General features: G+C 44.5%; 2 protein-coding genes across 2 annotated transcripts; both read left to right on the forward strand.

Moving 5' to 3' along the window:
* The first annotated feature begins 2,791 nt into the window (after positions 1-2,791).
* LOC130310953 (arf-GAP with Rho-GAP domain, ANK repeat and PH domain-containing protein 1-like) lies at positions 2,792-26,826 on the forward strand. The gene is made up of 6 exons (XM_056552436.1): positions 2,792-3,033; positions 22,235-22,304; positions 22,529-22,649; positions 22,735-22,922; positions 26,239-26,345; positions 26,601-26,826. The coding sequence occupies exons 1-6, from the start codon at positions 2,831-2,833 to the stop codon at positions 26,824-26,826; spliced, it is 915 nt and encodes a 304-aa protein (XP_056408411.1). The 5' UTR covers positions 2,792-2,830.
* Positions 26,827-36,480: 9,654 nt separating this feature from the next.
* LOC130310954 (arf-GAP with Rho-GAP domain, ANK repeat and PH domain-containing protein 1-like) lies at positions 36,481-60,217 on the forward strand. Its single transcript, XM_056552437.1, has 3 exons — positions 36,481-36,558; positions 41,064-41,246; positions 59,920-60,217. The coding sequence occupies exons 1-3, from the start codon at positions 36,523-36,525 to the stop codon at positions 60,118-60,120; spliced, it is 420 nt and encodes a 139-aa protein (XP_056408412.1). The 5' UTR covers positions 36,481-36,522; the 3' UTR covers positions 60,121-60,217.
* The last annotated feature ends 5,675 nt before the right edge of the window (positions 60,218-65,892 follow it).

Below are 65,892 nucleotides of genomic sequence, written 5' to 3' on the forward strand. Positions count from 1 at the left end.
TATGAGTGATGTCATACAGGGGGCGGGGCTGTGATCACATGTCATTACTATTATATCAGTGATGTCATACAGGGGGCGGGGCTGTGATCAGTGTAATTGTATTACTATTATATATATATCAGTGATATTATACAGGGGCGGGGCTGTGATCAGTGTAATTGTAATACTATTATATGAGTGATGTCATACAGGGGGCGGGGCTGTGAATACCACTTAGACATGAGATAGGGCTGGTTGCCAGCAGTAATGGTCGCTTGTTGTCCCTGGTTACTTATGACGGTATCTTCTCACAGTGTACAGGGTGATGGCGGTTTGAGTCATACAGGGGGCGGGGCTGTGATCAGTGTCATTATATTACTATTATATCAGTGATGTCATACAGGGGACGGGGCTGTGATCTGTGTAATTGCATTACTATTATATCAGTGATGTCATACAGGGGGCGGGGCTGTGATCAGTGTAATTGTATTACTATTATATCAGTGATGTCATACAGGGGGCGGGGCTGTGAATACCACTTAGACATGATATAGGGCTGGTTGCCAGCAGTAATGGTCGCTTGTTGTCCCCGGTTACTTATTACGGTATCTTCTCACAGTGTACAGGGTGATGGCGGTTTGAGTCATACAGGGGGCGGGGCTGTGATCAGTGTAATTGTATTACTATTATATCAGTGATGTCATACAGGGGGAGGAGCTGTGATCACATGTCATTATATTACTATTATATTTTAGCAGTGATGTCATACAGGGGGCGGAACTGTGATCACATGTCATTATATTACTATTATATTATATCAGTGATGTCATCCAGGGGGATTGGCTGTGATCACATGTCATTATATGATATCAGTGATGTCATACGGGGGGGGGGGGGGGGGGCTGTGATCAGTGTAATTACATTACTATTATATCAGTGATGTCATACAGGGGGAGGGGCTTTGATCAGTGTAATTACATTACTATTATATCAGTTATGTCATACAGGGGGCAGGGCTGTGATCAGTGTAATTGCATTACTATGATATCAGTGATGTTATACAGGGGGAGGGGCTGTGATCAGTGTAATTGTATTACTATTATATCAGTGATATCATACAGGGGGCAGGGCTGTGATCAGTGTAATTGTATTACTATTATATCAGTGATGTTGTACAGGGGGCGGGGCTGTAATCAGTGTAATTGTATTACTATTATATGAGTGATGTCATACAGGGGGCGGGGCTGTGATCACATGTCATTACTATTATATCAGTGATGTCATACAGGGGGCGGGGCTGTGATCAGTGTAATTGTATTACTATTATATAAGTGATATTATACAGGGGCGGGGCTGTTATCAGTGTAATTGTATTACTATTATATGAGTGATGTCATACAGGGGGCGGGGCTGTGAATACCACTTAGACATGATATAGGGCTGGTTGCCAGCAGTAATGGTCGCTTGTTGTCCCCGGTTACTTATGACGGTATCTTCTCACAGTGTACAGGGTGATGGCGGTTTGAGTCATACAGGGGGGCGGGGCTGTGATCAGTGTAACTGTATTACTATTATATCAGTGATGTCATACAGGGGGAGGAGCTGTGATCACATGTCATTATATTACTATTATATTTTAGCAGTGATGTCATACAGGGGGCGGTACTGTGATCACATGTCATTATATTACTATTATATTATATCAGTGATGTCATCCAGGGGGATTGGCTGTGATCACATGTCATTATATGATATCAGTGATGTCATACGGGGGGGGGGGCTGTGATCAGTGTAATTACATTACTATTATATCAGTGATGTCATACAGGGGGAGGGTCTGTGATCAGTGTAATTACATTACTATTATATCAGTTATGTCATACAGGGGGCGGACTGTGATCACATGTCATTATATTACTATTATATTATATCAGTGATGTCATACAGGGGGCGGGGCTGTGATCAGTGTAATTGCATTACTATTATATCAGTGATGTTATACAGGGGGAGGGGCTGTGATCAGTGTAATTGTATTACTATTATATCAGTGATGTCATACAGGGGGCAGGGGTGTGAACAGTGTAATTGTATTACTATTATATCAGTGATATCATACAGGGGGCAGGGCTGTGATCAGTGTAATTGTATTACTATTATATCAGTGATGTTATACAGGGGGCGGGGCTGTAATCAGTGTAATTGTATTACTATTATATGAGTGATGTCATACAGGGGGCGGGGCTGTGATCACATGTCATTACTATTATATCAGTGATGTCATACAGGGGGCGGGGCTGTGATCAGTGTAATTGTATTACTATTATATTAGTGATATTATACAGGGGCGGGGCTGTTATCAGTGTAATTGTATTACTATTATATGAGTGATGTCATACAGGGGGCAGGGCTGTGATCAGTGTAATTGTATTACTATTATATCAGTGATGTTATACAGGGGGCGGGGCTGTGATCAGTGTAATTGTATTACTATTAAATCAGTGATGTCATACAGGGGGCAGGGCTGTGATCAGTGTAATTGTATTACTATTATATCAGTGATGTTATACAGAGGGCGGGGCTGTAATTAGTGTAATTGTATTACTATTATATGAGTGATGTCATACAGGGGGCGGGGCTGTGATCACATGTCATTACTATTATATCAGTGATGTCATACAGGGGGCGGGGCTGTGATCAGTGTAATTGTATTACTATTATATATATCAGTGATATTATACAGGGGCGGGGCTGTGATCAGTGTAATTGTAATACTATTATATGAGTGATGTCATACAGGGGGCGGGGCTGTGAATACCACTTAGACATGAGATAGGGCTGGTTGCCAGCAGTAATGGTCGCTTGTTGTCCCTGGTTACTTATGACGGTATCTTCTCACAGTGTACAGGGTGATGGCGGTTTGAGCACGTGGAAGTCCAACAGTTCACTATCCCTGGGGACGTCCATCTCACACGGGAAAATGGATGATGGAGAATCGTCTACACAGCAGACCCCGGTCATCAAAGCGGGATGGCTGGACAAGAACCCACCACAGGGGTAAGTGAGCGCTCCGCTGAGTGTCTGCACACATGTCCTCATATAAATAAAGCTTTGTCATTGTATAATATGGAAGAACTTTGTAGTGGACTGTAAAAGAGAAACTGTCCCTGTTGCCCATAGCAACCAATCACAGCTCAGCCCATAGCAACCAATCACAGCTCAGCCCATAGCAACCAATCACAGTTCAGCTTTTGTTTTACCAATTGAAAGCAGACCGGGTATTGGTTGCTATGGGCTGAGATGTGATTGGTTGCTATGGGCTGAGTTGTGACTGGTTGCTATGGGTCGAATTGTGATTGGTTATATGGGCTGAACTGTGATTGGTTATATGGGCTGAGCTGTGATTGGCTGCTATGGGCTGAGATGTGATTGGTTGCTATGGGCTGAGCTGTGATTGGTTGCTATGGGCTGAGGTGTGATTGGTTGCTATGGGCTGAGGTGTGATTGGTTGCTATGGGCTGAGCTGTGAGTGGTTGCTATGGGCAATAAAGGCAGGTTTTTATCGCACTGTTTTGTAGTATCTTTTTGTTTCACATAGCAACCAATCACAGCTCAGCCCATAGCAACCAATCACAGCTCAGCCCATAGCAACCAATCACAGCTCAGCCCATAGCAACCAATCACAGCTCAGCCCATAGCAACCAATCACAGCTCAGCCCATAGCAACCAATCACAGCTCAGCCCATAGCAACCAATCACAGCTCAGCCCATAGTAACCAATCACAGCTCAGCCCATAGTAACCAATCACAGCTCAGACCATAGCAACCAATCACAGCTCAGCCCATAGTAACCAATCACAGCTCAGCCCATAGCAACCAATCACAGCTCAGCCCATAGCAACCAATCACAACTCAGCCCATAGTAACCAATCACAGCTTAGCTTTCATTTTTACCAGAGCATTTTAAGAATTGAACTCTGAGCTGAGGGTGGTTGCTATGGGCAACAAAGAGAATCTTACTATAAGAGGGCACAATAAATCACCTGAAGTGCTCTGCTTGCTGTCAGTGAATTACAATATTGGTCATTACGCCCAGAGGCTGACCTAGTAGTAGGCTGATTTTGCACAGCTGAGAATTTGCTACTGTGTGTCAGTGAACGAAAGGCTTTGTGAGGTAATAACATAAGCAGCAAATATATTAAAGGGGCACTCCACTGCCCCAGTGTCTGGAACATTTAGTTCCGAATGCTGGGTACGGGCTACGGGGGTCGTGACGTCACACCCCGCCCCCTCAATGCAAGTCTATGGGAGGGGGCGTGACGTCCGTCACGCCCCCTCCCATAGACTTGCATTGAGGGGGTGTGACGTCACGAGGGGCTTGGTCATGACATCACGACCCCCGCACGCAGCGTTCTGAACTAAACTTTCCCAGATGCTGGGGCAATGGAGTACCCCTTTAATACAATACAACGAACACATCAGCTTTGTGAGTGGGACTAAAATGAATCAGCAGTCGCTCCTGGGATTGGTGGGCGCCATCATTGGCCGCACATCTCCCTGTGTAAATGAAGGATGTGCGGCCAATAGTGATCGATCCGTACATCATCCGTGCGGTGCGGAGTAAGGCCCATCATGCCATGGGATCGGCGCTTGTATCGGCCGTGGTTCTGACCCTTAGTCAATACAGAACTGTTATTGGCCTCTATATGATCTTCTCCGCAGATGGCGCTATGACAACAATTGCGCGGTTCTGAACAGTCAGGGCTCTCACATCTGAGTCTCATTTATCATCTCCCGCCCGTCTGGTGTTTACGTTCCCGGATCTTGCAGATTGTGTCTGTATCTTCCCCCTCACACCTCCTTTCCTTGGTTTGGGTTTGGGATTCTTCTTCCCGCTGGGGATTTCGGTCTGACCACCACACCCATCATCCTCCACGAGATGCTGCAGCTGCGCTCCGAGGAGTCGGCCAATAATCAGCACATTCTTTCTTATGTGATGTGGTGGATGTGAGCTGGAGAAGGTCTCCTGTAATTCTGTATATATAAATATAAATATATATATATATATATATATATATATATATATATATGACTTCTGCACCTCTCCTATATGGGAAGATTCTATGGTGATAACTGATATCCTGTATATAGGGCTCCTGCTCATATCCTATATGGGAAGATTCTATGTTGATAACTGATATCCTGTATATAGGGCTCCGGCTCATATCCTATATGGGAAGATTCTATGGTGATAACTGATATCCTGTATATAGGGCTCCGGCTCATATCCTATATGGGAAGATTCTATGGTGATAACTGATATCCTGTATATAGGGCTCCTGCTCATATCCTATATGGGAAGATTCTATGTTGATAACTGATATCCTGTATATAGGGCTCCGGCTCATATCCTATATGGGAAGATTCTATGGTGATAACTGATATCCTGTATATAGGGCTCCGGCTCATATCCTATATGGGAAGATTCTATGGTGATAACTCTGATATCCTTTATATAGGGCTCCTGCTCATATCCTACATTGGAGGATTCTATGACGGGCTGAAACCTTCCATATTCTACAGTCAGATCCAGTTCTGTGGTGGGGGCCCCGTATATTTAGTGGCTCCAACCGGAGTATAAAAATAATTCATGGCTACTGCCAACATGTTAATATACTGCTGCCTGACCATATAGCCCAGTACTACGGCTATCTGACCATATAGCCCAGTATAACCCAGTACTACTGCTGCCTGACCATATAGCCCAGTATAGTCCAGTACGACTGCTGCCTGACCATATAGCCCAGTATAGCCCAGTACTACTGCTGCCTGACCATATAGCCCAGTATAGTCCAGTACGACTGCTGCCTGACCATATAGCCCAGTATAGCCCAGTACGACTGCTGCCTGACCATATAGCCCAGTATAGTCCAGTACGACTGCTGCCTGACCATATAGCCCAGTATAGCCCAGTACTACTGCTGCCTGACCGTATAGCCCAGTATAGCCCAGTACTACTGCTGCCTGACCTTATAGCCCAGTATAGCCCAGTACTACTGCTGCCTGACCATATAGCCCAGTATAGCCCAGTACTACTGCTGCCTGGCCATATAGCCCAGTATAGCCCAGTACTACTGCTGCCTGACCATATAGCCCAGTATAGCCCAGTACTACTGCTGCCTGACCATATAGCCCAGTATAGCCCAGTACTACTGCTGCCTGACCATATAGCCCAGTATAACCCAGTACTACTGCTGCCTGACCATATAGCCCAGTATAGCCCAGTACTACTGCTGCCTGACCATATAGCCCAGTATAGCCCAGTACTACTGCTGCCTTACCATATAGCCCAGTACTACTGCTGCCTGACCGTATAGCCCAGTACCACTGCTGCCTGACCGTATAGCCCAGTACTACTGCTGCCTTACCATATAGCCCAGTACTACTGCTGCCTTACCATATAGCCCAGTACTACTGCTGCCTGACCATATAGCCCAGTACTACTGCTGCCTGACCATATAGCCCAGTACTACTGCTGCCTGACCATATAACCATGTAGTGCTGCCCAGCCATATAACCTTGTAGTGCTGCCCATCCATATAACCATGTAGTGCTGCCCAGCCATATAACCATGTAATGCTGCCCAGCCATATAACCATGTAGTGCTGCCCAACCATATAACCATGTAGTGCTGCCCAACCATATAACCTTGTAGTGCTGCCCAGCCATATAACCATGTAGTGCTGCCCAGCCATATAACCGTGTAGTGCTGCCCAACCATATAACCTTGTAGTGCTGCCCAGCCATATAACCATGTAGTGCTGCCCAACCATATAACCATGTAGTGCTGCCCAACCATATAACCATGTAGTGCTGCCCAGCCATATAACCATGTAGTGCTGCCCAGCCATATAACCATGTAATGCTGCCCAGCCATATAACCATGTAGTGCTGCCCAACCATATAACCATGTAGTGCTGCCCAGCCATATAACCATGTAGTGCTGCCCAACCATATAACCATGTAGTGCTGCCCAGCCATATAACCATGTAGTGCTGCCCAGCCATATAACCATGTAGTGCTGCCCAGCCATATAACCATGTAATGCTGCCCAGCCATATAACCATGTAGTGCTGCCCAGCCATATAACCATGAAGTGCTGCCCAGCCATATAACCGTGTAGTGCTGCCCAGCCATATAACCGTGTAGTGCTGCCCAGCCATATAACCGTGTAGTGCTGCCCAACAATATAACCATGTAGTGCTGCCCAGCCATATAACCGTGTAGTGCTCCCCAGCCATATAACCATGTAGTGCTGCCCAACCATATAACCATGTAGTGCTGCCCAACCATATAACCTTGTAGTGCTGCCCAGCCACATAACCATGTAGTGCTGCCCAACCATATAACCATGTAGTGCTGCCCAACCATATAACCATGTAGTGCTGCCCAGCCACATAACCATGTAGTGCTGCCCAGCCATATAACCGTGTAGTGCTGCCCAGCCATATAACCATGTAGTGCTGCCCAACCATATAACCTTGTAGTGCTGCCCAACCATATAACCATGTAGTGCTGCCCAGCCATATAACCATGTAGTGCTGCCCAGCCATATAACCATGTAGTGCTGCCCAGCCATATAACCATGTAATGCTGCCCAGCCATATAACCATGTAGTGCTGCCCAACCATATAACCATGTAGTGCTGCCCAGCCATATAACCATGTAGTGCTGCCCAGCCATATAACCATGTAGTGCTGCCCAGCCATATAACCATGTAATGCTGCCCAGCCATATAACCATGTAGTGCTGCCCAGCCATATAACCATGAAGTGCTGCCCAGCCATATAACCGTGTAGTGCTGCCCAGCCATATAACCGTGTAGTGCTGCCCAGCCATATAACCGTGTAGTGCTGCCCAACAATATAACCATGTAGTGCTGCCCAGCCATATAACCGTGTAGTGCTCCCCAGCCATATAACCATGTAGTGCTGCCCAACCATATAACCATGTAGTGCTGCCCAACCATATAACCTTGTAGTGCTGCCCAACCATATAACCATGTAGTGCTGCCCAGCCACATAACCATGTAGTGCTGCCCAGCCATATAACCGTGTAGTGCTGCCCAGCCATATAACCATGTAGTGCTGCCCAGCCATATAACCATGTAGTGCTGCCCAACCATATAACAGTCTAGTGCTGCCCAGCCATATAACCATGTAGTGCTGCCCAACCGTATAACCATGTAGTGCTGCCCAGCCATATAACCATGTAGTGCTGCCCAACCATATAACAGTGTAGTGCTGCCCAGCCATAAAACCATGTAGTGCTGCCCAGCCATATAACCTTGTAGTGCTGCCCATCCATATAACCGTGTAGTGCTGCCCAGCCATATAACCATGTAGTGCTGCCCAACCATATAACAGTGTAGTGCTGCCCAACCATATAACAGTGTAGTGCTGCCCAGCCATATAACCGTGTAGTGCTGCCCAGCCATATAACCGTGTAGTGCTGCCCAACCATATAACCGTGTAGTGCTGCCCAGCCATATAACCATGTAGTGCTGCCCAGCCATATAACCATGTAGTGCTGCCCAGCCATATAACCATGTAGTGCTGCCCAGCCATATAACCATGTAGTGCTGCCCAACCATATAACCATGTAGTGCTGCCCAGCCATATAACCGTGTAGTGCTGCCCAACCATATAACCGTGTAGTGCTGGCCAACCATATAAACGTGTAGTGCTGCCCAGCCATATAACCGTGTAGTGCTGCCCAGCCATATAACCGTGTAGTGCTGCCCAACCATATAACCATGTAGTGCTGCCCAACCATATAACCATGTAGTGCTGCCCAGCCATATAACCATGTAGTGCTGCCCAGCCATATAACCATGTAGTGCTGCCCAACCATATAACCATGTAGTGCTGCCCAGCCATATAACCATGTAGTGCTGCCCAGCCATATAACCATGTAGTGCTGCCCAGCCATATAACCATGTAGTGCTGCCCAGCCATATAACCGTGTAGTGCTGCCCAGCCATATAACCGTGTAGTGCTGCCCAGCCATAGAACCTTGTAGTGCTGCCCAACCATTTAACCTTGTAGTGCTGCCCAGCCATATAACCATGTAGTGCTGCCCAACCATATAACCATGTAGTGCTGCCCAACCATATAACCATGTAGTGCTGCCCAGCCATATAACCATGTAGTGCTGCCCAGCCATATAACCATGTAATGCTGCCCAGCCATATAACCATGTAGTGCTGCCCAACCATATAACCATGTAGTGCTGCCCAGCCATATAACCATGTAGTGCTGCCCAACCATATAACCATGTAGTGCTGCCCAGCCATATAACCATGTAGTGCTGCCCAGCCATATAACCATGTAGTGCTGCCCAGCCATATAACCATGTAATGCTGCCCAGCCATATAACCATGTAGTGCTGCCCAGCCATATAACCATGAAGTGCTGCCCAGCCATATAACCGTGTAGTGCTGCCCAGCCATATAACCGTGTAGTGCTGCCCAGCCATATAACCGTGTAGTGCTGCCCAACAATATAACCATGTAGTGCTGCCCAGCCATATAACCGTGTAGTGCTCCCCAGCCATATAACCATGTAGTGCTGCCCAACCATATAACCATGTAGTGCTGCCCAACCATATAACCTTGTAGTGCTGCCCAGCCACATAACCATGTAGTGCTGCCCAACCATATAACCATGTAGTGCTGCCCAACCATATAACCATGTAGTGCTGCCCAGCCACATAACCATGTAGTGCTGCCCAGCCATATAACCGTGTAGTGCTGCCCAGCCATATAACCATGTAGTGCTGCCCAACCATATAACCTTGTAGTGCTGCCCAACCATATAACCATGTAGTGCTGCCCAGCCATATAACCATGTAGTGCTGCCCAGCCATATAACCATGTAGTGCTGCCCAGCCATATAACCATGTAATGCTGCCCAGCCATATAACCATGTAGTGCTGCCCAACCATATAACCATGTAGTGCTGCCCAGCCATATAACCATGTAGTGCTGCCCAGCCATATAACCATGTAGTGCTGCCCAGCCATATAACCATGTAATGCTGCCCAGCCATATAACCATGTAGTGCTGCCCAGCCATATAACCATGAAGTGCTGCCCAGCCATATAACCGTGTAGTGCTGCCCAGCCATATAACCGTGTAGTGCTGCCCAGCCATATAACCGTGTAGTGCTGCCCAACAATATAACCATGTAGTGCTGCCCAGCCATATAACCGTGTAGTGCTCCCCAGCCATATAACCATGTAGTGCTGCCCAACCATATAACCATGTAGTGCTGCCCAACCATATAACCTTGTAGTGCTGCCCAACCATATAACCATGTAGTGCTGCCCAGCCACATAACCATGTAGTGCTGCCCAGCCATATAACCGTGTAGTGCTGCCCAGCCATATAACCATGTAGTGCTGCCCAGCCATATAACCATGTAGTGCTGCCCAACCATATAACAGTCTAGTGCTGCCCAGCCATATAACCATGTAGTGCTGCCCAACCGTATAACCATGTAGTGCTGCCCAGCCATATAACCATGTAGTGCTGCCCAACCATATAACAGTGTAGTGCTGCCCAGCCATAAAACCATGTAGTGCTGCCCAGCCATATAACCTTGTAGTGCTGCCCATCCATATAACCGTGTAGTGCTGCCCAGCCATATAACCATGTAGTGCTGCCCAACCATATAACAGTGTAGTGCTGCCCAACCATATAACAGTGTAGTGCTGCCCAGCCATATAACCGTGTAGTGCTGCCCAGCCATATAACCGTGTAGTGCTGCCCAACCATATAACCGTGTAGTGCTGCCCAGCCATATAACCATGTAGTGCTGCCCAGCCATATAACCATGTAGTGCTGCCCAGCCATATAACCATGTAGTGCTGCCCAGCCATATAACCATGTAGTGCTGCCCAACCATATAACCATGTAGTGCTGCCCAGCCATATAACCGTGTAGTGCTGCCCAACCATATAACCGTGTAGTGCTGGCCAACCATATAAACGTGTAGTGCTGCCCAGCCATATAACCGTGTAGTGCTGCCCAGCCATATAACCGTGTAGTGCTGCCCAACCATATAACCATGTAGTGCTGCCCAACCATATAACCATGTAGTGCTGCCCAGCCATATAACCATGTAGTGCTGCCCAGCCATATAACCATGTAGTGCTGCCCAACCATATAACCATGTAGTGCTGCCCAGCCATATAACCATGTAGTGCTGCCCAGCCATATAACCATGTAGTGCTGCCCAGCCATATAACCATGTAGTGCTGCCCAGCCATATAACCGTGTAGTGCTGCCCAGCCATATAACCGTGTAGTGCTGCCCAGCCATAGAACCTTGTAGTGCTGCCCAACCATTTAACCTTGTAGTGCTGCCCAGCCATATAACCATGTAGTGCTGCCCAACCATATAACCATGTAGTGCTGCCCAACCATATAACCATGTAGTGCTGCCCAACCATATAACCATGTAGTGCTGCCCAACCATATAACCGTGTAGTGCTGCCCAGCCATATAACCATGTAGTGCTGCCCAGCCATATAACCATGTAGTGCTGCCCAGCCATATAACCGTGTAGTGCTGCCCAGCCATATAACCGTGTAGTGCTGCCCAGCCATATAACCGTGTAGTGCTGCCCAGCCATATAACCGTGTAGTGCTGCCCAGCCATATAACCGTGTAGTGCTGCCCAGCCATATAACCATGTAGTGCTGCCCAGCCATATAACCGTGTAGTGCTGCCCAACCGTATAACCATGTAGTGCTGCCCAGCCGTATAACCATGTAGTGCTGCCCAGCCATATAACCATGTAGTGCTGCCCAGCCATATAACCATGTAGTGCTGCCCAGCCATATAAACATGTAGTGCTGCCCAGCCATATAACCGTGTAGTGCTGCCCAACAATATAACCATGTAGTGCTGCCCAGCCATATAACCGTGTAGTGCTCCCCAGCCATATAACCATGTAGTGCTGCCCAACCATATAACCATGTAGTGCTGCCCAACCATATAACCTTGTAGTGCTGCCCAGCCACATAACCATGTAGTGCTGCCCAGCCACATAACCATGTAGTGCTGCCCAACCATATAACCATGTAGTGCTGCCCAACCATATAACCATGTAGTGCTGCCCAGCCACATAACCATGTAGTGCTGCCCAGCCATATAACCGTGTAGTGCTGCCCAGCCATATAACCATGTAGTGCTGCCCAACCATATAACCTTGTAGTGCTGCCCAACCATATAACCGTGTAGTGCTGCCCAGCCATATAACCATGTAGTGCTGCCCAACCATATAACCATGTAGTGCTGCCCAACCGTATAACCATGTAGTGCTGCCCAACCATATAACCTTGTAGTGCTGCCCAACCATATAACCGTGTAGTGCTGTCCAGCCACATAACCATGTAGTGCTGCCCAACCATATAACCATGTAGTGCTGCCCAACCATATAACCTTGTAGTGCTGCCCAGCCATATAACCGTGTAGTGCTGCCCAGCCATATAACCATGTAGTGCTGCCCAGCCATATAACCATGTAGTGCTGCCCAGCCATATAACCATGTAGTGCTGCCCAACCATATAACCTTGTAGTGCTGCCCAGCCATATAACCGTGTAGTGCTGCCCAACCATATAACCATGTAGTGCTGCCCAGCCATATAACCATGTAGTGCTGCCCAACCATATAACCATGTAGTGCTGCCCAGCCATATAGCCATGTAGTGCTGCCCAACCATATAACCGTGTAGTGCTGCCCAGCCATATAACCATGTAGTGCTGCCCAGCCATATAACCATGTAGTGCTGCCCAGCCATATAACCATGTAGTGCGGCCCAGCCATATAACCGTGTAGTGCTGCCCATCCATATAACCGTGTAGTGCTGCCCAGCCATATAACCATGTAGTGCTGCCCAGCCATATAACCATGTAGTGCTGCCCAACCGTATAACCATGTAGTGCTGCCCAACCGTATAACCATGTAGTGCTGCCCAGCCATATAACCATGTAGTGCTGCCCAACCATATAACAGTGTAGTGCTGCCCAGCCATATAACCATGTAGTGCTGCCCAACCGTATAACCATGTAGTGCTGCCCAGCCATATAACCATGTAGTGCTGCCCAACCATATAACAGTGTAGTGCTGCCCAGCCATAAAACCATGTAGTGCTGCCCAGCCATATAACCTTGTAGTGCTGCCCATCCATATAACCGTGTAGTGCTGCCCAGCCATATAACCATGTAGTGCTGCCCAACCATATAACAGTGTAGTGCTGCCCAACCATATAACAGTGTAGTGCTGCCCAGCCATATAACCGTGTAGTGCTGCCCAGCCATATAACCGTGTAGTGCTGCCCAACCATATAACCGTGTAGTGCTGCCCAGCCATATAACCATGTAGTGCTGCCCAGCCATATAACCATGTAGTGCTGCCCAGCCATATAACCATGTAGTGCTGCCCAGCCATATAACCATGTAGTGCTGCCCAACCATATAACCATGTAGTGCTGCCCAGCCATATAACCGTGTAGTGCTGCCCAACCATATAACCGTGTAGTGCTGGCCAACCATATAAACGTGTAGTGCTGCCCAGCCATATAACCGTGTAGTGCTGCCCAGCCATATAACCGTGTAGTGCTGCCCAACCATATAACCATGTAGTGCTGCCCAACCATATAACCATGTAGTGCTGCCCAGCCATATAACCATGTAGTGCTGCCCAGCCATATAACCATGTAGTGCTGCCCAACCATATAACCATGTAGTGCTGCCCAGCCATATAACCATGTAGTGCTGCCCAGCCATATAACCATGTAGTGCTGCCCAGCCATATAACCATGTAGTGCTGCCCAGCCATATAACCGTGTAGTGCTGCCCAGCCATATAACCGTGTAGTGCTGCCCAGCCATAGAACCTTGTAGTGCTGCCCAACCATTTAACCTTGTAGTGCTGCCCAGCCATATAACCATGTAGTGCTGCCCAACCATATAACCATGTAGTGCTGCCCAACCATATAACCATGTAGTGCTGCCCAACCATATAACCATGTAGTGCTGCCCAACCATATAACCATGTAGTGCTGCCCAGCCATATAACCATGTAGTGCTGCCCAGCCATATAACCATGTAGTGCTGCCCAGCCATATAACCGTGTAGTGCTGCCCAGCCATATAACCGTGTAGTGCTGCCCAGCCATATAACCGTGTAGTGCTGCCCAGCCATATAACCGTGTAGTGCTGCCCAGCCATATAACCGTGTAGTGCTGCCCAGCCATATAACCATGTAGTGCTGCCCAGCCATATAACCGTGTAGTGCTGCCCAACCGTATAACCATGTAGTGCTGCCCAGCCGTATAACCATGTAGTGCTGCCCAGCCATATAACCATGTAGTGCTGCCCAGCCATATAACCATGTAGTGCTGCCCAGCCATATAAACATGTAGTGCTGCCCAGCCATATAACCGTGTAGTGCTGCCCAGCCATATAACCATGTAGTGCTGCCCAGCCATATAACCGTGTAGTGCTGCCCAGCCATATAGCCATGTAGTGCTGCCCAACCATATAACCGTGTAGTGCTGCCCAGCCATATAACCATGTAGTGCTGCCCAGCCATATAACCATGTAGTGCGGCCCAGCCATATAACCATGTAGTGCTGCCCATCCATATAACCGTGTAGTGCTGCCCAGCCATATAACCATGTAGTGCTGCCCAGCCATATAGCCATGTAGTGCTGCCCAGCCATATAACCATGTAGTGCTGCCCAACCGTATAACCATGTAGTGCTGCCCAGCCATATAACCATGTAGTGCTGCCCAACCGTATAACCATGTAGTGCTGCCCAACCGTATAACCATGTAGTGCTGCCCAACCATATAACCATGTAGTGCTGCCCAACCATATAACCATGTAGTGCTGCCCAGCCATATAACCATGTAGTGCTGCCCAGCCATATAACCATGTAGTGCTGCCCAGCCATATAACCATGTAGTGCTGCCCAGCCATATAACCATGTAGTGCTGCCCAGCCATATAACCGTGTAGTGCTGCCCAGCCATATAACCATGTAGTGCTGCCCAACCATATAACAGTGTAGTGCTGCCCAGCCATATAACCATGTAGTGCTGCCCAACCGTATAACCATGTAGTGCTGCCCAGCCATATAACCATGTAGTGCTGCCCAACCATATAACAGTGTAGTGCTGCCCAGCCATATAACCATGTAGTGCTGCCCAGCCATATAACCTTGTAGTGCTGCCCATCCATATAACCGTGTAGTGCTGCCCAGCCATATAACCATGTAGTGCTGCCCAACCATATAACAGTGTAGTGCTGCCCAACCATATAACAGTGTAGTGCTGCCCAGCCATATAACCGTGTAGTGCTGCCCAGCCATATAACCGTGTAGTGCTGCCCAACCATATAACCGTGTAGTGCTGCCCAGCCATATAACCATGTAGTGCTGCCCAGCCATATAACCATGTAGTGCTGCCCAGCCATATAACCATGTAGTGCTGCCCAACCATATAACCATGTAGTGCTGCCCAGCCATATAACCGTGTAGTGCTGCCCAACCATATAACCGTGTAGTGCTGGCCAACCATATAAACGTGTAGTGCTGCCCAGCCATATAACCGTGTAGTGCTGCCCAGCCATATAACCGTGTAGTGCTGCCCAACCATATAACCATGTAGTGCTGCCCAACCATATAACCATGTAGTGCTGCCCAGCCATATAACCATGTAGTGCTGCCCAGCCATATAACCATGTAGTGCTGCCCAACCATATAACCATGTAGTGCTGCCCAGCCATATAACCATGTAGTGCTGCCCAGCCATATAACCATGTAGTGCTGCCCAGCCATATAACCATGTAGTGCTGCCCAGCCATATAACCGTGTAGTGCTGCCCAGCCATATAACCGTGTAGTGCTGCCCAGCCATAGAACCTTGTAGTGCTGCCCAACCATTTAACCTTGTAGTGCTGCCCAGCCATATAACCATGTAGTGCTGCCCAACCATATAACCATGTAGTGCTGCCCAACCATATAACCATGTAGTGCTGCCCAACCATATAACCATGTAGTGCTGCCCAACCATATAACCATGTAGTGCTGCCCAGCCATATAACCATGTAGTGCTGCCCAGCCATATAACCGTGTAGTGCTGCCCAGCCATATAACCGTGTAGTGCTGCCCAGCCATATAACCGTGTAGTGCTGCCCAGCCATATAACCGTGTAGTGCTGCCCAGCCATATAACCGTGTAGTGCTGCCCAGCCATATAACCGTGTAGTGCTGCCCAGCCATATAACCGTGTAGTGCTGCCCAGCCATATAACCGTGTAGTGCTGCCCAACCGTATAACCATGTAGTGCTGCCCAGCCGTATAACCATGTAGTGCTGCCCAGCCATATAACCATGTAGTGCTGCCCAGCCATATAACCATGTAGTGCTGCCCAGCCATATAACCATGTAGTGCTGCCCAGCCATATAACCGTGTAGTGCTGCCCAGCCATATAACCATGTAGTGCTGCCCAACCATATAACCATGTAGTGCTGCCCAGCCATATAACCATGTAGTGCGGCCCAGCCATATAACCATGTAGTGCTGCCCATCCATATAACCGTGTAGTGCTGCCCAGCCATATAACCATGTAGTGCTGCCCAACCATATAACCATGTAGTGCTGCCCAACCATATAACCATGTAGTGCTGCCCAGCCATATAACCATGTAGTGCTGCCCAACCATATAACCGTGTAGTGCTGCCCATCCATATAACCGTGTAGTGCTGCCCAGCCATATAACCGTGTAGTGCTGCCCAGCCATATAACCATGTAGTGCTGCCCAGCCATATAACCATGTAGTGCTGCCCAACCATATAACCATGTAGTGCTGCCCAACCATATAACCGTGTAGTGCTGCCCAACCATATAACCGTGTAGTGCTGCCCAACCATATAACCATGTAGTGCTGCCCAACCATATAACCATGTAGTGCTGCCCAACCATATAACCATGTAGTGCTGCCCAACCATATAATCATGTAGTGCTGCCCAACCATATAACCATGTAGTGCTGCCCAACCATATAACCATGTAGTGCTGCCCAACCATATAACCATGTAGTGCTGCCCAGCCATATAACCATGTAGTGCTGCCCAACCATATAACCATGTAGTGCTGCCCAGCCATATAACCGTGTAGTGGGCACTTCGAAAGGTATCGCCGGATCTCTGAAGTGCCTTAGTTTTCTAGCTCAATTCTTATTTCTTTATATTTTATATTATTTTGTATTCTGTGTAAATAAAGATCGGGTAATGATATGTTCACATGTGAGAGAAAAAAAAGTAAAAAGTGTCAAAAATATTCAGTTCCGTTTTATGTAAATTTATAATTTTTGAGGAAGTTCTGGGATATTTTTGTATTTTATCTTACAAAAGCAAAATAATTATAATGCAGAAGAGAGGGCTGTGTGTAGTGACTGACAATACAGGAGAGTCACTGAGAGGACTGTGTGTAGTGACTGACAATACAGGAGAGTCACTGAGAGGACTGTGTGTAGTGACTGACAATACAGGAGAGTCACTGAGAGGACTGTGTGTAGTGACTGACAATACAGGAGAGTCACTGAGAGGACTGTGTGTAGTGACTGGGATAATACAGGAGAGTCACTGAGAGGACTGTGTGTAGTGACTGGGATAATACAGGAGAGTCACTGAGAGGACTGTGTGTAGTGACTGAGATAATACAGGAGAGTCACTGTGAGGACTGTGTGTAGTGACTGTGATAATACAGGAGAGTCACTGAGAGGACTGTGTGTAGTGATTGGGATAATACAGGAGAGTCACTGAGAGGACTGTGTGTAGTGACTGTGATAATACAGGAGAGTCACTGAGAGGACTGTGTGTAGTGACTGGGATAACACAGGAGAGTCACTGAGAGGACTGTGTGCAGTGACTGGGATAATACAGGAGAGTCACTGAGAGGACTGTGTGTAGTGACTGAGATAATACAGGAGAGTCACTGAGAGGACTGTGTGTAGTGACTGGGATAATACAGGATAGTCACTGAGAGGACTGTGTGTAGTGACTGGGATAATACAGGAGGGTCACTGAGAGGACTGTGTGTAGTGACTAGGATAATACAGGAGAGTCACTGAGAGGACTGTGTGTAGTGACTGGGATAACACAGGAGAGTCACTGAGAGGACTGTGTGTAGTGACTGGGATAATACAGGATAGTCACTGAGAGGACTGTGTGTAGTGACTGAGATAACACAGGAGAGTCACTGAGAGGACTGTGTGTAGTGACTGGGATAATACAGGAGAGTCACTGAGAGGACTGTGTGTAGTGACTGGGATAATACAGGAGAGTCACTGAGAGGATTGTGTGTAGTGACTGGGATAATACAGGAGAGTCACTAAGAGGACTGTGTGTAATGACTGGGATAATACAGGAGAGTCACTGAGAGGACTGTGTGTAGTGACTGAGATAATACTGGAGAGTCACTGAGAGGACTGTGTGTAGTGACTGAGATAATACAGGAGGGTCACTGAGAGGACTGTGTGTAGTGACTGGGATAATACAGGAGAGTCACTGAGAGGACTGTGTGTAGTGACTGGGATAATACAGGAGAATCACTGAGAGGACTGTGTGTAGTGACTGGGATAATACAGGAGAGTCACTGAGAGGACTGTGTGTAGTGACTGGGATAATACAGGAGAGTCACTGAGAGGACTGTGTGTAGTTACTGGGATAATACAGGAGGGTCACTGAGAGGGCTGTGTGTAGTGACTGAGATAACACAGGAGAGTCACTGAGAGGACTGTGTGTAGTGACTGAGATAATACAGGAAAGTCACTGTGAGGACTGTGTGTAGTGACTGGGATAATACAGGGGAGTCACTGAGAGGACTGTGTGTAGTGACTGGGATAATACAGGAGAGTCACTGAGAGGACTGTGTGTAGTGACTGGGATAATACAGGAGAGTCACTGAGAGGACTGTGTGTAGTGACTGTGATAATACAGGAGAGTCACTGAGAGGACTGTGTGTAGTGACTGGGATAATACAGGAGAGTCACTGAGAGGACTGTGTGTAGTGACTGGGATAATACAGGAGGGTCACTGAGAGGACTGTGTGTAGTGACTGGGATAATACAGGAGAATCACTGAGAGGACTGTGTGTAGTGACTAGGATAATACTGGAGAGTCACTGAGAGGACTGTGTGTAGTGACTGGGATAATACAGGGGAGTCACTGAGAGGACTGTGTGTAGTGACTGGGATAATACAGGAGAGTCACTGAGAGGACTGTGTGTAGTGACTGTGATAATACAGGAGAGTCACTGAGAGGACTGTGTGTAGTGACTGGGATAATACAGGAGAATCACTGAGAGGACTGTGTGTAGTGACTGTGATAATACAGGAGAGTCACTGAGAGGACTGTGTGTAGTGACTGGGATAATACAGGAGGGTCACTGAGAGGACTGTGTGTAGTGACTGGGATAATACAGGATAGTCACTGAGAGGACTGTGTGTAGTGACTGAGATAACACAGGAGAGTCACTGAGAGGACTGTGTGTAGTGACTGGGATAATACAGGAGAATCACTGAGAGGACTGTGTGTAGTGACTGAGATAATACTGGAGAGTCACTGAGAGGACTGTGTGTAGTGACTGGGATAATACAGGAGAGTCACTGAGAGGACTGTGTGTAGTTACTGGGATAATACAGGAGGGTCACTGAGAGGACTGTGTGTAGTGACTGTGATAATACAGGAGAGTCACTGAGAGGACTGTGTGTAGTGACTGAGATAACACAGGAGAGTCACTGAGAGGACTGTGTGTAGTGACTGGGATAATACAGGAGAGTCACTGAGAGGACTGTGTGTAGTGACTGGGATAATACAGGAGAGTCACTGAGAGGACTGTGTGTAGTGACTGGGATAATACAGGATAGTCACTGAGAGGACTGTGTGTAGTGACTGTGATAATACAGGAGAGTCACTGAGAGGACTGTGTGTAGTGACTAGGATAATACAGGAGAGTCACTGAGAGGACTGTGTGTAGTGACTGGGATAATACAGGAGAGTCACTGAGAGGACTGTGTGTAGTGACTGAGATAATACAGGAGAGTCACTGAGAGGACTGTGTGTAGTGACTGGGATAATACAGGAGAGTCACTGAGAGGATTGTGTGTAGTGACTGTGATAATACAGGAGAGTCACTGAGAGGACTGTGTGTAGTGACTGGGATAATACAGGAGAGTCACTGAGAGGACTGTGTGTAGTGACTGAGATAATACAGGAGAGTCACTGAGAGGACTGTGTGTAGTGACTGGGATAATACAGGAGAGTCACTGAGAGGACTGTGTGTAGTGACTGAGATAATACAGGAGAGTCACTGAGAGGACTGTGTGTAGTGACTGGGATAATACAGGAGAGTCACTGAGAGGATTGTGTGTAGTGACTGGGATAATACAGGAGGGTCACTGAGAGGACTGTGTGTAGTGACTGAGATAATACAGGAGAGTCACTGAGAGGATTGTGTGTAGTGACTGGGATAATACAGGAGGGTCACTGAGAGGACTGTGTGTAGTGACTGACAATACAGGAGAGTCACTGAGAGGACTGTGTGTAGTGACTGGGATAATACAGGAGAGTCACTGAGAGGACTGTGTGTAGTGACTGTGATAATACAGGAGAGTCACTGAGAGGACTGTGTGTAGTGACTGGGATAATACAGGAGAGTCACTGAGAGGACTGTGTGTAGTGACTGGGATAATACAGGAGAGTCACTGAGAGGACTGTGTGTAGTGACTGAGATAATACAGGAGAGTCACTGAGAGGACTGTGTGTAGTGACTAGGATAATACAGGAGAATCACTGAGAGGACTGTGTGTAGTGACTAGGATAATACAGGAGAGTCACTGAGAGGACTGTGTGTAGTGACTGGGATAATACAGGAGAATCACTGAGAGGACTGTGTGTAGTGACTGGGATAATACAGGAGAGTCACTGAGAGGACTGTGTGTAGTGACTGGGATAACACAGGAGAGTCACTGAGAGGACTGTGTGTAGTGACTGGGATAATACAGGAGAGTCACTGAGAGGACTGTGTGTAGTTACTGGGATAATACAGGAGAGTCACTGTGAGGACTGTGTGTAGTGACTGTGATAATACAGGAGAGTCACTGAGAGGACTGTGTGTAGTGACTGAGATAACACTGGAGAGTCACTGAGAGGACTGTGTGTAGTGACTGGGATAATACAGGAGAGTCACTGAGAGGACTGTGTGTAGTGACTGAGATAATACTGGAGAGTCACTGAGAGGACTGTGTGTAGTGACTGGGATAATACAGGAGGGTCACTGAGAGGACTGTGTGTAGTGACTGAGATAATACAGGAGAGTCACTGAGAGGACTGTGTGTAGTGACTGTGATAATACAGGAGAGTCACTGAGAGGACTGTGTGCAGTGACTGTGATAATACAGGAGAGTCACTGAGAGGACTGTGTGCAGTGACTGGGATAATACAGGAGGGTCACTGAGAGGACTGTGTGTAGTGACTGAGATAATACAGGAGAGTCACTGAGAGGACTGTGTGTAGTGACTGTGATAATACAGGAGAGTCACTGTGAGGACTGTGTGTAGTGACTGTGATAATACAGGAGAATCACTGTGAGGACTGTGTGTAGTGACTGTGATAATACAGGAGAGTCACTGTGAGGACTGTGTGTAGTGACTGTGATAATACAGGAGAGTCACTGTGAGGACTGTGTGTAGTGACTGTGATAATACAGGAGGGTCACTGAGAGGACTGTGTGTAGTGACTGTGATAATACAGGAGGGTCACTGAGAGGACTGTGTGTAGTGACTGGGATAATACAGGAGAGTCACTGAGAGGACTGTGTGTAGTGACTGTGATAATACAGGAGAGTCACTGAGAGGACTGTGTGTAGTGACTGGGATAATACAGGAGAGTCACTGAGAGGACTGTGTGTAGTGACTGTGATAATACAGGAGAGTCACTGAGAGGACTGTGTGTAGTGACTGTGATAATACAGGAGGGTCACTGAGAGGACTGTGTGTAGTGACTGAGATAATACAGGAGAGTCACTGAGAGGACTGTGTGTAGTGACTAGGACAATGTCACATGACTTTCTCCTCCGTCAGTGCTTCTTTTATTATCCTCTTGACCAGTTTTGTGTTTTCTCTTGAAGGCCGTACAGATTCCAGAGGCGATGGGTGAAGCTGGACGTGGACTATCTCCGCTACTACGACAGTGACGAGGTACAGTCAGGGTTCATGGTTATGTGCGTTTTGTTTTAGGGTTAAGATATTATCCAGACCAACCCACATCTATTCTCATGAAGTGTTAGTCAGTCTGAGGGTTAAAGGGGTACTCTCCCCCACTGATGCAGGTCTCCTCTTCTATGGTCCCTGCCTATTTTAGTAGTAATAACTGGATGTGGTACATAAGAGGGTCTAATCGGGGACTTTTCTCGATGCTGTAGGACATGTACTCAAAGCGAATCATCAAGACCAACTTCATAGAGAAGGTGACCTCCACCGGGGACCAGAAATTCGAGGTCACAACATCTAACCGCAACTTTGTGTTTCGAGCCGAGAGCGATGGTAGGTGCCTCCCGACCACTGATTACACTTCTTGACACCTTCAGAGTTTTTCACTAACACCTTTTTATTTCTTTGTCATGGGCAGCGGAGAGGAATGATTGGATAAAGGTGATCCAGCAGGTCCTGGTGGACAGGAGGTCCAGACCCATCAGCACCTCACTATACGGCTCTGAGATGGTGGACAAGTGTGGGCACCTGGAGAGGAAGGGCTGGAAGCCAAAGCTGTTTGTGGTTGTGGCCGCAGATAAAGTTTATCTGTACAAGAATGGAGAGGTTAGTACTCACCCCGTCCTATCACGTCCCATCATACAACACTATTCCACCTGGACAAATACTCCACTTATCTGGAACAATGTTATCGGTCATAAACGTATAGCTTGTCACATAGTGTTATTCTGCCGCTGTTCACATGATGCGGTGATCTGTGGCATTTGTGAAAGACCCAACACCTAATAGCAGTGCCATAAGACACCTAGATAGTACCACTGAGTGCCCAGGTAAACAGTGACATATGACACCTAGGTAATGCCTCACAAAGCCCAGGTAAAAAGTGCCATACAATGCCTAGAAAAAGCTACAGAGTACCCAGATAAACAGTGGCATATGACACCTAAAGTCACACAGTGCCCAGATAAACAGTGGCATATGACACCTAAAGTCACACAGTGCCCAGATAAACAGTGGCATATGACACCTAAAGTCACACAGTGCCCAGATAAACAGTGGCATATGACACCTAGGTAATGCCACACAAAGCCCAGGTAAAAGGTGCCATACAATGCCTAGAAAAAGCTACAGAGTGCCCAGATAAACAGTGGCATATGACACCTAGATAAAGTCACACAGTGCCCAGATAAACAGTGGCATATGACACCTAGATAAAGTCACACAGTGCCCAGATAAACAGTGGTGTATGACACCTAGCTAATTCCACACAGCACTCAGATAAACAGTGGCGTATGACACCTAGTTAAGGTCACACAGTGCCCAGATAAACAGTGGCATATGGCACCTAGATAAAGTCACACAGTGCCCAGATAAACAGTGGTGTATGACACCTAGCTAATTCCACACAGCACTCAGATAAACAGTGGCGTATGATGCCTAGATAAGGTCACACAGTGCCCAGATAAACAGTGGTGTATGACACCTAGTTAAGGTCACACAGTGCCCAGATAAGCAGTAACATGTAGATTAGTGTTCCCTGATGCATGGCTACAGCTCCCATCATTTGGGTATCATGGGAGTTGTTCTTTTGCAACAGTTGGGGAACTATCACCTAGACATGCCAGTAGGCACGGTGCCATCCATTACCAAGATTATGCCCCCAGATAAACTGTGCGTAGAAAAATATTGCATATAACTTCTAGACAATACTAGTTTGTGGTCAGATAAACAATGCCATTGAACATCCAGATAATGCCACTCACTGCCCAGGTAAACGGTGCTCAGAGAAATATCTATAACTCCTATATAATGTGCCCATAAATACAAAGCCATTAAAGGGGCAGTCCCATTTAGGAAAATCTATCCCCTATCCCTAAGTGTTTGATCGCAGGGGGTCCTAACGGTTATACCCCTCCCCCCCCCCCCCCCCCCCCCGCTATCAGACACTTATTTCCTATCCTTTGGATAGAGGACACATTTTCCTAAATGGGACGACCCCTTTAATTAACTAGATAATGCCACACAGTGCCCTGAAAATTGCTTCTAGATTATAAAAAAGTTCCATTCAACACCTGGATAGTGCTACTCAGTGACCAGATAAGCATTGCTATCCAACACCTAGATAGTGCTACTCAGTGACCAGATAAGCATTGCTATCCAACACCTAGATAGTGCTACTCAGTGACCAGATAAGCATTGCTATCCAACACCTAGATAGTGCTACTCAGTGACCAGATAAGCATTGCTATCCAACACCTAGATAGTGCCTCACAATGCTAAAATACTAATTGCTTAAAAAAACAAGACATATAATCCCTAAATGAAACCACTCAATGCCCAGATAAATAGTGCCATCCAACACCTAATGCCACACTCTGCCCAGATAAAGTGCCTCCCAACACCTAATGCCACACTCTGCCCAGATAAATAGTGCCTCCCAACACCTAAATAATGCCACACTCTGCCCAGATAAATAGTGCCACCGAACACCTAAATAATGCCACACTCTGCCCAGATAAATAGTGCCTCCCAACACCTAATGCCACACTGCCCAGATAAATAGTGCCACCCAACACCTAAATAATACAACACTCTGCCCAGATAAATAGTGCCACCCAACACCTAATGCCACACTCTGCCCAGATAAATATTGCCTCACAACACCTAATGCCACACTCTGCCCAGATAAATAGTGCCACCCAACACCTAATTCCACACTCTGCCCAGATAAATAGTGCCTCACAACACCTAATGCCACACTCTGCCCAGATAAATAGTGCCACCCAACACCTAAATAATGCCACACTCTGCCCAGATAAATAGTGCTACCCAACACCTAAATTATGCCACACTCTGCCCAGATAAATAGTGCCTACCAACACCTAATGCCACACTCTGCCCAGATAAATAGTGCCACCCAACACCTAATGCCACACTCTGCCCAGATAAATAGTGCCTCCCAACACCTAATGCCACACTCTGCCCAGATAAATAGTGCCTCACAACACCTAATGCCACACTCTGCCCAGATAATTAGTGTCACCCAACACCTAATGCCACACTCTGCCCAGATAAATAGTGCCTCCCAACACCTAATGCCACACTCTGCCCAGATAAATAGTGCATCACAACACCTAATGCCACACTCTGCCCAGATAAATAGTGCCACCCAACACCTAATGCCACACTCTGCCCAGATAAATAGTGCCTCACAACACCTAATGCCACACTCTGCCCAGATAAATAGTGCCACCCAACACCTAAATAATGCCACACTCTGCCCAGATAAATAGTGCCTCACAACACATAATGCCACACTCTGCCCAGATAAATAGTGCCATCCAACACCTAATGCCACACTCTGCCCAGATAAATAGTGCCTCACAACACCTAATGCCACACTCTGCCCAGATAAATAGTGCCATCCAACACCTAATGCCACACTCTGCCCAGATAAATAGTGCCTCACAACACCTAATGCCACACTCTGCCCAGATAAATAGTGCCTCCCAACACCTAATGCCACACTCTGCCCAGATAAATAGTGCCTCCCAACACCTAATGCCACACTCTGCCCAGATAAATAGTGCCTCCCAACACCTAATGCCACACTCTGCCCAGATAAAGAGATAATGCAACTCAAATAAACATAGTCATCCAACCCCTAGATAGTACCTCACAATGCACAGATACACAGGGATTAGACTAGTATTTCCCAACCAGGGTGCCTCCAGCTATTGCAAAACTACAAATTCCAGTATGTTGGGAGTTGTAGTTTTGCAACAGCTGGAGGCACCCTGGTTAGGAAACACTGGCTTAGACAAGTGCCCAGATAAATAGTGCCACCCAACACCTAATGCCACACTCTGCCCAGATAAATAGTGTCACCCACTACACAATATTCGTGTCTGTTTCCCCACAGGACTTTGTGTCAGGTGTGGGGATCACCTCTATTGACATGAACCTTGGCAGTGTAAAGGAGGTGGACAAGAAGAGTTTTGACCTGGCCACGCCTTACGGAACGTTCAGGTGAGGGGGTCAGGGCCCTAAAATGTGTCTCACAAAAGGTATCATAACATATATTCACTTCCGGGACCTTTGGACTTCAGGTAAGAAGAGTTAGTGTTTTATTTATATACATTTCCTGGCACTGTGACTATTCAACCGTCACACTGTGTCAGTCTGACCGGTGTCTGGACACATGGTAGTCGCACGTTCAGTGCTCTGTGAGTTCTTATCTTGTGGATCCCTTTATCCTGTCTGATCCCTCGGTGGTGTCTCCAGTTTTATTGCAGATAATGAACAGGAGAAGAGTGAGTGGGTGGAAGCCATGATGCAGTCAGTCGCCTGCGCTCTATCCAACTTCGAAGTAGCCCAGAAAATATGGTCAGTGGAATCCAACAGACTATGTGCCGACTGCAAGTGCCCCAAACCGGACTGGGCCTCCGTCAACCTGTGCGTGGTCATCTGTAAAAAGTGCGCAGGTGAGAAAATACACTGCGGAAAATAGGAGCAGTATAATAGTAGGTGTATTCTTGTATATAAGGGCAGTATTATAGTAGTTATATTCTTGTATATTGGAGACAGTATTATAGTAGTTATATTCTTGTATATAGGAGAAAGTATTATAGTAGTTATATTATTATATATAGGAGCAGTATTATAGTAGTTATATTCTTGTATATAGGAGCAGTATTATAGTAGTTATATTCTTGTATATAGAGCAGTATTATAGTAGTTATATTCTTGTATATAGGAGCAGTATTATAGTAGTTATATTCTTGTATATAGGAGGCAGTATTATAGTAGTTATATTCTTGTATATAGGAGGCAGTATTATAGTAGTTATATTCTTGTATATAGGAGCAGTATTATAGTAGTTATATTCTTGTATATAGGAGCAGTATTATAGTAGTTATATTCTTGTATATAGGAGCAGTATTATAGTAGTTATATTCTTGTATATAGAGCAGTATTATAGTAGTTATATTCTTGTATATAGGAGCAGTATTATAGTAGTTATATTCTTGTATATAGGAGGCAGTATTATAGTAGTTATATTCTTGTATATAGGAGGCAGTATTATAGTAGTTATATTCTTGTATATAGGAGCAGTATTACAGTAGTTATATTCTTGTATATAGGAGACATTATTATAGTAGTTATATTCCTGTATATAGGGGGCAGTATTATAGTAGTTATATTCTTGTATATAGGAGCAGTATTATAGTAGTTATATTCTTGTATATAGGAGCAGTATTATAGTAGTTATATTCCTGTATATAGGGGCAGTATTATAGTAGTTATATTCTTGTATATAGGAGACATTATTATAGTAGTTATATTCCTGTATATAGGGGGCAGTATTATAGTAGTTATATTCTTGTATATAGGAGCAGTATTATAGTAGTTATATTCTTGTATATAGGAGCAGTATTATAGTAGTTATATTCCTGTATATACGAGCAGTATTATAGTAGTTATATTCTTGTATATAGGAGCAGTATTATAGTAGTTATATTCTTGTATATAGGGGCAGTATTATAGTAGTTATATTCTTGTATATAGGAGCAGTATTATAGTAGTTATATTCTTGTATATAGGAGCAGTATTATAGTAGTTATATTCTTGTATATAGGAGCAGTATTATAGTAGTTATATTCCTGTATATACGAGCAGTATTATAGTAGTTATATTCTTGTATATAGGAGCAGTATTATAGTAGTTATATTCTTGTATATAGGGGCAGTATTATAGTAGTTATATTCTTGTATATAGGAGCAGTATTATAGTAGTTATATTCTTGTATATAGGAGCAGTATTATAGTAGTCATATTCTTGTATATAGGAGCAGTATTATAGTAGTTATATTCCTGTATATAGGAGCAGTATTATAGTAGTTATATTCTTGTATATAGGAGCAGTATTATAGTAGTTATATTCTTGTATATAGGAGCAGTATTATAGTAGTTATATTCTTGTATATAGAGCAGTATTTTAGTAGTTATATTCTTGTATATAGGGGCAGTATTATAGTAGTTATATTCTTGTATATAGGAGCAGTATTATAGTAGTTATATTCTTGTATATAGGAGCAGTATTATAGTAGTTATATTCTTGTATATAGGGAGCAGTATTATAGTAGTTATATTCTTGTATATAGATGCAGTATTATAGTAGTTATATTCTTGTATATAGGAGCAGTATTATAGTAGTTATATTCTTGTATATAGGAGCAGTTTTATAGTAGTTATATTCTTGTATATAGGAGCAGTATTATAGTAGTTATATTCTTGTATATAGGGGGCAGTATTATAGTAGTTATATTCTTGTATATAGGAGGAGTATTATAGTACATATATTCTTGTATATAGGAGGCAGTATTATAGTAGTTATATTCTTGTATATAGGAGCAGTATAATAGTAGTTATATTCTTGTATATAGGAGCAGTATTATAGTAGTTATAGTCTTGTATATAGGAGCAGTATTATAGTAGCTATATTCTTGTATATAGGAGCAGTATTATAGTAGTTATATTCTTGTATATAGGAGCAGTATTACAGTAGTTATATTCCTGTATATAGGGGGCAGTATTATAGTAGTTATATTCTTGTATATAGGAGCAGTATTATAGTAGTTATATTCTTGTATATAGGAGCAGTATTATAGTAGTTATATTCCTGTATATAGGGGCAGTATTATAGTAGTTATATTCTTGTATATAGGAGACATTATTATAGTAGTTATATTCCTGTATATAGGGGGCAGTATTATAGTAGTTATATTCTTGTATATAGGAGCAGTATTATAGTAGTTATATTCTTGTATATAGGAGCAGTATTATAGTAGTTATATTCCTGTATATACGAGCAGTATTATAGTAGTTATATTCTTGTATATAGGAGCAGTATTATAGTAGTTATATTCTTGTATATAGGGGCAGTATTATAGTAGTTATATTCTTGTATATAGGAGCAGTCTTATAGTAGTTATATTCTTGTATATAGGAGCAGTATTATAGTAGTCATATTCTTGTATATAGGAGCAGTATTATAGTAGTTATATTCCTGTATATAGGAGCAGTATTATAGTAGTTATATTCTTGTATATAGGAGCAGTATTATAGTAGTTATATTCTTGTATATAGGAGCAGTATTATAGTAGTTATATTCTTGTATATAGAGCAGTATTTTAGTAGTTATATTCTTGTATATAGGGGCAGTATTATAGTAGTTATATTCTTGTATATAGGAGCAGTATTATAGTAGTTATATTCTTGTATATAGGAGCAGTATTATAGTAGTTATATTCTTGTATATAGGGAGCAGTATTATAGTAGTTATATTCTTGTATATAGATGCAGTATTATAGTAGTTATATTCTTGTATATAGGAGCAGTATTTTAGTAGTTATATTCTTGTATATAGGAGCAGTTTTATAGTAGTTATATTCTTGTATATAGGAGCAGTATTATAGTAGTTATATTCTTGTATATAGGGGGCAGTATTATAGTAGTTATATTCTTGTATATAGGAGGAGTATTATAGTACATATATTCTTGTATATAGGAGGTGTTACGCCGAGCGCTCCGGGTCCCCGCTCCTCCCCGGAGCGCTCGCTACACTTCCCTCACTGCAGCGCCCCGGTCGGTTCCACGGACCCGGGGCGCTGCGTTACCACCTCCGGCCGGGATGCGATTCGCGATGCGGGTAGCGCCCGCTCGCGATGCGCACCCCGGCTCCCGTACCTGACTCGCTCCCCGTCAGTTCTGTCCCGGCGCGCGCGGCCCCGCTCCCTAGGGCGCGCGCGCGCCGGGTCTTTGCGATTTAAAGGGCCACTGCACCGCTGATTGGTGCAGTGGTTCCAATTAGTGTTTACACCTGTGCACTTCCCTATATCACCTCACTTCCCCTTCACTCCCTCGCCGGATCTTGTTGCCCTAGTGCCAGTGAAAGCGTTCCTTGTGTGTTCCTTGCCTGTGATTCCAGACCTTCTGCCGTTGCCCCTGACTACGATCCTTGCTGCCTGCCCCGACCTTCTGCTACGTCCGACCTTGCTTCTGTCTACTCCCTTGTACCGCGCCTATCTTCAGCAGCCAGAGAGGTTGAGCCGTTGCTAGGGGATACGACCTGGTCACTACCGCCGCAGCAAGACCATCCCGCTTTGCGGCGGGCTCTGGTGAAAACCAGTAGTGACTTAGAACCGATCCTCTAGCACGGTCCACGCCAATCCCTCTCTGGCACAGAGGATCCACCACCTGCCAGCCGGCATCGTGACAGTAGATCCGGCCATGGATCCCGCTGAAGTTCCTCTGCCAGTTGTCGCTGACCTCACCACGGTGGTCGCCCAGCAGTCACAACAGATTGCGCAACAAGGCCAACAGCTGTCTCAACTGACTGTTATGCTACAACAGTTACTACCACAGCTCCAGCAATCATCTCCTCCGCCAGCTCCTGTACCTCCTCCGCAGCGAGTGGCCGCTTCTGGAATACGACTATCCTTGCCGGATAAATTTGATGGGGACTCTAAGTTTTGCCGTGGCTTTCTTTCCCAATGTTCATTACACTTGGAGATGATGTCGGACCAGTTCCCCACTGAAAGGTCTAAGGTGGCTTTCGTAGTCAGCCTGCTGTCTGGAAAAGCCCTGGCTTGGGCCACACCGCTCTGGGACCGCAATGACCCCGTCACTGCCTCTGTACACTCCTTCTTCTCGGAAATTCGAAGTGTCTTTGAGGAACCTGCCCGAGCCTCTTCTGCTGAGACTGCCCTGTTGAACCTGGTCCAGGGTAATTCTTCCGTTGGCGAGTATGCCGTACAGTTCCGTACCCTTGCTTCAGAATTATCCTGGAATAATGAGGCACTCTGCGCGACCTTTAAAAAAGGCCTATCCAGCAACATTAAAGATGTTCTGGCCGCACGAGAAATCCCTGCTAACCTACATGAACTCATCCATCTTGCCACTCGCATTGACATGCGTTTTTCCGAACGACGTCAGGAGCTCCGCCAGGATATGGACTCTGTTCGCACGAGGCGTTTCTTCTCCCCGGCTCCTCTCTCCTCTGGTCCCCTGCAACCTGTTCCTGTGCCTCCCGCCGTGGAGGCTATGCAGGTCGACCGGTCTCGCCTGACACCCCAAGAGAGGACACGACGCCGCATGGAGAATCTCTGCCTGTACTGTGCTAGTACCGAACACTTCCTGAAGGATTGTCCTATCCGTCCTCCCCGCCTGGAAAGACGTCCGCTGACTCCGCACAATGGTGAGACAGTCCTTGATGTCTACTCTGCTTCTCCACGTCTTACTGTGCCTGTGCGGATGTCTGCCTCTGCCTTCTCCTTCTCTGCTGTGGCCTTCTTGGACTCTGGATCTGCAGGAAATTTTATCTTGGCCTCACTCGTCAACAGGTTCAACATCCCGGTGACCAGTCTCGCCAGACCCCTCTACATCAATTGTGTAAACAATGAAAGATTGGACTGTACTATACGTTTCCGCACGGAGCCCCTTCTAATGTGCATCGGATCTCATCACGAGAGGATTGAACTGTTGGTCCTCCCCAATTGCACTTCTGAAATCCTTCTTGGACTTCCCTGGCTTCAACTCCATTCCCCAATCCTGGATTGGTCCACTGGGGAGATCAAGAGTTGGGGGCCCTCTTGTTTCAAGGACTGCTTAAAACCGGTTCCCAGTAAACCTTGCCGTGTCCCTGTGCTTCCTCATGTAACCGGTCTCCCTAAGGCCTATATGGACTTTGCGGACGTTTTTTGCAAAAAACAAGCTGAGACTCTACCTCCTCACAGGCCTTATGATTGTCCCATTGACCTCCTCCCGGGCACTACTCCACCCCGGGGCAGAATCTATCCTCTGTCCGTCCCAGAGACTCTTGCCATGTCTGAATACGTCCAAGAAAATTTAAAAAAGGGCTTTATCCGTAAATCCTCCTCTCCTGCCGGAGCCGGATTTTTCTTTGTGTCCAAAAAAGATGGCTCTCTACGTCCTTGCATTGACTACCGCGGTCTTAATAAAATCACGGTTAAGAACCGCTACCCCCTACCCCTCATCTCTGAACTCTTTGATCGTCTCCAAGGTGCCCATATTTTTACCAAACTGGACTTAAGAGGTGCTTATAATCTCATCCGCATCAGAGAGGGGGATGAATGGAAAACGGCATTCAACACCAGAGATGGACACTTTGAGTATCTGGTCATGCCCTTTGGTCTATGCAACGCCCCTGCCGTCTTCCAAGACTTTGTTAATGAAATTTTTCGTGATCTCCTATACTCCTGTGTTGTTGTATATCTGGACGATATCCTGATTTTTTCTGCCAATCTTGAAGAACACCGCCAGCATGTCCGTATGGTTCTTCAGAGACTTCGTGATAATCAACTCTATGCCAAAATAGAGAAATGTCTGTTTGAATGCCAATCTCTTCCTTTTCTAGGATACTTGGTCTCTGGCCAGGGACTACAAATGGACCCAGATAAACTCTCTGCCGTCTTAGATTGGCCACGCCCCTCCGGACTCCGTGCCATCCAACGTTTTTTGGGGTTCGCCAATTATTACAGGCAATTTATTCCACATTTTTCTACCATTGTGGCTCCTATTGTGGCTTTAACAAAAAAAAAATGCCGATCCCAAGTCTTGGCCTCCTCAAGCGGAAGACGCCTTTAAACGACTCAAGTCTGCCTTTTCTTCGGCTCCCGTGCTCTCCAGACCTGACCCATCTAAACCCTTCCTATTGGAGGTTGATGCCTCCTCAGTGGGAGCTGGAGCTGTCCTTCTACAAAAAAACTCTTCCGGGCATGCTGTTACTTGTGGTTTTTTTTCCAGGACCTTCTCTCCGGCGGAGAGGAACTACTCCATCGGGGATCGAGAGCTTCTAGCCATTAAATTAGCACTTGAGGAATGGAGGCATCTGCTGGAGGGATCAAGATTTCCAGTTATTATTTACACCGATCACAAGAACCTCTCCTACCTCCAGTCTGCCCAACGGCTGAATCCTCGTCAGGCCAGGTGGTCTCTGTTCTTTGCCCGATTTAATTTTGAAATTCACTTTCGACCTGCTGATAAGAACATTAGGGCCGATGCTCTCTCTCGTTCCTCAGATGCCTCTGAAATTGAACTCTCTCCTCAACACATCATTCCTCCTGACTGCCTGATTTCCTCTTCTCCAGCCTCCATCAGGCAAACTCCTCCAGGAAAGACCTTTGTTTCTCCACGCCAACGCCTTGGGATCCTCAAATGGGGTCACTCCTCCCATCTCGCAGGTCATGCGGGCATTAAGAAATCTGTGCAACTCATCTCTCGCTTCTATTGGTGGCCGACTCTAGAGACTGATGTGGTGGACTTTGTGCGAGCCTGCACTATCTGTGCCCGGGATAAGACTCCTCGCCAGAAGCCCGCTGGTTTTCTTCATCCTCTACCTGTCCCCGAACAACCTTGGTCTCTGATTGGTATGGATTTTATTACTGACTTACCCCCATCCCATGGCAACACTGTTATTTGGGTGGTCGTTGATCGATTCTCCAAAATGGCACATTTCATCCCTCTTCCTGGTCTTCCTTCAGCGCCTCAGTTGGCTAAACAATTTTTTGTACACATTTTTCGTCTTCACGGGTTGCCTACACAGATCGTCTCGGATAGAGGCGTCCAATTTGTGTCTAAATTCTGGAGGGCTCTCTGTAAACAACTCAAGATTAAATTAAATTTTTCTTCTGCATACCATCCTCAATCCAATGGACAAGTAGAGAGAATTAACCAGATCTTGGGTGACTATTTACGACATTTTGTTTCCTCCCGCCAGGATGACTGGGCAGATCTTCTACCTTGGGCCGAATTCTCGTATAATTTCAGAATCTCTGAATCTTCCTCCAAATCTCCGTTTTTCGTGGTGTACGGCCGTCACCCTCTTCCCCCCCTCCCTACCCCCTTGCCCTCTGGCCTGCCCGCTGTGGATGAAATTTCTCGTGATCTTTCCACCATATGGAAAGAGACCCAAAATTCTCTCTTACAGGCTTCTTCTCGCATGAAGAGATTCGCAGATAAGAAAAGAAGAGCTCCTCCCATTTTTTCCCCTGGAGACAAGGTATGGCTCTCCGCTAAATATGTCCGTTTCCGTGTCCCGAGCTATAAGTTGGGACCACGCTATCTTGGTCCTTTTAAAGTTTTGTGTCAAATTAATCCTGTCTCTTACAAACTTCTTCTTCCTCCTTCTCTTCGTATCCCTAATGCCTTTCACGTCTCTCTTCTTAAACCTCTCATCCTCAACCGTTTTTCTCCTAAATCTGTTCCTCCCACTCCTGTTTCCGGCTCCTCGGACATCTTCTCTGTTAAAGAAATCTTAGCCTCTAAAAAGGTCAGAGGAAAAACTTTTTTTTTAGTGGATTGGGAGGGTTGTGGTCCAGAAGAGAGGTCCTGGGAACCTGAGGACAATATCCTGGACAAAAGTCTGATCCTCAGGTTCTCAGGCCCCAAGAAGAGGGGGAGACCCAAGGGGGGGGGTACTGTTACGCCGAGCGCTCCGGGTCCCCGCTCCTCCCCGGAGCGCTCGCTACACTTCCCTCACTGCAGCGCCCCGGTCGGTTCCACGGACCCGGGGCGCTGCGTTACCACCTCCGGCCGGGATGCGATTCGCGATGCGGGTAGCGCCCGCTCGCGATGCGCACCCCGGCTCCCGTACCTGACTCGCTCCCCGTCAGTTCTGTCCCGGCGCGCGCGGCCCCGCTCCCTAGGGCGCGCGCGCGCCGGGTCTTTGCGATTTAAAGGGCCACTGCACCGCTGATTGGTGCAGTGGTTCCAATTAGTGTTTACACCTGTGCACTTCCCTATATCACCTCACTTCCCCTTCACTCCCTCGCCGGATCTTGTTGCCCTAGTGCCAGTGAAAGCGTTCCTTGTGTGTTCCTTGCCTGTGATTCCAGACCTTCTGCCGTTGCCCCTGACTACGATCCTTGCTGCCTGCCCCGACCTTCTGCTACGTCCGACCTTGCTTCTGTCTACTCCCTTGTACCGCGCCTATCTTCAGCAGCCAGAGAGGTTGAGCCGTTGCTAGGGGATACGACCTGGTCACTACCGCCGCAGCAAGACCATCCCGCTTTGCGGCGGGCTCTGGTGAAAACCAGTAGTGACTTAGAACCGATCCTCTAGCACGGTCCACGCCAATCCCTCTCTGGCACAGAGGATCCACCACCTGCCAGCCGGCATCGTGACAGGAGGCAGTATTATAGTAGTTATATTCTTGTATATAGGAGCAGTTTAATAGTAGTTATATTCTTGTATATAGGAGCAGTATTATAGTAGTTATAGTCTTGTATATAGGAGCAGTATTATAGTAGCTATATTCTTGTATATAGGAGCAGTATTATAGTAGTTATATTCTTGTATATAGGAGCAGTATTATAGGTAGTTATATTCTTGTATATAGGAGCAGTATTATAGTAGTTATATTCTTGTATATAGGAGCAGTATTATAGAAGTTATATTCTTGTATATAGGAGGCAGTATTATAGTAGTTATATTCTTGTTATATAGGAGGCAGTATTATAGTAGTTATATTCTTGTATATAGGAGGCAGTATTATAGTTAGTTATATTCTTGTATATAGGAGGCAGTATTATAGTAGTTATATTCTTGTATATAGGAGAGTGCAGTATTATAGTAGTTATATTCTTGTATATAGGAGCAGTATTTTAGTAGTTATATTCTTGTATATAGGAGGCAGTATTATAGTAGTTATATTCTTGTATATAGGAGCAATATTATAGTAGTTATAGTCTTGTATATAGGAGCAGTATTATAGTAGTTATATTCCTGTATATAGGAGCAGTGTTATAGTAGTTATATTCTTGTACATAGGGGGAATATGTTAGTAGTTATTGCAGCTCACACACAGAATGTCACTCAGTAGGGGGTGACACTGAGCACATTAAAGAGTTTCTCCCAAGGAATATGTTCTGTCCTGAGATATGATGACATTTAGAATAAAATAAAGATAACTGTTTAATCCTATTGTCAATAGGTCAACTCCGGGATGATTCGGGGTTGGTAATATTAGTAGTGCCTGGAGCATTTAAAAAAAATTTAAAAAAAAATCATAAAAATCGTTACATTGTATAAAGTATAATTGTCAATAAACTTTTTTTTATATTTAAAATTAAAGGAGTGAACACCGTAGTCTGGGGCCCAGTATAAGCAAAGTGCGTAGTCTGAAGATGGACAACAAGATCTGGACTGAGGAGCTGATAGAGGTGAGGGTTACCGTCTGTCTCAGGACACTTCACCCTTGTTCACTCAGAGTACTTAGTAGACTTCCCCTGGCCCCCTCTCTGAGCTCCATTCCGTCTCTGTTGCTGCTTGTTGATGGAGTGTGAGGGGTTAGTGATCCATGGACATGTCCGTGTGTTGGAATGTTCTTTGTTGTATGTCTGGATGGCGTTCGGCCCCTGTGATCAGCTGACGTTTGTGCTGGAGGGAGGACGTCCTGTCCAGGCGAGGTCTCTGTGGACCACACTGAGCAGTGATATAGATCCCTTAGAACAGTGTACCCCAACCAGGTGCCTCCAGCTGTTGCAAAACTACAACAACTACATTCCCTATCCCTAAGTGTTTGATTGCAGGGGGTCCTAACGGTTATACCCCCCGCTATCAGATACTTATTCCCTATCCTTTGGATAGAGGAGACATTTTCCTAAATGGGACTACCCCTTTAAGTAACTAAACAATGACACAGTGCCCTGAAAAATAGCTTCAAGATAATACCAGAGTGCCTAGATAAACAGTACATACCACACCTAGATAGTGCTACTCAGTGCCCAGATAAACAGTACTATACCACACCTAGATAGTGCTACTCAGTGCCCAGATAAACAGTACCATACCACACCTAGATTTTGCTACTCAGTGACCAGATAAACAGTACTATACCACACCTAGATAGCGCTACTCAGTGCCCAGATAAACAGTACCATACCACACCTAGATTTTGCTACTCAGTGACCAGATAAACAGTACTATACCACACCTAGATTTTGCTACTCAGTGCCCAGATAAACAGTACCATACCACACCTAGATAGTGCTACTCAGTGCCCAGATAAACAGTACTATACCACACCTAGATAGTGCTACTCAGTGCCCAGATAAACAGTACCATACCACACCTAGATTTTGCTACTCAGTGACAAGATAAACAGTACCATACCACACCTAGATAGCGCTACTCAGTGCCCAGATAAACAGTACTATACCACACCTAGATAGTGCCACTCAGTGCCCAGATAAACAGTACTATACTACACCTAGATAGTGCTACTCAGTGCCCAGATAAACAGTACCATACCACACCTAGATAGTGCTACTCAGTGCCCAGATAAACAGTACCATACCACACCTAGATAGTGCTACCCAGTGCCCAGATAAACAGTACCATACCACACCTAGATAGTGCTACTCAGTGCCCAGATAAACAGTACCATACCAAACCTAGATAGTGCTACTCAGTGCCCAGATAAACAGTACCATTCAACACCTAGATAGTGCTACTCAGTGCCCAGATAAACAGTACTATACCACACCTAGAAAGTGCTACTCAGTGCCCAGATAAACAGTACCATTCAACGCCTAGATAGTACTACTCAGTGCCAGATAAACAGTACCATACCACACCTAGATAGTGCTACTCAGTGCCCAGATAAACAGTACCATTCAACGCCTAGATAGTGCTACTCAGTGCCCAGATAAACAGTACCATTCAACACCTAGATAGCGCTACTCAGTGCCCAGATAAACAGTACTATACCACACCTAGATAGTGCTACTCAGTGCCCAGATAAACAGTACTATACTACACCTAGATAGTGCTACTCAGTGCCCAGATAAACAGTACCATACCACACCTAGATAGTGCTACTCAGTGCCCAGATAAACAGTACCATACCACACCTAGATAGTGCTACTCAGTGCCCAGATAAACAGTACCATACCACACCTAGATAGTGCTACTCAGTGCCCAGATAAACAGTACCATACCACACCTAGATAGTGCTACCCAGTGCCCAGATAAACAGTACCATACCACACCTAGATAGTGCTACTCAGTGCCCAGATAAACAGTACAATTCAACACCTAGATAGTGCTACTCAGTGCCCAGATAAACAGTACTATACCACACCTAGAAAGTGCTACTCAGTGCCCAGATAAACAGTACCATTCAACGCCTAGATAGTGCTACTCAGTGCCAGATAAACAGTACCATACCACACCTAGATAGTGCTACTCAGTGCCCAGATAAACAGTACCATTCAACGCCTAGATAGTGCTACTCAGTGCCCAGATAAACAGTACCATTCAACACCTAGATAGCGCTACTCAGTGCCCAGATAAACAGTACCATACCACACCTAGGTAATGCTACTCAGTGCCCAGATAAACAGTACTATACCATACCTAGATAGTGCTACTCAGTGCCCAGATAAACAGTACCATACCACACCTAGGTAATGCTACTCAGTGTCCAGATAAAACAGTAGCATCCAATACTTACATAATACCACTCAGTGCCCAGGTAAATAGTGGCATACGACACCTATATAATGCCACACAGTGCCCAGATAAACAGTGGTGTATGACACCTAGCTAATTCCACACAGCGCTCAGATAAACAGTGGCGTATGACACCTAGCTAATTCCACACAGTGCCCAGATAAACAGTGGTGTATGACACCTAGATAATTCCACACAGCGCTCAGATAAACAGTGGTTTATGACACCTAGCTAATTCCACACAGCACTCAGATAAACAGTGGTGTATGACACCTAGCTAATTCCACACAGCGCTCAGATAAACAGTGGCGTATGATGCCTAGCTAAGGTCACACAGTGCCCAGATAAGCAGTAACATGTAGATTAGTGTTCCCTGATGCATGGCTACAACTCCCATCATTTGGGTATCATGGGAGTTGTTCTTTTGCAACAGTTGGGGAACTATCACCTAGACATGCCAGTAGGCACGGTGCCATCCATTACCAAGATTATGCCCCCAGATAAACTGTGCGTAGAAAAATATTGCATATAACTTCTAGACAATACTAGTTTGTGGTCAGATAAACAATGCCATTGAACATCCAGATAATGCCACTCACTGCCCAGGTAAACGGTGCTCAGAGAAATATCTATAACTCCTATATAATGTGCCCGTAAATACAAAGCCATTAAAGGGGCAGTCCCATTTAGGAAAATCTATCCCCTATCCCTAAGTGTTTGATCGCAGGGGGTCCTAACGGTTATACCCCTCCCCCCCCCCCCCCCCCCCCGCTATAAAACACTTATTCCCTATCCTTTGGATAGAGAATACATTTAAATTACTAGATTATGCCACATAGTGTCCTGAAAAATTGCTTCTAGATTATAAATGCCCAGATAAACAGTACCATTCAACACCTAGATAGTGCTAATCAGTGACCAGATAAACATTGCTATCCAACACCTAGATAGTGCCTCACAATGTTAAAATACTAATTGCTTAAAAAAATACATAAAATCACTAAATTATACCACTCAATGCCCAGATAAATAGTGCCATCCAACACACTAATGCCACACTCTGCCCAGATAAAGAGATAATGAAAATCAGATAAACATAGAAATCCATCACCTAGATAGACCCTCACAATGATAAAATACTAATTGCTTAAAAAAAATACATATAATCCCTAAATTATACCACTCAATGCCCAGATAAATAGTGCCATCCAACACACTAATGCCACACTCTGCCCAGATAAAGAGATAATGAAAATCAGCTTAACATTGCCATCCATCACCTAGATAGCCCCTCACAATCCACAGATACACAGTGCTTAGATAAATAATACATCACTGAGTGCCCAGATAAATAGTGCCTCCCAACACCGTAATAATACAACACTCTGCCCAGATAAATAGTGCCACCCAACATCTAAATAATACCACACTCTGCCCAGATAAATAGTGCCACCCAACATCTAAATAATACCACACTCTGCCCAGATAAATAGTGCCACCCAAAACCTAAATAATACCACACTCTGCCCAGATAAATAGTGCCACCCAACATCTAAATAATGCTACACTCTGCCCAGATAAATAGTGCCTCCCAACACCTAAATAATACAACACTCTGCCCAGATAAATAGTGCCACCCAACACCTAAATAATACAACACTCTGCCTAGATAAATAGTGCCACCCAACATGTAAATAATACCACACTCTGCCCAGATAAATAGTGCCACCCAAAACCTAAATAATACCCCACTCTGCCCAGATATATAGTGCCACCCAACACCTAAATAATGCCACACTCTGCCCAGATAAAGAGATAATGCAACTCAAATAAATAGTCATCCAACCCCTAGATAGTACCTCACAATGCACAGATACACAGTGCTTAGACTAGTATTTCCCAACCAGGGTGCCTCCAGCTGTTGCAAAACTACAACTCCCAGCATGCCCGGACAGCCTTCGGCTGTCCGGGCATGCTGGGAGTTGTAGTTTTGCAACAGCTGGAGGCACCCTGGTTGGGAATCACTGCCTTAGAATGTTTCTCTATGATCCACTCAATCCTGGCAGTGCTGTCATGTGTCGGGCTGGTGCTCTCAGCCTGGCATCCCAAGGGTTACTCCGCCAGGATCATTATCTATTTATCAGGTCCATCTGCTCTGCGGATTAGGGCTCCGCGCAGCTCAGTAATAGACATCGTTTCTCGTTCTTCTCAGCTTTTCCTGACACTTTCCAACGAGGTCAGTAACAAGTTCTGGGCGGCCAACGTGCCCCCCAGCGAAGCCATCGACGAGGGGAGCAGCGCGCAGGAGCGGAAGACGTACGTCGTCGCCAAGTACCGCGAGGGCAAGTACCGCAGATACCACCCGCTCTTTGGGAACCAGCAGGAGCTCAATAAGGTAAAGATCCAGAGCCGAGGAGACGAGGAGTCACAGATGGTATACGGGAATACTCGCCATAATCTCCCGCATCACTACGCTTAGTAGTACCATGAGTATTAGTGCGTATATAGCAGTACCTTCCTTGTCAGTAACCATAAAATTGTATTAACCATATCAGTGCCCATATACAGTGACCCCCCCCCCCCCCCCGACCTACGATGGCCCCGACATACGATCATTTCAACATACGATCACTCTCAGAGGCAGCATCAACATACAATGCTTTTGTATGTCGGGGCCTTCGCATAAACGGCTATCCTCCAGCGCAGACTGCTTCAGCTGCCGCCGGATAGCCGTTTAACCCCTTAAGGACGCAGCCCATTTGGGCCTTAAAGGGGTACTCCGCCCCTAGACATCTAAGATGTTAGATCGCCACGGTCCCGCTACTGGGGACCCTGAGGATCGCCGCTGCAGCACCGCGCCATCATTACTGCACAGAGCGAGTTCGCTCTGTGCGTAATGACGGGCGAAACAGGGGCCGGAGCAGCGTGACGTCATGGCTCCGCCCCTCATGACATCAAGGCCCGTCCCCTTAATGCAAGTCTATGGCAGGGGACGTGATGACCGCAACGCCCCCTCCCATAGACTTGTATTGAAAGGGGCGGGCCGTGACGTCACGAGGGGCGGAGCCGTGACGTAACGATGCTCCGGCCCCTGTATTGCCCGTCATTACGTGCAGAGCGATCTCGCTCTGCGCAGTAATGATAGCGGGGTGCTGCAGCAGCGGGACCCCGGCGATCTGACATCTTATCCCTTATCCTTTGGATAGGGGATAAGATGTCTAGGGGCGGAGTACCCCTTTAAGGACGCAGACAATTTTATTTTTACGTTTTCGTTTTTTCCTCCTCACCTTCAAAAAAATCATAACTCTTTTATATATTTATATATCCACAGACTAGTGTGAGGGCTTGTTTTTTGCGCGACCAGTTGTCTGTTGTAACGCCATCACTCACTTTATCATAAAATGTATGGGGCAACCAAAAAAATACTATTTGTGTGGTGAAATTTAAAAGAAAACCACAATTTTGCTAATTTTGGAAGGTTTCGTTTTCAGGCCGTACAATTTACAGTAAACATGACGTGTGTTCTTTATTCTTTGGGTCAATACGATTAAAATGATATCCATGATTATACACTTTTCTATTACTGTTGCGCTTAAAAAAAAATTGCAAACTGTTTAACCAAGTTAGTACGTTTAAAATCCCCCTATTTTGAAGACCTATAACTTTTTCATTTTTCCGTATAAGCGGCGGTATGAGGGCTAATTTTTTGCGCCGTGATCTGTACTTTTTATTGATACCATATTTACTTACCGTATATAGAACTTTTAATCCATTTTTTTTTTTAAATTGGGAATAAAATGTTACAAAAAAGCATAAATTTTGGACTGTTTTTTTTTTTATTTTTACGTTCACGCCGATCACCGTACGGTATCATTAAAATTTTATTTTAATAGTTCAGATATTTACGCACGAGGTGATACCAAATATGTATATAAAAAAATTTTGTAACACTTTTTGGGGGTGAAATAGGGAAAATGGGACAATTTACGTTTTTATTGGGGGAGGGGGTTTTTCATATTTTTTTTACTTTTATTTTTACACTGATTACACTTTATTGATGGGTCAGTGGGCTGTATTGTTGTTATTGATGGGTCGGTGGGTTGTATTGTTGTTATTGATGGGTCGGTGGGCTGTATTGTTGTTATTGATGGGTCGGTGGGCTGTATTGTTGTTATTGATATGTCGGTGGGCTGTATTGTTGTTATTGATGGGTCGGTGGGCTGTATTGTTGTTATTGATGGGTCGGTGGGCTGTATTGTTGTTATTGATGGGTCGGTGGGCTGTATTGTTGTTATTGATGGGTCGTGGGCTGTATTGTTGTTATTGATGGGTCGTGGGCTGTATTGTTGTTATTGATGGGTCGTGGGCTGTATTGTTGTTATTGATGGGTCGGTGGGCTGTATTGTTGTTATTGATGGGTCGGTGGGTTGTATTGTTGTTATTGATGGGTCGGTGGGCTGTATTGTTGTTATTGGTGGGTCGGTGGGCTGTATTGTTGTTATTGGTGGGTCGGTGGGATGTATTGTTGTTATTGATGGGACAGTGGGCTGTATTGTTGTTATTGATGGGTCGGTGGGCTGTATTGTTGTTATTGATGGGTCGGTGGGCTGTATTGTTGTTATTGATGGGTCGGTGGGCTGTATTGTTGTTATTGATATGTCGGTGGGCTGTATTGTTGTTATTGATGGGTCGTGGGCTATATTGTTGTTATTGATGGGTCGGTGGGCTGTATTGTTATTATTGATGGGTCGGTGGGTTGTATTGTTGTTATTGATGGGTCGGTGGGCTGTATTGTTGTTATTGGTGGGTCGGTGGGCTGTATTGTTGTTATTGATATGTCGGTAGGATGTATTGTTGTTATTGATGGGACAGTGGGCTGTATTGTTGTTATTAATGGGTCGGTGGGCTGTATTGTTGTTATTGATGGGTCGGTGGGCTGTATTGTTGTTATTGATGGGTCGGTGGGCTGTATTGTTGTTATTGATGGGTCGGTGGGCTGTATTGTTGTTATTGATGGGTCGGTGGGCTGTATTGTTGTTAATGATGGGTTGGCGGCACAGCAGAGCAGTGGGTTGCAGTGTGCCCATTGATGGACGGTTGTAGCATCATATGGGTTGGTTATCTATAGTTTCCCAGGCTTATAATTTGGTTATAATACTTGACCGACATATGAGAGGGGGAATGACATGACCAACTATTGGCTGTGTTCTTTACAGCCGGGGTGGTGTGATTTATGTCAGATATAGTTGACATGTGACACCACTTCTATACACATAGCTACAGGATGGTGACCCCAACATGTTCTGGCGATGACAGGTCCTGCCCAGCCTCATCTATCCTCCCTGCTGTCAGGTAATGCAGACCAGTGCTGGTGGTATCCTATAACCAGTATGTGACTGGGGGGGACATATCAGTAGATGGAGCAGCCGCACATTGAGCCGGTATTACTGGTCCTGAACTGCTGACAGCACCAGCTCTTTCACTGCGGGTTCAGCAGAGTCAGCTGCTCTGGGGAATGTGACGGTGTACGGGCCGGCTGTGCCACGGCCATTGTATCCTGCAGCGGCCTCATGCCAGGCGTGAGCGCAGACATTCATACCAGTGGTCTTGACTCTTTGTCCATCCTGAGCCTCCTTGTTCAGGAATAGAAAGCAAAGCTACAGTATTGACGGGCACTGACTCAAACAGAAGAGAAGGAAGGAAGTAGAGAACAACATCCAGGATCGGAGACCTCATAGCACTGGGGTCTTTTGGGGTCATTCAAGGGCAACAGGTGACCCTAATAATCAGAGATGACCCTGCCTAGAAACGGCTGCCTCTTTTACTACATATACTGTTTAATTAGTCGTGGAAGGATTCCACATCACATGACCATGTAGTGCACTGTGGTGCATTCTGGGTGCACTATATTGTACATTTGGGATAATGGGGTCCTTTAGGTCTGGCTGCAGATCGTCGCCCCTTCCCCCAGTTGTAGATGCAGACTCAGCGTCCTTCCTCAGTTTTTCTGCTGATTCTGAGAACTTGGGCTGAGAAATCCCAGGTTTATTATTTCACAGAGGAGAAAATAAATTCAGCTCCAGCTGTGGGGGTCCTGAGGATTGTGGAGCGGCCCCCCATCTGCTACATTCATCTACAGCAAAAAAAGAATCATCTGTTCTGTATCCAGTCTCTGAAAAATGTTCATCTTCACTTGGGAGTAATGTGGACGCCAGCCCTGTCACATGTCATGGGAAGAGGTTCTGCAGAGACCCAAAAAAGAGTGCAGCTCTGGATGTGACCGGAGTATTAGATCAAATGCATGAAGCAAAGTGGCTGCATTATACTGTAACATTGCTTATTGTGCTGATCACAGTCTTCTGGGCCACGAGGGGTTAAGTCCGTCTTTTGGGCGTCTGTCACAATGGACTGTGCAGCTCTCGACCACCCACAGATTTACTGTAAGAGAATAAACAATGTTTTCTTCTGCTGAGTGAATTATGGTGGGCTCAGGCCGGGCCCCTGTATAGTGCAGAGTATGACCCCCCCCATCTGGTGCCCCAGTATTATCCATATACATGACAAAGCTGCGAGCGCCCTATGGCACCACACAGAGGAATTATGATCTATATACAGGGCACCATATGGCACCACACAGAGGCCTTATGAGCAGTATACAGGGCACCATATGGCACCACACAGAGGCCTTATGAGCAGTATACAGGGCATCATATGGCACCACACAGAGGATTTATGATCTATATACAGGGCACCATATGGCACCACACAGAGGAATTATGAGCAGTATACAGGGCACCATATGGCACCACACAGAGGCCTTATGAGCAGTATACAGGGCACCATATGGCACCACACAGAGGCCTTATGAGCAGTATACAGGGCACCATATGGCACCACACAGAGGCCTTATGAGCAGTATACAGGGCACCATATGGCACCACACAGAGGCCTTATGAGCAGTATACAGGGCAGTATATGGCACCACACAGAGGCCTTATGAGCAGTATACAGAGCATCATATGGCACCACACAGAGGCCTTATGAGCAGTATACAGGGCAGTATATGGCACCACACAGAGGCCTTATGAGCAGTATACAGGGCATCATATGGCACCACACAGAGGCCTTATGAGCAGTATACAGGGCAGTATATGGCACCACACAGAGGCCTTATGAGCAGTATACAGGGCATCATATGGCACCACACAGAGGATTTATGAGCAGTATACAGGGCACCATATGGCACCACACAGAGGCCTTATGAGCAGTATACAGGGCACCATATGGCACCACACAGAGGATTTATGATCTATATACAGGGCAGTATATGGCACCACACAGAGGATTTATTATCTATATACAGGGCAGTATATGGCACCACACAGAGGATTTATTATCTATATACAGGGCACCATATGGCACCACACAGAGGAATTATGAGCAGTATACAGGGCATCATATGGCACCACACAGAGGATTTATGATCTATATACAGGGCACCATATGGCACCACACAGAGGATTTATTATCTATATACAGGGCAGTATATGGCACCACACAGAGGATTTATGAGCAGTATACAGGGCAGTATATGGCACCACACAGAGGATTTATGATCTATATACAGGGCACCATATGGCACCACACAGAGGATTTATTATCTATATACAGGGCAGTATATGGCACCACACAGAGGATTTATGATCTATATACAGGGCACCATATGGCACCACACAGAGGAATTATGAGCAGTATACAGGGCAGTATATGGCACCACACAGAGGATTTATGATCTATATACAGGGCAGTATATGGCACCACACAGAGGATTTATGATCTATATACAGGGCAGTATATGGCACCACACAGAGGATTTATGATCTATATACAGGGCACCATATGGCACCACACAGAGGATTTATGATCTATATACAGGGCAGTATATGGCACCACACAGAGGATTTATTATCTATATACAGGGCAGTATATGGCACCACACAGAGGATTTATGATCTATATACAGGGCATTACATGGCACCACACAGAGGATTTATGATCTATATACAGGGCAGTATATGGCACCACACAGAGGATTTATGATCTATATACAGGGCAGTATATGGCACCACACAGAGTATTTATTATCTATATACAGGGCATTACATGGCACCACACAGAGGATTTATGATCTATATACAGGGCAGTATATGGCACCACACAGAGGATTTATGATCTATATACAGGGCACCATATGGCACCACACAGAGGATTTATGATCTATATACAGGGCACCATATGGCACCACACAGAGGATTTATGATCTATATACAGGGCAGTATATGGCACCACACAGAGGATTTATGATCTATATACAGGGCAGTATATGGCACCACACAGAGGATTTATGATCTATATACAGGGCACCATATGGCACCACACAGAGGATTTATGATCTATATACAGGGCACCATATGGCACCACACAGAGGATTTATGAGCAGTATACAGGGCAGTATATGGCACCACACAGAGGATTTATTATCTATATACAGGGCACCATATGGCACCACACAGAGGGTTTATGATCTATATACAGGGCAGTATATGGCACCACACAGAGGATTTATGATCTATATACAGGGCACCATATGGCACCACAGAGGATTTATGATCTATATACAGGGCAGTATATGGCACCACACAGAGGATTTATGATCTATATACAGGGCACCATATGGCACCACACAGAGGATTTATGATCTATATACAGGGCAGTATATGGCACCACACAGAGGAATTATGAGCAGTATACAGGGCAGTATATGGCACCACACAGAGGATTTATTATCTATATACAGGGCAGTATATGGCACCACACAGAGGATTTATGATCTATATACAGGGCAGTATATGGCACCACACAGAGGATTTATTATCTATATACAGGGCAGTATATGGCACCACACAGAGGATTTATGATCTATATACAGGGCAGTATATGGCACCACACAGAGGATTTATTATCTATATACAGGGCACCATATGGCACCACACAGAGGATTTATGATCTATATACAGGGCAGTATATGGCACCACACAGAGGATTTATGATCTATATACAGGGCAGTATATGGCACCACACAGAGGATTTATGATCTATATACAAGGCAGTATATGGCACCACACAGAGGATTTATGATCTATATACAGGGCAGTATATGGCACCACACAGAGGATTTATGATCTATATACAGGGCAGTATATGGCACCACACAGAGGATTTATGATCTATATACAGGGCAGTATATGGCACCACACAGAGGATTTATGATCTATATACAGGGCACCATATGGCACCACACAGAGGATTTATGATCTATATACAGGGCAGTATATGGCACCACACAGAGGAATTATGATCTATATACAGGGCAGTATATGGCACCACACAGAGGATTTATGATCTATATACAGGGCACCATATGGCACCACACAGAGGATTTATGATCTATATACAGGGCAGTATATGGCACCACAGAGAGGATTTATGATCTATATACAGGGCAGTATATGGCACCACACAGAGGATTTATGATGTATATACAGGGCACCATATGGCACCACACAGAGGATTTATGATCTATATACAGGGCAGTATATGGCACCACACAGAGGATTTATGATCTATATACAGGGCAGTATATGGCACCACACAGAGGATTTATGATCTATATACAGGGCAGTATATGGCACCACACAGAGGATTTATGATCTATATACAGGGCAGTATATGGCACCACACAGAGGATTTATGATCTATATACAGGACACCATATGGCACCACACAGAGGATTTATGATCTATATACAGGGCACCATATGGCACCACACAGAGGATTTATGATCTATATACAGGGCACCATATGGCACCACACAGAGGATTTATGATCTATATACAGGGCAGTATATGGCACCACACAGAGGATTTATGATCTATATACAGGGCACCATATGGCACCACACAGAGGATTTATCATCTATATACAGGGCACCATATGGCACCACACAGAGGATTTATGATCTATATACAGGGCAGTATATGGCACCACACAGAGGATTTATGATCTATATACAGGGCAGTATATGGCACCACACAGAGGATTTATGATCTATATACAGGGCAGTATATGGCACCACACAGAGGATTTATGATCTATATACAGGGCACCATATGGCACCACACAGAGGATTTATGATCTATATACAGGGCACCATATGGCACCACACAGAGGATTTATGATCTATATACAGGGCACCATATGGCACCACACAGAGGATTTATGATCTATATACAGGGCACCATATGGCACCACACAGAGGATTTATGATCTATATACAGGGCACCATATGGCACCACACAGAGGATTTATGATCTATATACAGGGCAGTATATGGCACCACACAGAGGATTTATGATCTATATACAGGGCAGTATATGGCACCACACAGAGGATTTATGATCTATATACAGGGCAGTATATGGCACCACACAGAGGATTTATGATCTATATACAGGGCAGTATATGGCACCACACAGAGGATTTATGATCTATATACAGGGAACCATATGGCACCACACAGAGGATTTATCATCTATATACAGGGCACCATATGGCACCACACAGAGGATTTATGATCTATATACAGGGCAGTATATGGCACCACACAGAGGATTTATGATCTATATACAGGGCACCATATGGCACCACACAGAGGATTTATGATCTATATACAGGGCACCATATGGCACCACACAGAGGATTTATGATCTATATACAGGGCAGTATATGGCACCACACAGAGGATTTATGATCTATATACAGGGCAGTATATGGCACCACACAGAGGATTTATGATCTATATACAGGGCAGTATATGGCACCACACAGAGGATTTATGATCTATATACAGGACACCATATGGCACCACACAGAGGATTTATGATCTATATACAGGGCACCATATGGCACCACACAGAGGATTTATGATCTATATACAGGGCACCATATGGCACCACACAGAGGATTTATGATCTATATACAGGGCAGTATATGGCACCACACAGAGGATTTATGATCTATATACAGGGCAGTATATGGCACCACACAGAGGATTTATGATCTATATACAGGGCACCATATGGCACCACACAGAGGATTTATCATCTATATACAGGGCACCATATGGCACCACACAGAGGATTTATGATCTATATACAGGGCAGTATATGGCACCACACAGAGGATTTATGATCTATATACAGGGCAGTATATGGCACCACACAGAGGATTTATGATCTATATACAGGGCAGTATATGGCACCACACAGAGGATTTATGATCTATATACAGGGCACCATATGGCACCACACAGAGGATTTATGATCTATATACAGGGCACCATATGGCACCACACAGAGGATTTATGATCTATATACAGGGCACCATATGGCACCACACAGAGGATTTATGATCTATATACAGGGCACCATATGGCACCACACAGAGGATTTATGATCTATATACAGGGCACCATATGGCACCACACAGAGGATTTATGATCTATATACAGGGCAGTATATGGCACCACACAGAGGATTTATGATCTATATACAGGGCAGTATATGGCACCACACAGAGGATTTATGATCTATATACAGGGCAGTATATGGCACCACACAGAGGATTTATGATCTATATACAGGGCAGTATATGGCACCACACAGAGGATTTATGATCTATATACAGGGAACCATATGGCACCACACAGAGGATTTATCATCTATATACAGGGCACCATATGGCACCACACAGAGGATTTATGATCTATATACAGGGCAGTATATGGCACCACACAGAGGATTTATGATCTATATACAGGGCACCATATGGCACCACACAGAGGATTTATGATCTATATACAGGGCACCATATGGCACCACACAGAGGATTTATGATCTATATACAGGGCAGTATATGGCACCACACAGAGGATTTATGATCTATATACAGGGCAGTATATGGCACCACACAGAGGATTTATGATCTATATACAGGGCAGTATATGGCACCACACAGAGGATTTATGATCTATATACAGGGCAGTATATGGCACCACACAGAGGATTTATGATCTATATACAGGGCAGTATATGGCACCACACAGAGGATTTATGATCTATATACAGGGCAGTATATGGCACCACACAGAGGATTTATGATCCGTAGACAAGGCGTCATGTGACTTTCTTTATTCTTACCGTAACTTTCACAACTTTTATACGCTGCGGTCTAAGATTAGAGGTTTTAACTCTACATGCTGGAAAATAGTGAGTGACCGTCACATAGTGACTTCTCGTTAGTAACCAAAGTTTCTTGCTATGATGCAAAGTGACTGTATTTAAAGGGCCAGTAACTGAGGGGGGCGCTGTGCAGGGAGGCTTCTCTGGGCTACTGAGCTGACACTCTACCTCAGGATGGACCTGTGTACTGTGAATGAGGCTGGGCTGGTAGGTGAAGGGTTAAGCTGCCTCTGCCATGCTGACTTTGTTGTGTTAGGGACAGGGGCCCCTCCTATAGGCGAGGCCGACTCTGGGGCTGCAGATGTGAGTCCTACTGACATCACCCTGAGTGGGAAGAACTGAGGGAATCATTGGAGCCGCATCCAGACTCACACTCAGAGCTGCGCTGTACACACTCTCTGCTACATCTCTGCTCACACTCACTAACTCACCATCACAGAACACTCAGGACACTATACACACTCACTAACTCACCATCACAGAACACCCAGGACACTATACACACTCACTGCTCACACTCACTAACTCACCATCACAGAACACTCAGGACACTATACACACTCACTGCTACATCTCTGCTCACACTCACCATCACAGAACACTCAGGACACTATACACACTCACTAACTCACCATCACAGAACACTCAGGACACTATACACACTCACTGCTACATCTCTGCTCACACTCACTAACTCACCATCACAGAACACCCAGGACACTATACACACTCACTAACTCACCATCACAGAACACTCAGGACACTATACACACTCACTAACTCACCATCACAGAACACCCAGGACACTATACACACTCACTGCTCACACTCACTAACTCACCATCACAGAACACCCAGGACACTATACACACTCACTAACTCACCATCACAGAACACTCAGGACACTATACACACTCACTAACTCACCATCACAGAACACCCAGGACACTATACACACTCACTAACTCACCATCACAGAACACTCAGGACACTATACACACTCACTATTACTGCTCAGTCCGTTCTCAGCCATTGCACCCTGATCTCTATATTCAAACACTCTTTTCATTGTTCTCATCGAGTACTTTGTTCACCATCTATAACCCCTGAGGACTATCAACACCCCTGAGGACTATCACTGAGCACTCTGCTTACTATCAGGACTATCAACACCCCTGAGGACTATCACTGAGCACTCTGCTTACTATCAGGACTATCAACACCCCTGAGGACTATCACTGAGTACTCTGCTTACTATCAGGACTATCAACACCCCTGAGGACTATCAACACCCCTGAGGACTATCACTGAGTACTCTGCTTACTATCAGGACTATCAACACCCCTGAGAACTATCAACACCCCTGAGGACTATCACTGAGCACTCTGCTTACTATCAGGACTATCAACACCCCTGAGGACTATCACTGAGCACTCTGCTTACTATCAGGACTATCAACACCCCTGAGGACTATCAACACCCCTGAGGACTATCACTGAGTACTCTGCTTACTATCAGGACTATCAACACCCCTGAGGACTATCACTGAGTACTCTGCTTACTATCAGGACTATCAACACCCCTGAGGACTATCACTGAGTACTCTGCTTACTATCAGGACTATCAACACCCCTGAGGACTATCACTGAGTACTCTGCTTACTATCAGGACTATCAACACCCCTGATGACTGTCAGCACCCCTCACCCCTGAGGACTATTACTGAGCACCCTGCTTACTGTCAGCACCGCTGAGGACTATCACTGTGCACCCTGCTTACTATCAGGACTATCAACAACCCTGAGGACTGTCCGCACGGCTCACCCCTAACGACTATCACTGAGCACTCTGCTGACTGTCAGCAACCCTGCGGACCATCAAAACCCCTAAGGACTGTCACTAAGAACCCTGCTTACTATCAGCCCCCCTGAGGACTATCACTGAGCACCGTTTACTGTCAGCCCCCCTGAGGACTATCACTGAGCACCGTTTACTGTCAGCCCCCCTGAGGACTATCACTGAGCACCCTGTTTACTGTCAGCCCCCCTGAGGACTATCACTGAGCACCCTGTTTACTGTCAGCCCCCCTGAGGACTATCACTGAGCTTTGTCCATGGTCTACACTTGTAAGGACTATCACTAAGCATTCTGGTCATCATCACAGAGCACTGTTTCGTGTCTACACCCCTGAGGACTATCACAGAGCATGCTGTTTACTATCTACTCCCCAGAGGACTATAACTAAGGACATTGTTCACTCTCTGTACCCTTGTGGAATATCCTTAAGCACTGTCTTCAAGATATAACCCCTGAGAACTATCTCAGAACACTCTGCTCACTACACCCCTAAGGACTGTCACAGGAACTCTGTTCACCATATACACCGCAACACCTATCACCAAGTACTTTCCCTACTAAATCCCAAAGGAATATTACAGTGCATTCTCTATATCCCTGAGGACCATAACCAGGCACTATCATCGTGCACTCTTTTCACTGTCTACAACTTTGAGGACTATCATTGTGCCATCTTTTCACCGTTTACACCCCCGAGGAGTATCATTAATCACTCTTTTCACTGTCTGTACTCCTGAGGACTATCATCATTCACTCTTTTCAATGAATACACCCCTGATAACTATTAATGTGCACGCTTTTCACTGTCTACACCTCTGAGGACTATAATTGTGCACTTTTTTCACTGTCTCCACCTCTGAGGACTATCATTGAGCACTCTTTTCACTGTCTATACCCCTGAGGACTATCATCGTGCACTCATTCCACTGTCTACACCCCTGAGGACTATTATTGTGCACTCATTCCACTGTCTACACCCCTGAGGACTATTATTGTGCACTCTTTTTACTGTGTTCACCCCTGAGGACTATCATTGTGCACTCTTTTCACTGTCTACACACCTGAGGACTATCATCGTGCGCTCTTTTCACTGTCTACACCCCTGAGGACTATTATTGTGCACTCTTTTTACTGTGTTCACCCCTGAGGACTATTATTGTGCACTCTTTTTACTGTGTTCACCCCTGAGGACTATTATTGTGCACTCTTTTTACTGTGTTCACCCCTGAGGACTATCATTGTGCACTCTTTTTACTTTCTGAACCCCTGAGGACTATCATCGTGCACTCATTCCACTGTGTTCACCCCTGAGGACTATTATTGTGCACTCTTTTTACTTTCTGCACCCCTGAGGACTATCATTGTGCACTCTTTTCACTCTCTTTACCCTTGAGGACTATCATCGTGCACTCATTCCACTGTGTTCACCCCTGAGGACTATTATTGTGCACTCTTTTTACTGTGTTCACCCCTGAGGACTATCATCGTGCACTCATTCCACTGTCTACACCCCTGAGGACTATCATTGTGCACTCTTTTCACTGTCTACACCCCTGAGGACTATCATTGTGCACTCTTTTCACTGTCTACACCCCTGAGGACTATCATCGTGCACTCATTCCACTGTCTACACCCCTGAGGACTATTATTGTGCACTCTTTTCACTGTCTACACCCCTGAGGACTATTATTGTGCACTCTTTTCACTCTCTTTACCCTTGAGGACTATCATTGTGCACTCATTCCACTGTGTTCACCACTGAGGACTATCATCGTGCACTCATTCCACTGTCTACACCCCTGAGGACTATTATTGTGCACTCTTTCCACTGTCTACACCCCTGAGGACTATTATTGTGCACTCTTTTCACTGTCTACACCCCTGAGGACTATTATTGTGCACTCATTCCACTGTGTTCACCCCTGAGGACTATCATCGTGCACTCATTCCACTGTCTACACCCCTGAGGACTATTATTGTGCACTCTTTTCACTGTCTACACCCCTGAAGACCATAATCGCGCCCACTATCTACCACTATAATCAAGCATCCAGTTGACTGTCTACACCCTGAGAGGATTACAGCTTTATACTCAGTTCACCATTACTCCTCCGCACACCTCATTCACCAGTAGTCACTAGGACACCATCACATTATTCACTATTGCAGGAACGCCATCACCGCTTCTTGTGGACCGTATGGGCAGATGCTTTGACATGGAGATCTCCAGTTCACTGAGAGGTAAAAACAGAGACTCCCATGTGCATGTGTCACTGTACTGTGCACAGATGACTGCACGGAATGAACTACAACTCCCAGCATTGCACTTTGACCCAGAGCTGGCTGTGTTGGGTCTTGTAGTTCCGCTGCACTGAGGATCCTTTGTGTCGGGGATGAGATGCTCTGCGGTTACATGCAGAGCGCCTCATCCATCTGCAGCGTGCTGGCACCTGTTCGGGGCACCAGCATTCACCAGCACAGGCGGCTCCAGACACGTTTCGCCATTGCACAAGACGTAATTTCTTTACTCTTTATCACAAGAGCTGACGCTCTGATCTGTAGCCTGATAAGACTCGGCTGATACATTTTATTTACATTGTTCATTGACACTTTGTTCCTATATTCTGTCTAAATGTATCATTGTGGATATGGACAGATTTTCCGTCATGTGTTCTGCGCATGAGGAACTACAGTACCGGAATTTATGGGACTTAAAGGGCCGGTAGGGTAAAATGTAAAGTAGGTAGTAGGGATATGTAGGGGATACAATGTAGGTAACCCCCTTAGCTGGTAAAAGTGTCAGGTCTGTGTAGATTTTCAGCCTCTAGATGTGAGCGAGAATGTTTCCATTCACTGACAGCAAGCAGAAATCTTGCCAATGATGATTATTTGATCTCTAGCTCAGTTTTTCCCAACAAGGGTGCCTCCAGCTGTTGCAAAACTACAACTCCCAGCATGCCCTGGCAACCGTTGCCTGTCCAGGCATGCTGGGAGTTGTAGTTTTGCAACTGCTGGAGGCACCCTGGTTGGGAAACTCTGCTCTAGAGATCAGATAATCACCATTGGCAAGATAATGAGCACAAATCTTTCTCCTACACTGATAGTTTGTTGCAATGTATCAGTTTAGATCAGTGTTTCCCAAACAAGGTACCTGCAGCTGTTGCAAAACTACAACTCCCAGCATGCTGGGAGTTCTGGTTTTGCAGCAGCTGGAGGAACCCTGAATGGGAAACACTGCTCCAGAGATCAGATAATCATCACTGGCAAGATGTCTGCTTGCTGTCAGTGAATGGAAACATTCCTGCTCTCATCTAGAGGCTGAAAATATGCACAGCTGTGAGCGGGAATGTTTCCATTCACTGACAGCAACAGCACAGTGTTGAGTATCTGATCTCTGAAGCAAGGTTCCCCAACCAGGGTGCCTCCAGCTGTTGCAAAGCTACAACTGCCAGCATGCTGGGAGTTGTAGTTTTGCAACAGCTGGAGGCACCCTGGTTGGGAAACCCTGCTTTAGATCACTGAATAGAATGGAAGTTGTCAGAGTACCATCTATCTGGATATTTCTGGCAGCATATGGGTGGAGTAAATTTCCGAGATCGTATCTGTCCGTCCAAAAGTCTGATCGTTTGTTACACTTTCAAAAGATCTCAATGCAATAGCGCCCCCTACCGCCATGGAATCAAACTGTTATCTTTAAAGGGGTTAATAATAATTTAGGCCCTGCCACGCCGGCTGTTCACTTTGTCACCTCCCAAGCTCATTGTCAATTCTGCATTGAGACAGACTGTGACTTTGTGACATGATAAACCTCATTGAACAGACTGTGATTGTAACAATGTGATTGTAACTGAGAGCAGAGAAGCAGCAGTCATATAATCTCAGCCTGAAAGTAGTCATCAGATTTTTCTTTTTCTAAACATACATTGAAGAGAAATATATTTATGACTATAACACTGCTCCTATATATAAGAATATAACTAATATAATACTGCTCCTATATACAAGAATATAACTACAATAATACTGCCTCCTATATACAAGAATATAACTACTATAATACTGCTCCTATATACAAGAATATAACTACTATAATACTGCTCCTATATACAAGAATATAACTACAATAATACTGCTCCTATATACAAGAATATAACTACTATAATACTGCTCCTATATACAAGAATATAACTACTATAATACTGCTCCTATATACAAGAATATAACTACAATAATACTGCTCCTATATACAAGAATATAACTACTATAATACTGCTCCTATATACAAGAATATAACTACTATAATACTGCTCCTATATACAAGAATATAACTACTATAATACTGCTCCTATATACAAGAATATAACTACTATAATACTGCTCCTATATACAAGAATATAACTACTATAATACTGCTCCTATATACAAGAATATAACTACTATAATACTGCTCCTATATACAAGAATATAACTACTATAATACTGCTCCTATATATACAAGTATATAACTACTATAATACTGCTCCTATATACAAGAATATAACTACTATAATACTGCTCCTATATACAGGAATATAACTACTATAATACTGCTCCTATATACAAGAATATAACTACTATAATACTGCTCCTATATACAAGAATATAACTACTATAATACTGCTCCTATATACAAGAATATAACTACTATAATACTGCCCCTATATACAAGAATATAACTACTATAATACTGCCCCTATATACAAGAATATAACTACTATAATACTGCCTCCTATATACAAGAATATAACTACTATAATACTGCCCCTATATACAAGAATATAACTACTATAATACTGCTCCTATATACAAGAATATAACTACTATAATACTGCTCCTATATACAAGAATATAACTACTATAATACTGCTCCTATATACAAGAATATAACTACTATAATACTGCCCCTATATACAAGAATATAACTACTATAATACTGCCTCCTATATACAAGAATATAACTACTATAATACTGCCCCTATATACAAGAATATAACTACTATAATACTGCCCCTATATACAAGAATATAACTACTATAATACTGCCCCTATATACAAGAATATAACTACTATAATACTGCCCCTATATACAAGAATATAACTACTATAATACTGCTCCTATATACAAGAATATAACTGCTATAATACTGCTCCTATATACAAGAATATAACTACTATAATACTGCCCCTAAATACAAGAATATAACTACTATAATACTGCCTCCTATATACAAGAATATAACTACTATAATACTGCTCCTATATACAAGAATATAACTACTATAATACTGCCTCCTATATACAAGAATATAACTACTATAATACTGCCCCCTATATACAAGAATATAACTACTATAATACTGCTCCTATATACAAGAATATAACTACTATAATACTGCTCCTATATACAAGAATATAACTACTATAATACTGCTCCTATATACAAGAATATAACTACTATAATACTGCTCCTATATACAAGAATATAACTACTATAATACTGCTCCTATATACAAGAATATAACTACTATAATACTGCTCCTATATACAAGAATATAACTACTATAATACTGCCTCCTATATACAAGAATATAACTACTATAATACTGCCTCCTATATACAAGAATATAACTATTATAATACTGCTCATATATACAAGAATATAACTACTATAATACTGCCTCCTATATACAAGAATATAGCTACTATAATACTGTCTCCTATATACAAGAATATAACTACTATAATACTGCCCCTATATACAAGAATATAACTACTATAATACTGCTCCTATATACAAGAATATATCTACTATAATACTGTCTCCTATATACAAGAATATAACTACTATAATACTGCTCCTATATACAAGAATATAACTACTATAATACTGCTCCTATATACAAGAATATAACTACTATAATACTGCTCCTATATACAAGAATATAGCTACTATAATACTGTCTCCTATATACAAGAATATAACTACTATAATACTGCTCCTATATACAAGAATATATCTACTATAATACTGCTCCTATATACAAGAATATAACTACTATAATACTGCTCCTATATACAAGAATATAACTACTATAATACTGCTCCTATATACAAGAATATAACTACTATAATACTGCCTCCTATATACAAGAATATAACTACTATAATACTGCTCCTATATACAAGAATATAACTACTATAATACTGCTCCTATATACAAGAATATAACTACTATAATACTGCTCCTATATACAAGAATATAACTACTATAATACTGCTCCTATATACAAGAATATAACTACTATAATACTGCTCCTATATACAAGAATATAACTACTATAATACTGCCTCCTATATACAAGAATATAACTACTATAATACTGCCTCCTATATACAAGAATATAACTACTATAATACTGCTCCTATATACAAGAATATAACTACTATAATACTGCTCCTATATACAAGAATATAACTACTATAATACTGCTCCTATATACAAGAATATAACTACTATAATACTGCTCCTATATACAAGAATATAACTACTCTAATACTGCCCCCTATATACAAGAATATAACTACTCTAATACTGCCTCCTATATACAAGAATATAACTACTATAATACTGCCCCTATATACAAGAATATAACTACTATAATACTGCCCCTATATACAAGAATATAACTACTATAATACTGCCCCTATATACAAGAATATAATTACTCTAATACTGCCCCCTATATACAAGAATATAACTACTATAATACTGCCCCCTATATACAATTGTATGATGATGTCTCTCCTCTCGCAGGCTCTCTGTGTGGCGGTGACCACCTCTGATCTGACGGAGACGCAGTCCCTGGTGTTCTGTGGCGCTGACATCTCGTGCACGTGTGGCGATCAGTTTTTCTCGCAGCCCCTGGATTTGGCGCAGCAGGCCCGGCAGAAGCTGCAGGAAGAATTTCTGAGGCAGAACAGGACTTCAGGTGGGGGTTCTTGTCTATATAGTTGAGATACTTAGAGATGGGACTGATGTAATGATCTATGAGGTCTGACCACCTATAGGGGGCGCAGGGTGCAGGTCTGGGGGAGTCTCGACTGCTGTAAGTTCCCGCTCAGATCGCGGCCTGTCTGTCTGGAACATTGTTTCCCAACCAGGGTGCCTCCAGCTGTTGCAAAACTACAACTCCCAGTATGCCCGGACAGCCGAAGGCTGTCCGGGCATGCTGGGAGTTGTAGTTTTGCAACAGCTGGAGGCACCCTGGTTGGGATACAATGGTTTGGATGGTAATAGCTGCTGGGGGTCTCCTCCTTATAACAACAGTGTTACACGATGACCCCGCCGCCTCCCGCCATGTCTGTGTGTACATTGGCAATAGGGGACCCCGCATTCCAAGGATGTCTGGGAATAAGGGCGGGGGACGGCTCCACAGTATCACACGATAGGATTAGATACAGCAGCTCAGCCGACAGTATCAGTCAGTATCACACATGATAGGATTAGATACATCAGCTCAGCCGACAGTATTAGACATGATAGGATTAGATACATCAGCTCAGCAGACTGTATCATATATGATAGGATTAGATACAGCAACTCAACAGACTGTATCACACATGATAGGATTAGATACATCAGCTGAGCAGACTGTATCATATATGATAGGATTAGATACAGCAACTCAACAGACTGTATCACACATGATAGGATTAGATACATCAGCTCAGCAGACTGTATCATATATGATAGGATTAGATACAGCAACTCAACAGACTGTATCACACATGATAGGATTAGATACATCAGCTGAGCAGACTGTAATATATATGATAGGATTAGATACAGCAACTCAACAGACTATCACACATGATAGGATTAGATACATCAGCTCAGCAGACTGTATCATATATGATAGGATTAGATACAGCAACTCAACAGACTGTATCACACATGATAGGATTAGATACATCAGCTGAGCAGACTGTAATATATATGATAGGATTAGATACAGCAACTCAACAGACTATCACACATGATAGGATTAGATACATCAGCTCAGCAGACTGTATCATATATGATAGGATTAGATACAGCAACTCAACAGACTGTATCACACATGATAGGATTAGATACATCAGCTCAGCAGACAGCATCATAATTTATAGAATTAGATACATCAGTTCAGCAGACAGTATCATAATTTATAAAATTAGATACATCATTTCAGCAGACAGTATCACAATTGATAGAATTAGATACATCAGCTCGGCCGACAGTATCACAATTAATAGAATTAGATACATCCGCTCAACCGACAGTATCACAATTGATAGAATTAGATACATCAGCTCAGCAGACAGTATCACAATTGATAGAATTAGATACATCAGTTCAGCCGACAGGATCATAATTGATGGAATTAGATACATCAGCTCAGCAGACAGTATCATAATTGATGGAATTAGATACATCTGCTCAGCAGACAGTATCACAATTGATAGAATTAGATACATCAGTTCAGCCGACAGGATCATAATTGATGGAATTAGATACATCAGCTCAGCAGACAGTATTACACATGATCCACTTAGATACCCAGACTATACACAGACAGTATCACACACGAAAAATTAGATACCACAGATCATTTGACAGTATCACAAGCGATAGGGTTGGATACAACAGCTCGGCAGACAGTATCACACATGATAAGAGTAGATAAAAGAGGTCATTAGAATTACCCAAGATCAGCTTAGATACCCAGGCTGTGCAGATAGTATCACACATGAAAAATTAGATACCACAGGTAATTAGACAGTATTAGAAATGATAGGATTGGATGCACCAGCTCAGCAGACAGTATCACACATAAGATTAGTTACAGCAGCTCAGCAGACAGTATCACACGATAAGATTAGATACAGCAGCTCAGCAGACAGTATCACACATGATAAGATTAGATACCATAGTATCACACATGATTGGCTTAGATACACCGACTATGCAGACAGTATAAAATGTAACAGGTTTAGATACACAGGTTGTGCAGACAGGATCATATATGGTAAGATTAGATACCACAGGTCATTAGACAGTATAACACACGATCCGTTTAGATACACAGACTGTTTAAGGCCGGGTTCACACCACGGTTTTGCAGTACAGTTTCCCGTTTCAGGTTTTTCATAAAAAAACAGATTCCTCAAAACCGGACTAAACTGTATCAAAACGTGTGTACAAATGTTAATCCGTATACGGTTTGAAAAATTATTTCCGGTTGCATCCGTTTTTTAAGAAAAAACATATACGTTTTTAACTTTTCACTCCATTATGAATAAAGTTTCACTTGTTTGATTGAAATTCCAATAAAAATAACTGTGCAAAGTCATTCACATACTCTTCAGTACGGTTCCCATTGACTCCCATGTTAAAAAATACCTATATGGTTTCAATACGGTTTTTTACTCGGACCAAAAACAGTGGTAAAACCAAAAAAACTGACAAAACCGTACAGGATGCAAAACGGACACAACCTGATGCATCGTTTGGCTTACGGTTTTCAAATTGAAAACGTATACGGGAACTGTATTGCAAAAACGTGGTGTGAACCCGACCTTACAGGTTTAGATACTCAGCGTAGCAGACAGTATAGTACATGAGAGGATTAGATGTGGGATTCAGCACACGGTATCACACATAACATTAGATACCATGAGTTATTACACAGTATTATACACATTCTTAGCAGATGATATCCCACATGATAAGATTAGATACCTTAGACAGTATCACACATAATCGGCTTAGATACACAAACCATGCAAACAGTTTAACATTTAACAGGTTTAGATACACAGGCTGTGCAGACAGATATCACACATGGTAAGATTAGATACCACAGATCATTAGACAGTATAACACATGATCCTCTTAGATACACAGGCTCTGCAGACAGTATAACAGGTTTAGATACTCAGCGTTGTAGACAGTATAGTACATGAGAGGATTAGATGTGGGATTCAGCACACGGTATCACACATAAGATTAGATACCATGAGTTATTACACAGTATTATACACATTCTTAGCAGATGATATCACACATGATAAGATTAGATACCTTAGACAGTATCACACATGATCGGCTTAGATACACAAACTATGCAAACAGCTTAACATTTAACAGGTTTAGATACACAGGCTGTGCAGACAGATATCACACATGGTAAGATTAGATACCACAGATCATTAGACAGTATAACACATGATCCTCTTAGATACACAGGCTCTGCAGACAGTATAACAGGTTTAGATACTCAGCGTTGTAGACAGTATAGTACATGAGAGGATTAGATGTGGGATTCAGCACACGGTATCACACATAAGATTAGATACCATGAGTTATTACACAGTATTATACACATTCTTAGCAGATGATATCACACATGATAGGATTAGATACCACAGGTCATTAGACAGTATAACACATGATCCTCTTAGATACACATCCTCTTAGATGACAGGTTTAGATACTCAGTGTAGCAGACAGTATAGTACATGAGAGGATTAGATGTGGGATTCAGCACACGGTATCACACATAAGATTAGATACCATGAGTTATTACACAGTATTATACACATTCTTAGCAGATGATATCACACATGATAGGATTAGATACCACAAGTCATTAGACAGTATAACACATGATCCTCTTAGATACACATCCTCTTAGATGACAGGTTTAGATACTCAGTGTAGCAGACAGTATAGTACATGAGAGGATTAGATGCGTTATTCAGCACACTGTATCACACATAAGATTAGATACTGTAGGTTATTACACAGTATTTCACATGATAGGATTAGATACACAGGCTCAGCAGGCTGTATCACACCATCAGCTGAGCCATAATGATTCATCATATTGTATCACACATGATTGGCTTAGATACACAGGCTCAGTTGGTCGTATCACACCATTAGCTTAGCCATACTGATTCATCATATAGTATCACACACGATTGGCTTAGATACACAGGCTCAGCAGGCCGTATCACACCATTAGCTTAGCCATACTGATTCATCATATATTATCACACACGATTGACTTAGATACACAGGCTCAGCAGGCCGTATCACACCATTAGCTTAGCCATACTGATTCATCATATAGTATCACACGATTGGCTTAGATACACAGGCTCAGCAGGCCGTATCACACCATTAGCTTAGCCATACTGATTCATCATATAGTATCACACGATTGGCTTAGATACACAGGCTCAGCAGGCCGTATCACACCATTAGCTTAGCCTTACTGATTCATCATATAGTATCACACGATTGGCTTAGATACACAGGCTCAGCAGGTCGTATCACACCATTAGCTGAACCATGCTGATTCATCATATAGTATCACACATGATTGGCTTAGATACACAGGCTCAGCAGGCCGTAGCACACCATTAGCTGAACCATACTGATTCATCATATAGTATCACACATGATTGGCTTAGATACACAGGCTCAGCTTAGCCATACTGATTCATCATATAGTATCACACATGACAGGATTAGATACACAGCTGAGCTGGATCATTCAGTGAATTATTTCGGAGTCCCCCCTCCTGATACTGGAGACGTGTACTGTTTGTTTTCCAGTGAACACACAGAGACGACCCCTCAGCTGTGTATAGTAGAGGTTGATGTGGTGTCAGTGGTGCAGCCCCCAGAACTCTTATTGTGGGGACCACCAATCCCCCCAGGCTCGGGGTGTAGCTCCGCCCACATTCAGCTGCTGTAGAGCCATCACATTGCAGTCCTGGGGCTCTTAGTCAGTGACTAGTCATGTGGTTATGTTCCTGCTGGACCCGCGCTGCTCACCTAAGACGACCTGAGCCCCATTCCAGGAAACTGTAAAACTTGTTTTTATTCTTTGAACCTCAAGGTAAATCCCCTGTCTGCAGCGATGAGTGAGGCGGCCTGCGGGGGGGCGACGTCATGGATCATCGCTTACTAGCACATTGCATTCTGGGAGATGTGGGTTTATACCACTGTTTTCTTAACCAGGGGTACCTCCAGCTGTTGCAAAACTACAACTCCCAGCATGTCTTGACTGACTGATCCTTGTCCCACAGTGCAATGCTCTGCAGCTCTCCCCTATCTGGGACCGGCCTATAGTTCAGTGTTTACCAATCGGGGGTACCCTTCAGCTGTTGTAAAACTACCATTCCCTGCATGCCCGGACAGCCGTTGGCTGTCCGGGCATGCAGGGAGTGGGTAGTTTTGAAACAGCTGGAGACACCCTGTTTGGGAAACCCTATCCTGATATATTGTTGGCAGGAGGGACACTGCCAATGGCTGTCTGGGCATGCTGGTGAGTTGTAAGTCTTGCAACAGCTGCAGGCACCCTGGTTGGGAAACACTATCCTGATACATTGTGGGCAGGAGGACTCGGCCAAATGGCTGTCTGGGCATGCTGGGGAGTTGTAGTCTTGCAACAGCTGGATGCACCCTGGTTGGGAAACACTATCCTGATACATTGTGGGCGGGGAGGACATGGCCAATGGCTGTCTGGGCATGCTGGGAGTTGTAGTTTTGCAACAGCTGGAGGCACCCTTGATGGGTAACACTATCCTGATACATTGTGGGCGGGAGGACACGGCCAATGGCTGTCTGGGCATGCTGGGAGTTGTAGTCTTGCAAACAGCTGGAGGCACCCTGGTTGGGGAAACCCTGTACTGATACATTGTGGGCGGGAGGACTCGGCCAAATGGCTGTCAG

The sequence above is a fragment of the Hyla sarda genome, unplaced genomic scaffold (genome assembly GCF_029499605.1).
Source record: "Hyla sarda isolate aHylSar1 unplaced genomic scaffold, aHylSar1.hap1 scaffold_1607, whole genome shotgun sequence".
NCBI classification, from domain to species: Eukaryota; Metazoa; Chordata; class Amphibia; order Anura; family Hylidae; genus Hyla; species Hyla sarda.

What these genes read in the sequence shown, in the direction of transcription:
- LOC130310953 (XM_056552436.1), top strand. Translation starts at nt 2,831, where the DNA reads ATGGTCGCTTGTTGTCCCTGGTTACTTATGACGGTATCTTCTCACAGT. An exon ending in GACAAGAACCCACCACAGGG is followed by an intron (nt 3,034 to 22,234) that starts GTAAGTGAGCGC and finishes TTTCTCTTGAAG; the next exon opens with GCCGTACAGATTCCAGAGGC. An exon ending in ATCTGTACAAGAATGGAGAG is followed by an intron (nt 22,923 to 26,238) that starts GTTAGTACTCAC and finishes GTTTCCCCACAG; the next exon opens with GACTTTGTGTCAGGTGTGGG.
- LOC130310954 (XM_056552437.1), top strand. Translation starts at nt 36,523, where the DNA reads ATGGACAACAAGATCTGGACTGAGGAGCTGATAGAG. An exon ending in GGACTGAGGAGCTGATAGAG is followed by an intron (nt 36,559 to 41,063) that starts GTGAGGGTTACC and finishes CGTTCTTCTCAG; the next exon opens with CTTTTCCTGACACTTTCCAA. An exon ending in ACCAGCAGGAGCTCAATAAG is followed by an intron (nt 41,247 to 59,919) that starts GTAAAGATCCAG and finishes CTCCTCTCGCAG; the next exon opens with GCTCTCTGTGTGGCGGTGAC.